The sequence below is a fragment of the Citrus clementina genome, unplaced genomic scaffold (assembly GCF_000493195.1).
Source record: "Citrus clementina cultivar Clemenules unplaced genomic scaffold, Citrus_clementina_v1.0 scaffold_7, whole genome shotgun sequence".
Lineage (NCBI taxonomy): Eukaryota > Viridiplantae > Streptophyta > Magnoliopsida > Sapindales > Rutaceae > Citrus > Citrus x clementina.
Window position 1 is genome coordinate 14,541,755 of NW_006262075.1, and position 72,089 is coordinate 14,613,843.

General features: G+C 31.9%; 6 protein-coding genes and 1 pseudogene across 10 annotated transcripts in view; 4 read left to right on the plus strand and 3 right to left on the minus strand.

The window, feature by feature from the left end:
• LOC18037809 (CBL-interacting serine/threonine-protein kinase 25) overlaps nucleotides 1-750 on the minus strand; it is a 2,116-nt gene extending 1,366 nt beyond the window's left edge. Inside the window, exon 1 of the mRNA XM_006427557.2 lies at nucleotides 1-750. This exon is cut by the window's left edge and continues 1,366 nt beyond it. Within this exon, the coding sequence (XP_006427620.1) occupies nucleotides 1-169 (169 nt within the window). The 5' untranslated portion in view covers nucleotides 170-750.
• A 17,787-nt stretch (nucleotides 751-18,537) lies between these two features.
• Nucleotides 18,538-20,623, plus strand: LOC18037266 (probable WRKY transcription factor 40). The gene is made up of 5 exons (XM_006427559.2): nucleotides 18,538-18,899; nucleotides 19,000-19,059; nucleotides 19,266-19,604; nucleotides 19,722-19,838; nucleotides 20,023-20,623. Exons 1-5 carry the CDS (start codon nucleotides 18,816-18,818, stop codon nucleotides 20,377-20,379), a joined length of 957 nt encoding a protein of 318 aa, XP_006427622.1. The 5' UTR covers nucleotides 18,538-18,815; the 3' UTR covers nucleotides 20,380-20,623.
• A 7,025-nt stretch (nucleotides 20,624-27,648) lies between these two features.
• On the plus strand, nucleotides 27,649-28,506 carry LOC18036325 (annotated as a pseudogene).
• A 10,801-nt stretch (nucleotides 28,507-39,307) lies between these two features.
• LOC18036749 (photosynthetic NDH subunit of subcomplex B 1, chloroplastic) lies at nucleotides 39,308-42,279 on the plus strand. Its single transcript, XM_006427562.2, has 7 exons — nucleotides 39,308-39,813; nucleotides 39,902-40,052; nucleotides 40,466-40,656; nucleotides 40,735-40,992; nucleotides 41,398-41,503; nucleotides 41,833-41,918; nucleotides 42,064-42,279. Exons 1-7 carry the CDS (start codon nucleotides 39,368-39,370, stop codon nucleotides 42,227-42,229), a joined length of 1,404 nt encoding a protein of 467 aa, XP_006427625.1. The 5' UTR covers nucleotides 39,308-39,367; the 3' UTR covers nucleotides 42,230-42,279.
• A 475-nt stretch (nucleotides 42,280-42,754) lies between these two features.
• Nucleotides 42,755-44,997, minus strand: LOC18036206 (phosphatidyl-N-methylethanolamine N-methyltransferase). The gene is made up of 2 exons (XM_006427564.2): nucleotides 44,720-44,997; nucleotides 42,755-43,231 (listed from the first exon to the last, which is right to left on the minus strand). Exons 1-2 carry the CDS (start codon nucleotides 44,962-44,964, stop codon nucleotides 42,982-42,984), a joined length of 495 nt encoding a protein of 164 aa, XP_006427627.2. The 5' UTR covers nucleotides 44,965-44,997; the 3' UTR covers nucleotides 42,755-42,981.
• Nucleotides 44,998-57,092: 12,095 nt separating this feature from the next.
• On the plus strand, nucleotides 57,093-59,500 carry LOC18037159 (probable N-acetyltransferase HLS1). Its single transcript, XM_006427565.2, has 3 exons — nucleotides 57,093-57,380; nucleotides 57,536-57,666; nucleotides 58,614-59,500. Exons 1-3 carry the CDS (start codon nucleotides 57,156-57,158, stop codon nucleotides 59,479-59,481), a joined length of 1,224 nt encoding a protein of 407 aa, XP_006427628.1. The 5' UTR covers nucleotides 57,093-57,155; the 3' UTR covers nucleotides 59,482-59,500.
• A 4,346-nt stretch (nucleotides 59,501-63,846) lies between these two features.
• Nucleotides 63,847-72,089, minus strand: part of LOC18037160 (ABC transporter C family member 13) — an 18,613-nt gene continuing 10,370 nt past the window's right edge. For 2 of the 5 annotated variants that reach the window (XM_024180509.1, XM_024180508.1), the window contains exons 19-36: nucleotides 71,800-71,901; nucleotides 71,636-71,703; nucleotides 70,723-70,854; nucleotides 70,475-70,622; nucleotides 69,840-70,123; nucleotides 69,596-69,752; nucleotides 68,888-69,063; nucleotides 68,577-68,688; nucleotides 68,407-68,460; nucleotides 68,111-68,233; nucleotides 67,448-67,546; nucleotides 67,142-67,234; nucleotides 66,891-67,001; nucleotides 66,663-66,824; nucleotides 66,352-66,539; nucleotides 66,007-66,193; nucleotides 65,134-65,301; nucleotides 63,847-64,400 (exon numbers count right to left, since the gene is read on the minus strand). In XM_024180509.1, coding sequence (XP_024036277.1) covers nucleotides 64,320-64,400; nucleotides 65,134-65,301; nucleotides 66,007-66,193; nucleotides 66,352-66,539; nucleotides 66,663-66,824; nucleotides 66,891-67,001; nucleotides 67,142-67,234; nucleotides 67,448-67,546; nucleotides 68,111-68,233; nucleotides 68,407-68,460; nucleotides 68,577-68,688; nucleotides 68,888-69,063; nucleotides 69,596-69,752; nucleotides 69,840-70,123; nucleotides 70,475-70,622; nucleotides 70,723-70,854; nucleotides 71,636-71,703; nucleotides 71,800-71,901 — 2,445 coding nt within the window. In that variant the 3' untranslated portion in view covers nucleotides 63,847-64,319. Of the gene's footprint in view, nucleotides 64,401-65,133; nucleotides 65,302-66,006; nucleotides 66,194-66,351; nucleotides 66,540-66,662; nucleotides 66,825-66,890; nucleotides 67,021-67,085; nucleotides 67,235-67,447; nucleotides 67,547-68,110; nucleotides 68,234-68,406; nucleotides 68,461-68,576; nucleotides 68,689-68,887; nucleotides 69,064-69,595; nucleotides 69,753-69,839; nucleotides 70,124-70,474; nucleotides 70,623-70,722; nucleotides 70,855-71,635; nucleotides 71,704-71,799; nucleotides 71,902-72,089 lie in introns of those variants that run through there. The other 3 variants (XM_024180510.1, XM_024180511.1, XM_024180512.1) reach the window with 3 other exon arrangements.

The following is a 72,089-nucleotide window of genomic DNA, read 5'->3' on the forward strand; positions in this document are numbered from 1 at the left end:
GTTTCTTGACTTGATCTTTGTTGATGACCTTGATTGCCACACTCTCTTGAGTCACCAAATTTTTCCCATAATAAACTTTAGCAAAAGTACCTTGCCCTAACATTCTCCCCATCTCATACTTTCCAAATAGAATATTTCTTACTCGCTCATCCATAGTCTCAAATTTCATGCAGCAAACCAAAAATCGATCAATGAAAAGAAAAGGACCCAAATTCTCAATTCACATCAAGAAACACTTTCCTAATGGGGGTTGGTAGAAAAACTGAAATTTTGCTAAAAGGTTTTTGGGGCGCAAGCGTCGATGATTACAAGAATGGTACTTTTGAGTTTGGTCGAAAAGATTTCGTGTTTGGGGAGTGAGAAAATGAGGGAGTAAAGTGAGGAAGCGGACATGGGTGTGCCTTGCACTCATTGGAGGACGTGGTATTTTGGGCAATTAATTCAATGTGGCCAAGCAAATGGACGAATCCGATTGATACAATTTGGCCAATGATAGTGGGGGCACGTAGGGGAAATGTGGACCCGAGTTGTTTATGACATTTTCGTAATGGTGCAGGCGTTAAGTTTTGGAGAAGAATCTGGTCTTGTAGTGGCCCTCTGTTTTGCCAAACAGCAGTCACATTTCAATATTTTCATGTTATTAATAGCCATCAAAGTATTTATTTTGTATTTGACGACCTTAGCATGACTTGTTATTAAACTTCGTCAACACTCACTCATATGAGAGGAGTTGGAACACGTACTATTATTAGACCACTCACCACTGTATCATGTTTATCACAAACTTATCTCTTTACCGTTTCCACACACAAAATTAAGATGTCATATGATGTTTGAATTTTTCAAATTCCATCCGTATCTGACTAAAAGATTGGAAAATTTCTTCAAATTTATCCATACAATTACCCGTTTGCTTATAATTCTAAAAGTAACTATCATTATTAATTAAGAAAATAATAAAATATATAAGTGTTATTTAGCTTTATTCGTAAAATCTCTTGAGTAAAAATTAGAAATTTAAAGATGCTGCTTATATTAAAAATTATATATATAAGGGGCACATCAAATCACGAAAGCATAATTTGGTCAGATAATAAGTTTATAATAAAGGCTCAGATGATCAATGCGGGGTCAGTCTCTCTTTATGTTTGCAATCATAAGAAGGTGAAGTAAGCAAAACTCTTTTTGCAAAAACTTATCAAAATTGCAATCCAATTTAATTTGCTTAAATTGAATGCCTAATTAATTGAGCGCCACGTGTTTCTATAGTAACCGTAGTTTTCGGCAACAAGATTGTAAAAATCTCCATTTGGATGAGGAAAAATAAGATTTAATATCTAATTATGTGTCTCGTATTAAAAATAAATAAATATTCACATCACTCATATGAGATAATGATAAATCATCTACCATATCAATTTAAATAAAAAATTTATACTTGTTCAAAAAAAAAAATACAAATTTTATACTCTAATATATATATATATAGTGATGATACAACCACAAACTCTTGTACAAACTTATCTTGTACAAACTGATATGGCATTAATTCATTGGTTGAATGAAAATATAAAATAATAGAAATAAATCATGTAGACCAAGAGATATTTAATTCAACCAATGAATTAACGCCACATCAGTTTGTACAAAATAAATTTATATAAGAGTTTGTGACTATATCATTACTCATATATATATATAGCCTTCAATTTTTCTAAGTGTGAACAATCTATTAAATCATAATAATTTAATAGAGTATTTGCATAAAAAAAAAGGTCTCTGCATGTGAGAGAGAGTGTGTGTGTGTCTCTCTCTATATATAAAATTTTCAATATAGGATTTTAAGGTGTGGAAAAGTTTGGAACAACTTTAAAACCATGTGGTTTTAAAGTGTTGATTTCATAATTCTTTAAAACTGTACAGTTTTGAATTTTTTCTAGACCTTTCTGCACTTTAAAATTTCAGATCAGATTCTTCTCTAGTGCCGGTGCCCGCATTTTTTTTATGTGATACACTTTAAAACCGCACGGTTTTATAGTTCATTCAATAACTAACTTTTTTAAACTGTACGATTTAAAAGTGTGTCCGTATTAAAAAAAAATGCGAGCGTCCGCACCTGAGAATTATTATATAAAATATGCGGGCGTCCGCATATATATATTCTCTAATTTAAAACCTAGATAATATGAGACGAGGTATAATTTATTACTGTGGATAATTAGTTAATTAGAAGGCTAAGAAATTTTCCTTTCTATCCTAATCCTGTTGACAAATACAATAATCTCATGATTAACTGGTGTTCCTTAATTGTATTCATTAACCTCATGAATGACCTTATGGGTGCTTTTGGCATTTTGTATTATATTCCATTATTCTGTATTATTTTAATAGAAACATATTGTATTATGCTGCATTAAATTAGTATTGTGTTATAATAATGTTGTACAACTTTTAGACCTACATTGTACTATACTAATTTTTAATTATATTATATTTGGTGTTGATGTACATTGTATCAAATTTTTTATATTATTTTAAATGATATATTTTTAAAAAATATTTATTAATTCTTAAAAAAATATAGAAGTTTTAAATTTTAGAACTTTTACATTATGTTTTTTAGTATAAATTAAAAAAGAAGAATAATAACTCTTCATAAAACATATGTAAAATTAACAAAATCTAAATTTTTTTGCCACATATAACATTTATTTTTTTTAACATGTTTCGAGTATATAACCTATGAAATAAAGATCGAAACCGCTAATTCATTCAAATAATGATAGGGAGGATTTTTTTTAAGCAATAATGGAAAAGCTTTATTTATTCAAAAAGGTGAAAAATGTTGATACAGAGACCGCAATTTAGATTCCAAAACGGCAACACATTTATGAGGCATTGAAATCATAGCTTCAAGCTCCTACAAATTAGTCTGAATACTGATCTAGCACATAAAAATACAAAAACACCATCCAACAATCCGTCGCATTGTCGCCACATAACGCACAATGGCTCATCTTCATGACAATCCCAAAAGGCTTGAACGGTAATTTCGCAAAAACTTTCCCTTTGAGAAGTTAAACAAATAGAACGAGGGCGACAATGGCACAAGATTTGAACTTAATGAGAGCATTTGGGGTGTCGTTATTGCAAACCTGTTCAAGCCTTTCTCCCGCACATGTTTAGTTTATGCGGTCTAAACCACGTTGATGTAGAATGTTATTTTAGGATCCTAGAATTTTATTATTTTAAGTCATTTAATTTTTTTATTTTAATTAGAGTCAATTATGATATATATTTTATTTTTTTTATTATAATTGTTATTTAGTTCACTTTCTTAAGTTAACTTAAGAAAGTAAGTTATAAATAGATAAGTCTTATTATTGTTTTTATAATTTCAACTTCAATTATTCAATCAAAACCCTCTTTTGTAATTCTCTTTGGAATTATCTCTTAAAATTTCTCTTGTAGAATCATTTGAATTAGAGTATCACATAATCTCTCGCTTTACGCAATATTAAAAATCTCATTAAATTATTTGAATTATAATGAGATCTAATCATACTTCGATTGGATTATAAACTAATCGCGTTGGTTTATCCTAACACTATAACAATATCTAATGTTTTCAACCTTAATAATTCTGCTTCCGCTACCCCGCTTCGTCATGAATAAACTAAATGTCAACCACATTAAAATACTGTGCGTGGTAACTTTCAACATAATATTATAATACTTTAATACCATGAGGGCTTTTAATACCATATGTATGTATTTAGAAAACAATATAACATCAATAAGTTGTGTCTTTTAAGTTATAATATCCTCTGCTAATTCCATTCCATCATAAAGCGAACTCTATCTCAATCCAAAATCTTATTGACCCAAATTTTAATATTTCGTTTGGAAGTCCACTCCAATGACCTACAATTCTTTCAAGATTGTAAAGTCCCATTTGACAATGTTGGCCCATAATCACATCACACAATCAACCCAAAAAGAAAGGAAATTATTTCCGTGTTCTTTCCTTTAAAATTTATTTTGTGCTTTTCTTTTTTATCACCTTTTTAAAAATGAAGCTAAACTTCAAATCCTTAAGAATCTAAATGTAAAATCATATGATATAATATAATGGGTAGGGTAGGGCTGGGCAAAATGAGATTTGGATCAACCGATTGGATTTCGGATTGGTTAGTTTGGGTAAAAATTTATCCGAACTCCACCCGAATTGGATCAAATCGAGTCAAAAAATCAGGTTGAGTTCAATTCACAAACATATGTGTATTGTGAAACATTTCTAGTTTCCCATAAGATGAGCCTTTTCTTTTCAATAAAAGTGCCAGTAAACTCAAATATCCAAACACTATCACAACAAAAATGAAGAGAAGAAAAAATTTAACAATTAATTTACATTAAAATTAGTAAAATTTCAAAAAACAAAATTCGGGTTGTCGGGTTGGAGTTGAGCTTGGTGGAACTTGGTGATGGTGCGCGGAGCAACAGATCCAATAGTAGCAGATTCGGTGGCCGCGTCTACAAATGATTATTAGCAGGACGAATCGAAAATGACAATCGACGGTGGCAGTGCTATGTCCGTGCATCAGTTTGCCTTTGCGATGTGTGTGCGAGAGTCGACCTATGAGTGAAGACTGGAGATTAGAGAAGAAGAGAGTGGAAAACTGAGAGCATGATGTCGTGATGTGTTATGTGATTGTTTGTATTTGTGAGTGTGTGGAGACCATGTGGTGCGCGTATGTTTTTTAATCATTATTAGATTTATTTCATTTGTTTTTTAAACCAAATCCAATCGGATTTTCAGATCGGATCTAGTGAAACCTGATCCAATCATAATCTGATTGTGTTGGCTAAAATGAAACCAATTGGGGTTGGTCAATAATCCGATCCGATCTAAACCTAACATTTTTCAAGTCGGATCGAATCAATCAGATTATTTGCTTAGTCCTAATAATGGACATAGCTTTCATATTTTTAAATTTGCTATTCTTTCTAAAGAGTACTTTATCTTTTATTTTTAACTTGAAAATGATACATAACTATCCATTAGCTTTAAATATATGTGAATTAGACAGTCGTCTAAACTCTAAAGCCTCACATATTAGGAAGGTCCCATTTTAGTTGCCTAGGCTCCATATATTACAAAACTCTATTTTTTTTGTATTTCCTTGATATAATCAAATCAATAAATTTTTTTTAAGTTACTTATGATAGAAAACCCTATTTTTTAGGCCTTTCTTTAATTAATAATTATTCTACAATTAAGAATTTTTATACAAATTCTATATTTGATAACCTTAATGTTAAAAGTTATACTTAATAGTATTGACTAACAATTAATTTTTTATTAGTTTTTCCAGTAAAAAATTAAAATTCTTTATCTATTAACAAAAAAAAAGAAGCTTAATTAGTTAACATAATAAATTCTCTCTCTTCTCTATAAAGAAAATTATTACATTTGTTGGCTCACTTTTGAAGTTAAAAAAAAATATTTCTTAAAATAATAGTTCTAAAAGAAGTAAATAAGATATTTTATTGACTACTTTTCTTTTTTGAAATTTCTTACTATTTTGTTCATTGTTGATAATCAACGTATAGTTAAAAATTAATAAAATTTTGAGATCTTTTATGTTATTTTAGAGTGATGAAGCTGTTTAATATAAAGAGATCTCATAAAAAAAATTCACCTAAGAACTGTAGTACTCTAGATGCAGCCTTGCTCAATATTAATTGTTGCTTCTTGATCCTCAATTATATATACATGAATAAAGTTCAAATTTAGAACCTGGATGATACGAGAGGAGATATAATTTATTGCTGTAGATAATTAGTTAATTAGAAAGCCACAAAATCTTCCTTTCTGTCCTAATCATGTATGTAGATACGTTACTCTTATGATTAATTAATTTTCCTAAATTGCTTTCATTGAGCCCGTGAATGAAAAGCCAGCTCTATCCCAACCCACAATCCTATTGACCCAAAATTTAATATTTCTGTTTGTTAGCCCAATCCAAGGACCTACAATTCTATGCAAGATAGTCAATTCCCATTTAATAAAATTGGCCCATAATCACCTCACACAATCAACCCAAAACGGAAGGAAACCTTTTCCTTTTTTTTTTTTTTTTTTTTTTCCTTTTCCTTAGTCTTTCCTTTAAATTTTATTTTTCATCACGTCTTTAGAAACGAAGCTAAACTTCAAAGCCTAAAGAATCTAGATGTAAAATCATATGATATAATATAATGGGCATAGCTTTCATATTTTTTAATTTGATATTCTTAGGGTTCGTTTGAGATTGTTTTTAGGTGGTTTAAAAATAATTTTAAAAACTTAAAATTAAATTTTAGTGTTTAGTAATATTTTTTTCCAATAATTGCTTTTGTCAAAATTACCTTATCTTACAGTATATTTTGAAAAAGTAAGGGATGGATAGCTTTTCAAAATTTAATTTTGAGAATTAATTTTATACTTAATATAATTTTATATATCCTCATATATATTATAAAAATTTAAAATTATTCTTAATAATTAGGAAGTAAAATCATTAACTTTAGAGAGATTATCTTTATTACTAATTATATGGAGATTAGCAAAATAAAAATATATATTAATAATATAAAATATTTCTATTAGTTATTATATATAAATAATAAATAAATTATTTATATATATGTAAATAAAATTTATTATTAAATAAAATTTATCAAACACAAGTGACTGTTTTTAAAATTCATAGCCTTTTTAAAATAAAGTTTACTTAACGTTTAACTGATTATTTTTATAACTATTATTTGTTCAACTCAACTAATAACAACTATTTAAACACTATAATATTACCAAAACGATCCTTACCAAAGAGTACTTTACTTTTTCAATTGTAACTTGAAAATGATACAGAACCAACCTCATTATTAATGTTGTTGCTTGGTGAATCCTCAATTATATATGCAAGAATAAAGTTTGAATTTCGTTAACCGTGCTCTGCAGAGTTTATTCTGCACGTGTAAAACAACATATTATTTATTAGATCTCCAACTACTAAACACTGTTCCTATTTCGGCTTCTATAGCAAATTTTTTTATTCATATTAAAAATGCGAGGCTTTAGACACATTTAAAATGCTATTGAATTTGATTTCTTTAAAAAACTTTTGACCCCACACTCACTATTTTCGATGTAATTTATCTATTTAAAAAACAATTCAAGAAGACAGAACAACACACAAACAATTATAAATTACACGTAAGTATAGGGGTGGTCAAATTATCCGACCCAACCCAACTCAAAAAATTTTGGTTTGGATCGGATCGGGTTGTACCTGATCCGATCCAAAAACCCAATCGAGTTTCTTGAAAAAAAAAAAAACCTAAACACACACACACACACACACAGCACAAATCACAGATTCATTCACAACACACACACAAACACAAGGCTGTTGTTGCGCACAAAACACATCCACGAACCACGATCAATCACACCCAATGGCCAATAGCAAGTCGCCAACGGAGTCCACACCTCAAGAAGCGTCCAATCTGTTGCGAATCCGCCTGTGTGCTCACTGCTGCTCAGTGTTGTTGCGAGTTCGCTGGTCCGCGATTACTGCTGCCTGCTGTGCACCTGATCGATTCTCAATCTGCTGCTGCGCAAGTGTCTGTAATCCCATCTGCTGCTCCAAGACTTGATCTACATTTTGCTTCTCCAAGACCCGATCTGCATTTTGCTCCTCCAAGACCTGACCCGATCTACATTTTGCTGCTCCAAGATCCGAACATTCTACTGCTCCAAGACTCGAACTCAACCCGATTTTTTGACCCGATCCAAACCGATCTGAACATATATCGGATCGGGTCGGGTCGGGTTGGGTTGTAAGTTAGAGTTGTATTCGGATCAATGTTTGCCCAACCCGAACAACCCGAAATCCGATCGTGTTGACTCGAAATCGACCCAAACCCGATTTTGCCCACCCCTACGTAAGTATATATAATGTTTAGTAAACAATTGAATTAAGAGAATTGAAACGACAAACAAACTAGGTTCCTCGTTCAATTCAAGGAAGTTGACAAAGGTGATGAATAATTGACAATATAAATATTCTTAATAGCAAATTATGAATTGCAAAACAAGAGAAATAATATAATTGAATCAATAATTGCTTATTTTGTTATAAATTATGCTACCCAATGATGTTGTATTACAAAGCATTATATTATTGTAACACACATGTATTGGAATTATCTGTTGTCCAAAGCATATTGATTCATTTATAATATATTTTCTTATTAACAAAATATTTGAGATATTTTTTTAAATATATTAACTGCATAAATATTTTGAATGAGATCCGTTTAATTTTATTATATGTATTTATGTGATCATCGTATGGATTTACAGAAAACATAAAATAAAAATAATGTTATGATCAAACAAATTAAGTTCGCAGTTAATAAATAGAGTTGGACACATTATTTGTGTTTAGTTTGTTATGAATTCATTGAATGATTTGTCTTAATCAAATATGAACTTATTTTTATAGTTTGATTCTATTTAATTGGATCACATATAAGATTTAATTGACCTTAAAATGACTATCAAGCTTATTAAATCTTTTAGGCATTGATTTTATTCTAATCTCAATCTTGACTTAATTGTAATTTCATAATTATGTTTGTTATTTTATTTGAGTTACAAATAGATGCAACATATATTTGTAATCAAGATTATTCAGTATCTTGATAGGAGCAATTATCAGCAATGAAATTATAAATTTACAATACAGAATTGTACAACATATCTCTTGATGAATTTTGGTCCTTGATCATAGAATCATCTGGATAGAGTGTGTTAACATAACTAGTATGTTGAAAACAATGATTAAAAAAAAACTAGTAAGTAACTATCATTAAAAAAACTAGTAAATAAATGATCAATAAAAAAAAAGTAAGTGTCAAAGAACAAGACACAATTAAATTGATTGGACAGTTGATATATCAATTTAATTAACGATATGATATAAATGATTGTTCAATAAAAAGAAAATCAATAAGTGATTATTCAGTAAAAAGAAAATCGATAAGTCACGGGTTAAATTATTATTTGACAATATATCTTATATAACATATAATTATAGAGGTCAGTTTTAATTTTTTAGTGGAGTAAATTTGGAATTAAGTAATTAGGCTAGTTTGATTACAGACATAGTTATTATATTCACTATTGTATGTACTCAAACAATCACCTGTTAGCTCACTTAATTGACTGCACAATTGCTAAACTGATAAATAAGATAACTAATTATTTAAGTTAAAAGTCTAAATATATTATTTGGTGGGAGGTCTGCATTTAATATACTTTTGTATAAGAGACCTTATATTATTGTATAAGGTAGCCCCTATAACAAGCAAAAGTGAAACGTCACATTTGGCTTTATCTTATCTTTTAATTTAAATTAAATATTTTTTATTCAATAAAATTAAAAAAGAGATAAAGAAAGAGTCTAGGGTTTCCACCAAAAGATATGAAAATGCAAGAAAAAAGATGGAATAATATTCAGAACAAAGAAAAATTTTTTTTCTCTCTAAGTTTGAGAGATTTTTTTTTAATTACTAATTGTTTTTAGTAGTGATAAAAGCTCCTACACACTAAGTGCAGATCAAACTTAAGGTGTAACCTAGAAGATCGCTGGTGACAAATTATAACTTGGGAGCCCAAATTAAGAGTACAAAAAAGTAAAGATACAACTTCTAGATTATGATAATTTTATATATTGCATGAGAATCCCAATCCAATAATTTCCATTGCAAAACAAATTTTAACTAACAATATATTGTTATACATATAGTTTACAGGATAAGTTAAACAATTTTTAACTAACAATATACTGGTATATATATAGTTTACAGGATAAGTTATGTCGTAGATATTTATTAATATAAAATAGTTACGTTCTCATTTGGCACAGACTTTCAAATTATACTAAAGTAAACTTCAGAATTAAGTTCTATGTAATGACTTTATATGTATACCTTGACTGTAATGTCAATATATTCCATTAACACCAAAAAAAAAAAAAAAAAAAAAATTCTTTGTAAGAAAAGTCTATTTCATGTATTCGTATGATTTCATGCATGACATCAATTTCAACACTACTCGCCTAATTGGGCAACTTGGCGAATGAAACTTGACTTTAAAATTCCATGGCTTGGGTAAATGCAGAATGATCGTGTACAAAGTTTTAACTCACTAAAACCATGAGAATATATAAATCATAGTATTGCAATTGATCTAAAGCAGGATTTTCAAATTCGTTATGTGTCAAGGATTTATAATCAGGTAACAGATGTTTCAGTTAATTTTATTTTGAGTTGTTCTGATACTTTTGCATGGATAGAAGATCTTCTATCATATTTTGTTATTTTTGAGGTTTTTGATAATAAGATTTATAATAGTTTACATTCCAAAAAGAAAAATTAAAGGATAGATAAAATTTTAACTTTTATTTTCTAATTTACATTTGCAAAACCAGAAAAAAATAAAAAAATAAATAATATTTTGCCAGTCTTGTGAATCCAAAATTACGGTTGATGTTTTCAAAGATATTGAATATTAGGACAAAAATATGGTTATTGCAAATTTATTCTATTATCTATATAATATTTATAATACTTATTATAGCATACATGACTAAGGTATTAAAAGTTGCTTTGATTGTTTTCAAGCCCATTTGACCCCGTGATAACTATTTGTTCCTTTTTTTTCCTCTAGAAATTTAATGCCGCGTTTGAAATTTCATTTGCCCTTTATTATTACCTTCAAAATATGGATCAATTTATTTGGATACACACACACACACATTGCATGTAATTTTTCAATTGATTATAATTAAAAAATTATAATTAATTAAATAATTAAAAATATTCATATTTTTAACCTCAAATAATTATAAAAAATAAAATAAGAATTTGAATATGTTTTAAAATATTATGAAAATTTCAATTAATTTTATCATATGAAGGTGCTTCACTCTTCTCCCATCTATTTACCCATCTCCCACTGTTGAAATGATGATGAAAATGACATCAATTGGTCATGAGTCAATTATCGGTAGGTGAAGTAAACCAATACGTGAGGCAATTATTTTGAGTACGTTAGGTTCCAATCACGTCATTGTAATTTGTAATGCTGTTCAATACGACCAATATATGAGAATTGTTGGTTTAATATTTTTGGAACATTATTTTCTTTTCAAAAGAAGATAAATGTTTTTGTGGAAGTTGGATATAATTAGTTTAGTTTCACTATTCATATGTAGCCAATTACTAATGAAAATTTTCTCCCATGAAATATTTAAATGATTAAAAAAGATTTCTAGATGATTATGCCAAGTTCAAAAATGGTATTATGTACTCCAGTTGAAGCTTAAATAAACGGGTGAACTTCCCTATTCTTTGGCAAATTTAAGTATTTCTCTCTCGTGTTTTATACCCTACAAGAACTTCTCAGTTGATACAAAAATAAATGAAGGAAATTGATCCTTTTTAATTGACAAGCAGATGTAAAAGGTCAACAAAATTCACAAATAAAGCTTAATATAAAAGTTCACAAAACCCAACATAGAGAATCACATTTAAAAAAAAAAAATTTCGATCCATCTGCCTTAATATAAAGATAATATGATCAACTCAATTAAAGAGTTGTTGGCAAAAATTTTTTAGCCTTTGAAATTATGTTAACATGTTTTATTAATAACATGTGAGAAATTAAAAAAAAAAACTGAGATGCAATCTTGAAAATCTAATTTTTATATTTTGATAAAAAATTGTAATTTTTTAGCATGAATAGGTGATGGACAAGCATGAGTGGGAGAAGATGAGGGAGGAGAAAAAGATTGAAAAAAAAAGAAGAAAAAAAGATAAAAATCAATTTCATCCTTTTTTAATATTTTAACTATTATTTATTGCCAAGGTTGAAACTTTAGTTTCCTGACTCACAAGTGAGATTGATTTATCTTTGTTGATTGTAAAGTAGGATTCGTTGTACCTGGTTGTTTAATTATTGACAACGCACGATGCTCATACTAAATTGTTTTAGATTATTACTGAGGTACAATGTCTACTTTTATGAATGCATAATATCAGGATTAGCCATGTAAATAGATATTGTAATCAACCAATAGATGCTATGGCTAAGTTTGCTCTTAGCTGCTTTGATTGTTTTATACAGCTTATCTTGATATAATGAATTTTTTTTTTTAAAAAAGGGTTTAATAATATGCTTAGAAAGTTGAGAAATAAAATTTGTATTTTTTAAATGATGTATCACAAGCCTATCACTGTCTTGCGTTAGTTAATAATTGATTTTTTTTATTAATTATGTAATTTCGCGACACTAATAAATGAACACACCAAATGTCATAACATTTGAGATACAAGCTTTGTATCTCAACTTTGTTAAAATATTATTACTCTTTACTAATATAAATTTTTGTTACTGTCAAGGGTATTTTAATGCTTTTAATGGTTAACGGTAGTCATTAGTTAATTCTAATGAGATTTAATTAGCTCTTTGAAATTTTCAATAGTTTGAATTTTGAAATTTTCAATAGTTTGAATTTTGAAGGTCAATAAATAAAATTAAGAGTGATGCTATGTTTAAATGATAGGTGACACGTCAGTAAATATTTTAATTAAATATTTAAACTAAGTATATATACTATTATAAATAAACTCTAATATAAATAAACACAAATATTTAGATCAAATTATTGACCATCAATTAGAGTTACAACAGGACAAGGGCTTATTAACATAAATGAGACCCACAAACGATGACAACAAAAATCTCTGTAGTTTTCGTGAAGTCGTATTCAAAATTTCCATGCACGTGAATTTTGTTTGCATTCATTTTTTTTCCCCTCAAAAAAGTCTAATACGTTTTTACTGGGGTTGATTCTGTTTACGACTTGAATAAATTGACTCGACAATTTATTTCATAAATTATTTAAAACGTTAACCCATCCTATTTACCACTAAGACGATAAATAATTTGATAAGAAATTTGACAAAACCCGTTTACTATTATTTTTTGAACAATAAATGAGGCCCGTTGATTTTTTCTAATTTGAAAATAAATTAAAATAGGCTCGTGCGTTGCTGTAATTTACAGTCTAATTAAATTAAGAGATGTCCCATCCTGTTACTTATATTTGATTGTATTGAAAGTTACATTGATGGTAACATAGCTAAAGCCATTAAGATATATCAATTTCTGAAAGGATAAACTGAACTTTACCTATAGTTATCTTTTTAATTTTTATAAAGAAACATGATCCGTACAGTGTTTTATTTGTTCTTTACTCATTTTTGGCAGGTGTGGAAAAACAATAAAAGAAATATGAAGCCTGCAAAACCCATCATTCAATATCAAGTAAAAATAATATTATATATGTAATATCAATAAAAAAAAAAAATAGAAACGTGTCAAACTTTTGCACGGTGGCATTCATTTCATGTGTTCTTTTTCTTTGGTGTTCCAAGTTGTTAAGACCTTTGGGACCTGGGATGGGGAAGTTAATTAAACAATGAAGAAAATTATTCTTTTGAAAAAAAATTCCTTATACGACAGCACATAGCCTCCCTTAATTTATTTTGCCCAACAAAGAAAGTCAAGAAAAGGATATCCAAAGTTCTATGGTCTACCAGAAGTCAAAACTCGTGGGGTATTTTTCTTTAGTCTTTCTTAACTTCAAAAATCTTGGTCTAATCTTGTCTCTTGCTAGCTTAATCAAAGGCTAAATGTTAGTAAGCCACTATGCTTTAGCGTAGTGGTTAAAACCTATATCTCATAATTATAAGGTCATGGATTCGATCCTTACAACGAATTGTGAGGATTTAATTTCATTTCTCAATTTAAGTGAATGTATTTTTATTCTTTTTAAAATGTGAGTGGACGTCTCTCGAATATTAGAGAGGGTGTAAAAATTTAGGTTGTGCTATATTTTAATAATTGTCTGATTGTAAATATCAGTGTATTAATTTCATAAAATATGAGTTGTAATCTGAGCAATAATTTCATGTAATTTAAAAAAAGGGTAAATGTTAGTATGTTACTTGAGTTTTTATGGTTTGAGTTAATTATTTAATTACTTTTTATATTTTGAAGAGTAACTTGAAACACTGATGTGTTCTTTTTTTTTAGACGTTAAATCTAATCTTTTTAGGATAAAACAATTTTTTTATGGGAAAAAGACAAACATACCCCCAACGTTTAGGTAAAGGGACAAAAATCCCCCTAACGTTTTAAAAAAAATATTTACATCCCAATTTATTATAATTTTACCATTATACCCTTCTAGCATATAAAAAAATTATTAGATTATCCAATTTGTCTATATATTGTTAATAAAATTATAAATAGACAAGTTGGATATTATAAAAAAAATTATAAATATACCCTCATTGCCCAATTCCTCTATTTAAATTTTTATCAATAACCAATTGTCAAAAAAAAAATCTATACACCTAAAAATATTGTAAATAAATTATAATTTTAAAAATAAAATTAGTTATTAATAACCAATTTTATTTAAAATTTAAACTTGTATATTTAACAATTCTCCACATGTCAATCATTTAAACTTATATATTTATAACTAATTTTCTATGTTATTTATTATGGTATTAATAACCAATTTTATTTTTAAAATTATAATTTATTTACAATTTTTTTAAGTGTGTAGATGTCTTTTTTGAAAATTGGTTATAGATAAAAATTTAAATAGAAGAATGAGGCAATGAGTGTATATTTATAATTTTATTGACAATATATAGACAAATTGGATAATTTAATATTTTTTTTATATGCTAGAAGGGTATAATGATAAAATTATAATAAATTGGGGTGTAAATATCTTTTTTAAAACGTTAAGTGATTTTTTGTCCATTTACCTAAACATTGGAGGTGTGTTTGTCCTTTTCCTCTTATTTATTAATAAATATGATATACAAAAAGTAAAAGACCATGATAAATAGATATGATTCAGCAGAATTTATCTAAAAAAAAAAATACAACATTGATTATTTGGATAATATTTAAAAATATAAGAACTAATAGAATAATTAGTTCAAACTATAGAGGATAGACGGACACTTACCCTTTACGCAAACAAATACACATGCATGAGCTTATTTTTTAATACATTTTTCGTTTTAATTAGATAAAATTTGTTCTAACCATTGAAATTCTACATATAAAAAATTAGTTCATCCTACCTCATCAAACTTAATATTGTATTAAAATTAAGACAAATAAATTCAGTGCAAAATTTAATGGACTTACGATTTTTTACCTTCAACTTGAGGAAGGGAAGCCAGTGTAAGTCCTTATCTTTAAGTTAGGACTCTTATTCCTTTCTCAAATAAGATAAAAGTAGATGCATGTCTAAATATTAATAGAGATAAATAAATCATAGTACAAAAAAAAAATCTGTAATACTGTAATAGAATCAATCTAAGTTAGTGATAACGTATTCCATAATATAATTTTGTAATTATCTATAAATTCTAAGTAAAAATACCTAAAAAAAAAAAAAAGTGCAAACCAGTTTTAATATTTCCATTTGACTTAATATCGTGCAAGTACAAAGCACCAAACACATTTTGTACAGGCCAAAATTATCTGTAAAATCCCAAGTGGCCACGACCAACACCAAACAACTCACTACTCTGCTGGTTAAAGCTATTCATGCACGTAAGCCCACAAATATTGTTGAGCTTCCAAAAAACAACCTCGATTGTTGTTTTTTTTTTCCCACATTGAATTTTTTCTTGGTCATTATTAGAATCATCTTAATTGAACTAAGTCATGCAACTGGGTTGAAATTAGTTAAGACTGGTCGAAATGGAAAAGTACTCCATCTAATACATATATTTTGGTCATTGGTTTTCATATTCGGTCGTGCAATTAATTGGACATGGACATGGAAATGGACTTGATAATGAAAATACAAATCAGTTCATGAACCAGAACGTTGTTGCCATAGTTTTGATTTTTGTTCAATGGATAGACTCACCAACTTTCATATATTCTTCCAATTCAATATTGACTTTTGTTTTTTTGGGCATTGGGATCAATTTGTGATGAACGCAATGACCTCATTTTCAGTGACCTCATCAGCCCCACCCACCGCCCATTTTTAGGACCTTTGACTTGAGATTTTTTTTTCTTCAAAAAAGGGAATTAAGTTAATCTTTTTTCATGATTTGAACATGCAATTATTTATTTGAGTATCTTAGCACAGCGATTCTTCAATTAATCTTGACTAATTTTTTAACCCCCTCAATGGATGAGATTTTATCCAATTTGTAAGATTTGCTTTTAATTATAACGTCGGCTGTCTTTTGAAGACTGGAAGCCAGGCCACCTTGATTAAACACTTCTTCTTGGGACCACCTGCTTTTGCTTCTCAAAGTTTAAGGAGGTAGACAGATACTTTTTTAAAGAATCACAAATTATTTAGTTTAATTAAGATTAACTGACTATTCTCTAACACGTGTTTATGAAATATCCACACGAAATAGAAATCCATATAAAGTAGTGTTTATTTATTTATTTTTTTTCCTCCCACTCAGAGCGTAATTTTGTGCTAAAATATTGTGCTACTTTAGAATGCGTGTGGCTAAAATTTTTTGTTGCTGTATTTAATTTTGTTGTCACAAGGACAGTGTGAATAAACAATTATACATTGATTTGGACGATGCGATAAATAAAAGCATGATGGGTTTATTTTATTGGAATAACATAATAGTTTTTGTGATCTCAAGTTGAAAATAAGAAATTTAAAATTTGAATTCCATTCATATATGGGTGGAGAGGAGAATAGATTTTCTTTTAAAAAAAAATTTAAAAAAATGTATAAAGTAAAATTTTATTTATATTTATGATATGTTTGAGGGAAACAAATGCTTTATTCATTTTTCTTTCACTTACTTTTTAAAAATCTTGTGACATATGAATAATAATGTATCGTTTAGATATATTATTTTTTATTTATTTTTTAATGAACCATTAATTATTAAATCTCAAAAAAGTAAATCAAAGACAAGATGAGTAGAAAATGTGAATTCATGTTTTAGTTATAAATATAATACACACATTGATCGTACCATTTTTGCACTAAAATTGTCAACAATTAATTGGTAATTTTGACATTGTTCTACAAAGGGAATACGGCTGCGGACTAAACAAGATTTGTTTCACACCTGACAATTTTGTTTATGCAACCACTTTTTTTAAAATTCAATATTAAAGTCAGCCCATAATTCAAGTTGACTGGTTTTTCTGAATTGATGAGCAGAAGTTCAAATGGATTCAGTATTATGCCAAACTTGGAATTAAAAAATGATTTAAAGAAGTATAACTACGTGTGGTCGATACATCAACTAGATAAAGTAGTCTCATAATTACATTTAAGAAACTTATGTAATAACTTAAATTTTAAAATCGATTCTGACTGCTCTTTAATTATTGTGAAAGAACATAAGATAATTTTTATTAGATTATGTCGCATGATTTTATTTTTTTTCAATCATCTCATTAGAGGAAACTAAATTCTGCCCTTCTTCTCCCAACCCATGTGAGTCGCTTCGAGTCCCACTGCCAACCAAAAAATGCTATCGACTACCTGTCTTGCGGTTGTAATTTAATTATATTATATTAAATAGCATCATGATATAAACAAAAAAAAATAATAATAATAAAATAATCTAATCTCCAAGAGTAAAGTTGATCGATTTTCACCATTTCGGATAATTTTATTTTTTAACATTTATTATATATTTTACTATTGCAGTTTTTTTTTTTTTTACAAAATAACGTGACATTACACACTTAATTAAATGAATATAAGAAATAAATAAAAATAAATTATGAGCCAAGTAATATTTTCAATTAACTACTCTACGATGCGATATCAATTTTATTTTTTAAAAAAATTATAGCCTAAGTAATACTCATTTCTTAGTCACAAACTTAATTTACAATTTAGATTGTTGATCTTGATCCATTAATATCCATTAATTATTACGAGAATAATTATGACTTACATAACAAGAGAAACAAGTGGGAATCTAGAAGACATGAATTTCTAGACTTTCTCAATAATATAATGAAACATAAAATATTCCATTTTCGTGTGTAGAAACAAAAGTATTCCGTTCAGAAAAATAAAATAATAGTACTTTAACGTGGAAAATACTTCAAAACTCGAAAATAAAGCAAAGCCAATTGGTAGACAGAGATAGCAATCGGGTCAATTTAAAACTTCTAACGCCTTCCAAAAAATTAATTGTGCATGCACTTTTCTATTTCTGCTTGTTGACCTTTGACAAAAGAAAATGAAAAAAATAAGAAGTTCAAAAACAAGTAACCGACAGCTTCCTTAACTCACCCACTTTCATTCTTCGTTCTTGTACGGTATTGGCTTATATAATAATAGCACATGCCAGCTCTTGTGACAAATATTATCTATATTTTGTATCTTATCTTTTCTCTCACTCTTTTTCCACCAAGTTTCCAACAAGTTGAGCTTTCTCTAATGCATGGTTTGAATTTGAGAAAACTTTGGATTTTAGTCTTGAGTTTTGTTTTGGTCAATTTGAGGCCACTTTTGGTGGGTATATATTTACTTGGCTTTGTGGGTTTGCTAGAAGTTTGAGAAAATTTAAGTAATACAAGTCTTTTGAGAAAATTTAAGTAATACAAGTCTTTTGAGTAAATTTGTTCTTCTTGTTGGTCGTTAGCTATGGATTCTTTTTCATGGGTTGATACTTCATTGGATCTCAACTCCAACCCTCTCCGATTGAATGATGAAGTTCTGGCGCCGGCGGTACGTCGAACTTACCATACTCTTGGTTAATTTCCACTTGTTTTGAGATATATTATATCATTCAGAAGCTTAAAAATTCTTTGTTGTTATTGGGTTTCAGAAGAAAGAATTGCAAGGCGATTTTTCTGGTTTTGGGAACAAGGATTCTGTGAAACAAGAGGTGATTACATGTACAAGATTCCGTTAGTTAGCATTACTCTATTATTTTTATTATTATTTGTAGATTAATGTATTGGGAACTGCATAAGTTGTACTAAAAAGAAATTTGATTTACTTAATTTGCTCTTCCAGGAAACATTTTTTGATGAGTAACATTAATTAAAATGTTGTTAAAATGTTGATCTTTTTGTTTTTTATAATTTTTAGACCGGAGCTTTAGTGGCGGAATTGAACCGCGTGAGTGCAGAAAATAAGAAGCTAACAGAAACGTTAACAGCGTTGTGTGAGAGTTACAATGCTTTGAGAAACCAATTGATGGATTATATGAGCAAGAATCCTGAGATTAGTAAGGAGGTTTTTATTAGTTCATCGAAGAAACGAAAATCCGAAAGCAGCAACAACGACAACAATGTTGCGCTAACAATGGGAAATTCTGAAAGCAGTTCTACTGATGAAGAATCTTGCAAGAAACCAAGGGAAGAACACATCAAGGCAAAGATTTCGAGAGTTCATTATAGGACCGAGCCATCTGATACCACCAGCCTTGTAAGTCCAAAAAACAAAAGCACCCACTATGTTGCATAAAATATTGATGGGATTTTTGCTATGCAATTTGTTATGTTATGTGGTTGAATAATCTAATTTTGAACGTGTTTTATATAGGTTGTGAAAGATGGATATCAATGGAGGAAATACGGACAAAAGGTCACTAGAGATAATCCTTCTCCTAGAGCTTACTTCAAATGCTCTTTCGCTCCAAGCTGCCCAGTTAAAAAGAAGGTAAGCCCGAATGGAATTTCTTTACACAATCAATGCACAACTTATTACATGAATCCTTTTGAAAAGAATCACATATGATATGCATCATATGCAATCAGATTCATATCTTTTTTAAAACTTTCTTGGAAAAATATTTTTCTTTAAGGGAAAAAAAAATAAGTTTTGCAATTTAATTATGTTTCAGGTACAAAGAAGTGTTGAGGACCAATCTGTATTGGTAGCGACTTACGAGGGGGAGCACAACCATCCACTTCCGTGTCAAATGGACGCAGCATCCGGTTCAACAAGCCGTTGTGTGACGGCCGGTTCGGTCCCCTGCTCGACCGGACAAACCATCACTCTTGATCTCACAAGGTCTAATAATAAGTCCAGCAACGAAGATAAGGCTTTGAAACCAAGAATTGACACCAGTCCAGAAGTGAGAAATTTTTTGGTGGAACAGATGGCTTCTTCATTGACAAAAGATCCTAATTTTACGACGGCGCTGGCTGCGGCAATTTCTGGGAAAATATTTCAACATAATCCGAGAGAGAAATGGTGAACTTCATTAGAAGATTGCATGAGTGTTCTGCTGTTTCTTTCTTTTTTCTTTTTTTCAAATTAGGAATTTAGGCTGCTGTGAGATTTAGGATGTCTTTGTAAATACAGCATTGTAAAGGGAAAAAGAAAAAGGAAAATTCCCAAGATTAATTTTTGAGTCTTATGTAAAGTCAGAGGGAAACAGAAAATTTTCCTCTGCTTCAATATCAAAAATTGGAGCTCCACGGCCCCCAAAAAAAAAAAAATGGCAGAACAAAGTTATTTACCTAAGAGTTTTGGAGTCCTTTTCTTTTCTTAAATTTAATACTTTAAAACTGAAATAATTTTTATTTTTCTTTAGAGTTAGGAAAGAAATCAAAAGACGACTTCTTTTCGTTTTTTCTTTGATAAATTTTTACTTTTAGCAGCATGCGTGATTGGGATGAGCTCAATCATTACATTAATATTTTCCGGTTCACATGAAAAAGTGACAACTGAAAATTTGAGGGACCACATAGTGTTTTTTTTTTTTTAAAGAAGAAAATAGACTTTCCATTAAGCAAAATTTTTAAAAATACAAACAATATCATCCAGGTAAGAGTCCATCCAAACATTAGACGTTTCACTCTTAAGGGCATACTTAGCTAATCTATGAGCTAGTTCATTAGTGAATCTAGGGATGTGTTGAAAGGTAACCTTGTGAAAGTCACCTCTCATATCTTGAATTGCTGATATCACTTAGCAAATTTCTGTTTTGCTCCCTTTCTTATGGTTGACCAAATCAGCAATCTCCTGGCAGTTTGTCTCAATGATAATTGATGTCAATTGAGCTTCTTTGGCCACTTGAAGTCCCAGTTCTACAGCCTCTGCTTCTGCAAACTGCACATCCCAGCTTAGTCGTGATGGTTTAATTGCAGCTGCCACCACTCTTCCTTTATCATCCCCAATAACAGCCCCCAAGCCTACTGTTTTAGCGTCAACATTGGTAGCAGCATCCACGTTAATTTTGAAGCTTCCAGCAGGAGGTGGAGTCACTGATGATGCTTTTTGTCTTCTTGGTTTGCAGCTTGAGAACTTCCAACATGCTTCACTCTTCGATAGGCTTCGACTATAGCTTGGGCCTTTGCAGCTGAGACATTTGAGTTGATTTTCTCCCCTTTGAAAAGTAATTGATTTCTAGTATTCCAAGTAATCCACCAAGTAGCACCCAATAATTCCAAGTCTGCTTTGCACAGCCTCTTAGACATCTGAAACCACACTTCCAGCATATCCTGCCCTTTATAAACTTCAATGCCTTTATCAGCTAAGATTGTCTGTTTCCAAATCTTACCCGCTGCTTTGCACTCGATCAGGGCATGAGAAACAGTTTCCACACTTCTTCTGCAAATTTGGCATAAAGGAGATGCAGTCACTTTCTTCTTCCATAAATTCTCCATGGTTGGTAGCATGTTTTGAGCAGATCACCATAAAAAGATTTTTGTTTTTTCAGACAGCTCCAATCTCCATATGGCCTTCCAGTAACAAGAGCAATCCTCCGAGGTGCTAGGGATATCATGATATTTCAGTCTTAGATCAATTTGATAGCCGCTCTTAACTGTGTACATGCCTTTCTTGTCAAAATACCAGCAAACTTCATCCATTTTTAGGCTTCTAGGGAGAGGGATCCTTATTATGTAGGCTTGGCAAAATCCGGGTCCGGTCCGGGTTTTGGTGTTGCCCGGGACTGGACTGGATGAGTGAAATATAAGATCGGACCCGGGTTAAAACCTGATTTTTCCGGGTTCGGTCCGGGCTCGAGCCCGACACCTTCTGGGTCCGGGTTTTGATCCGGGCTTCTAAACCCGCATTGATAACTTCAATTTTTTTTCTTCAACTTTTTTTTCATTTCTCTAACAATGCAAATTTTTAAAAAGAAAATAATCAAATAAACACATTCAATCTCAAGTTTTAAAAAAGTATAATAGTCAAATACAAATATATAACATACTAATAATGCAAATTTTGCACAAATAATAAATAAAAATTATTTCAATCTACTTTCTAATACCTAAATTCATCCAATTTCAAACTTAAACTCATTCAATCTATATATAAAAAAATAAATAAATTAAATTCAACAACACAATAATCACACAATAAATTTAAATAACATCCAACATATCATAAATTCATAATTATATATATATATATATATATATATATATATATATATATTAATTTATTAAAAAACCGGGTTCGGTCCGGGTTTTGGGTTTTTGGTGTTGAACCCGGACCCGAGCCCGGAAATGTTCGGGTTTGAGAATTTCAAACCCGAGTCCGGTTTTTATATGAAAACCTGGACCGGATTGGCCGGGTCCGGGCCAAGTCCGGTCCGGGCGGGCTTTTTTGACACCTCTATCATTATGGCTGCTGCATCTTCCTTGTTAAAGTGCTCCAAAATTAAATCTGCTTTCCACTGGTTCCTTGCATCAATTAGCTCTGCAACTTTAGCATCCTCCGACAAAGATGGTATTGAGAAGGGTTTAAAGGTATTTGGCCTTGGGATCCAATTACTCTTATAAACTTGCACCATATCGCCTCTACCGATTCTCCATCTAGCCCCATTTTTTAAAACCTGTCTACCCCACAACAAGCTCCTCCAGAGGAAAGATGGATTTGATCCCAAGTTAGCATTCCAGAAATCTGAGCATTTAAAGTATTTGGCTTTTAGAACTTGGCCAGTCAAAGAATTTGGATCCTGAAGTATTCTCCATCCTTGTTTTGCCACCATCGCTTGGTTGCAACTACAAAAATCTCTAGAGCCCATACCACCTCTACACTTTGCGTGGCTTAATCTCTCCCATCTTGCCCAGTGAATTTTGTGTTTGTCTTCCTTCGAGCCCCACTAAAATTTTGCTACCGCTCTTTGAATATCTTCGCACAGCCCGATAGGGAGCTTAAAAACACTCATGGCGTAGGCTGGAATTGCTTGAGCTACTTCCTTGATTAACACCTCTTTCCCTCCAGTTGAAAAAATTTGTGCTGCCAATTAGATATCTTACTCAGTACCCTGAGCTTTACATCATTAAAAAAACTCATCTTTTTCAGACCAATCATCGAAGGCAGCCCCAAATACCTCTCGTGTCTCGATACTACATTCAGCTGGAAGATGTTTTTAATGGTTTCAGCTTGTTGCTCACTCACCTTGCCGCCAAAGAACATCGATGACTTCTCATAGTTGAAGATTTTCCATGAGGCTGATGCATAAGAGTCAAACAAAGCTTTCAACTGATTACACTCATTTGTTGAGGCTCTTGCAAAAATTAAACTGTCATCAGTAAATAATAAGTGAGTGATGGAGATCTCCTGCCCAAACCGCAGCCCATGGATCAAGTTTTGTCTTTTTGCCTGCATCAACAGATTTGAAAAAGCTTCCGCACATATGAGGAATAGATATGGAGATAGAGGGCACCCTTGCCTAAGACCTCTTTGAGCACGGAACAACCCTTTGAGTTTGCCATGTATGATTACAGAAAAATTTGCTGTTGTAATACAATTCAAGACTAGCTTTATCCATTTATGTGAAAAGCCTAGCCACCCCATAGTTTGTTCAAGGAACCTCTATTCCACTCTATCATAGGCCTTGCTAATATCTAGTTTTACAGCTACTAACCCATTTTTTGCACTTTTATTATGCCTAATTTTGTGAAGACATTCATACCCAATAATAGTATTATTTGTGATAAGTCTATTAGGTATAAAGACACTTTGTGTAGGCGAGATAACTTGATGAAAGATCTGTTTTAGTCTATTAGCCATAGTATTCGCCACTATTCTGTAAATCACATTACACAGATTTATAGGCCTAAATTCGGTCACCTTTTTGGGCTTGGCAACCTTTGAGATAAAAGCAATATAAGGGTGAAGGGACCACATAGTTCATGCCATATAAGTGGGGAATTTTTTTTTTTTGGATGTAAAAATCAAATCACACTTTATGAACTGTGTATCTTTAATAAAAGTTAATGTGATCTTGTAGTTTAATAGAGGCACCCAACTATAGCAGTCTGACATATTTCAAATAAATTCTAGATATTATTTTAAGATATTGGCGTGAATTAAATAAAAATAATACCGCTCATTATTCTAAATAGCAATGTCATAAGCAATTAACGCTCCTTATTCTAAATAGCAATGTCATAAGCAATTCAAATTTCGACAGATTTGGGTACCGAAATTATATTTTCCAATAGGGCTTGAACCCCCATTGACCATGAGATTTATATAGTTAAATTGCTTATAGCTTTCAAAATTCCTCTTTTTTCGACTCAGTTCTTCTATTACCACGAACTACTTTGATAAGAATTTATATGAATTTTATAAGGATAAAGTCTATATGAAGTTTTACCATTGGGCAAATATCGGTTCAATCAGGGCTGATGCCTGCCTAGTGGTAGACGATCATGGAAGTTGGTGACATGATGACAGGGGAGCCGACAATCAAAGGCCACAATCAAATTACCTTTAGGAGGTCCAATTAGGACATCCAAAAACTGCACAGCAATAATGGAGTCAATCAATGACATGTTTCGATCCTCTAGACACTTATCCATACTTTGTATTTGGTCGCTTAATTTTCTGGACTTTTGACAGTATTTATCATGCATGCACTTCGGGCCTGAGACATTGCAATCCTATGAATCACGTGAGAGTATGATCCTATTTAGGAATCATTTCAAAATTATATGGCCGGTCTGTTGGGAAAATATGCTCTCTAAAAGCATATGTGTTTATTTAATTGTAATAAATATTTTTTCTGATTAATAAAATTAATGAGGTATTTTATTCAAATATCTTAATTGCATTAATATTTTTATTAAAGTTCATTTAATCATATTATATGTATTTATGTGATCACCATGTGAATTCACAGAAGACATAAATACAAGTTATCTTATGATTAGATAAATTTAGTTCGCAGTTGATAAATAAAGTTGGACATTTTATTTAGGTATAGACTGTAATAAATTCATTGAATGATTTGTCTTAATCATGTATGAATTTATTGATGTAGTACGACTATATTGAACAGGATCACATATGAGATTTAATTAACTTTGTAATAACTGTCAGACTTATTAAATCTCATAGGCATTGATTTTACTATAATCTTAATCTTGAGTTAATTATAATTTCATGATTATAATTGTTATTCCATTTGAGTTACCAATAGACATGACACATACTTGTAGTCTAGATTACCCGGTATCTTAGTGGGAGCATTTATGAGTATTGGAGTTATAAATTAATAATATAGAATTTGTTCAACACATCTTTTGCTGGGTTTTCGGCATTTGATCATAGAATTCTCTAGTCAGAGTGTGTCAATATATTTAGTATGTTGAAAATGATCATTAGAGAAAACCAGTAAGTATCAAGGAATAAGATGTAATTAAATCGATTGGACAGTTAAGATATCGATTTAATTAATGATGTGGTACAAATGATTGTGCAGTAAAGAAATCAATGTGGCTTAGGACGTATTATTATTCGAGCATACAATTATGGAGGTCAATTCCAATCTTTTAGTGGAGTAGATTTAGAATTAAATAATTAGGTTAGTTTAATTACAGACCTAATTGTTATAGCCACTATTGTATGTTCCCAAATGATCCTCGAGTTAGCTTATTTAATTGACTGCACCACTACTGGATTAATAAGCAAGATAACTAGCTATTTGGGTCAAAAGCCTAAATATATCATTTAGTGGGAGGCTCCATTTAATTAGCTTGTGTGTAAGGGGCCTCATGTTATTTTATAAGGTGGGTCCCCTATAGAAAAAGCAAGTAACGCGAGTTTTGATTTTCATTATTTGGAGCCTAGGGTTTTCACTAAAGGGAGATATAAAAAGACTTATTTTCTCTAAAGAAAGAGAGAGCAGCCACTTTATACACATCAGAGAAAAAGTTTTTTCTCTCTACTGTTGAGAGAAAAATTTTCTCGTGCTAGTTGCTTTAGTAGTGATAAAGGCGCCCACACGTCAAGTGCAAATCAAACATGAGTCATAACCTGGAAGATCATTGGTGATAGTTCGTGATCTAACAAGCGTGGTGGTGACAGATCGTGATCTAACAGGCATAGTTGTGACGGAACGTGATCTGGGAGCCTAAATCACTTCAGCATAAAAAGTTAAATCAGATTTTCAAGGTACGATTTCTAGATTACAAATTCTTATATATTGTATGAGAGCAATCTTAAAAAGTTTTATAAAAAAAATTTTAAAAAATGTATTTTTCTCCAACACGGTCATCATCACCAACTTGGTTTTTGGCAATTCGTTGTGGTGGGATGAATCAAGATAATTTTTAATTTGATCTAGGATGTGATATGGTTCCAAAGAATGAATTTTTGATATGAACAATTCTAATAAGATTTCTTTCTTCTACGAGAATAAAGCTACGTGAAAATGATTCGTTATAAACTAAAAGAACAAAAGAAAAAACCAACGAGGTGTTGGTTCAGCTGGCACGGTTGAACCCCTTAAGTGGCTCGACTGGGTTTGCTCCCCAGTTCGAGTCCCCTGGGAGTCACCCTCGTTGGGAGGACTTTCTTGGCACCCGGCCCGAATCCGGAATAGTCAGGGCCTAATGTGGTCGCCGGATACCAGATGGTTCAAACAAAAAAAAAAAAAAAGAACAAAAGAAAAACAGGGATTCTCATCACTTCCAGTTACATGCTTTGTGACTCTTTTTGTGCTGAGGAAACCTCTCTTCATGTTTTTGCTCAATGGCCGTTTGCAATCAAATTAGCAAACTGAAATATGACTTGTTAAGAGTATCATTGATATGTACAAGTGATCACATCACAACTCACAACAAGAAGAAATACAAAACCCCATCTTGTAGGTATGCATTGTTACAACATCAAAAGCATACCTTCAGATCAAAGCCAGCTTCAACAAAAATACTTCCACCAGCATCATTTTAATTAATCACTTGTCTTATAAAAGAGGCTCCTTCAGTTAGAAGAACTTTGATAGGCTCAATCCCCACTAATTCCGGGCCCCAAAATCCCAAAAAACAGGGAGCGGCTCGGGTTAGTAAGTTGACATATTTGAAACAGAATTCAAGTTGTATGAGGAAAAAGAATTATTTTAGTTCAAAATAGATTCACTCTCTCTGACCCTTATGGAACGAGTGTATAGGAACTAGGACTGGTCTTTTGTAAATATAATATAATCAGTGCGTGCGATTTGCACCCAAAGTATTTGTTCTTCGTTTTCTTGCTCTTTTTTGTCGTTACTTTTCTTCTAATGGGTGAAAGAAAAGTGTTGAATAAGTATTACCCACGGATTTTGATCCATCAAAAATTCCAAGGATTCGATGAAAACGAAACCAACAAATGAGTGTTTGTTCCATGATATCCATGAGCATCTGGTGCAGCACTTGTGGCAGTTTCATCTATAAATGGACCAAATTTAATTTTCGCCAAGAAGACGTAATCGGCGAGAAGTATCTAGGAATTCAAATATTTAGGTTTTATTTTAAGTGCACACGTTGCTCAGCCGAGCTGACAATAAAAACGGATCCTCAAAATTCAGATTATGTAGTGGAGTCTGGTGCAACTGTAGTTTTGAACCTTGGCGTGCAGAGGAGGCTGAGGAAGAGAGAGATGGGGACGACGCTATGAAAGCCTTGGAGAAAAGAACCTTGGATTCCAAGAGGGAGATGGATACCCTTGGAGCACTTGATGACATTATGTCAGCAAGTCTGGATATGTAACTGTTTGTGTAGATGATATGCTTGGGGCCTTGCAGAGACAGAGCACAAGCACGGCTCCTGCTGCAGAAGAAGAAAAGGAAGAGAGCTCGGAAGATGAAGCACTTGTTAGATCAATTTTCAAGAAATCAGTTATGCGGAGGATTTCTGATGAAGTTGTTGATAATGACGATAGAGAATTTCAGTTTACGAGCAGTGAAAGTAGTTTGAAGAAGAGCAAGCTTTCTGAACAAGTTCCAAGGAAACCAAAATTGCCTCCAAAGTCTTCATCAATTCAGATTGAAGTTCTGCGGAAGTCGGTTGAAAAAATCTCTGGATTGAAGTCACTCTGCCAAAACAACTACAGTGATGATGATGAGCAGTCATCTTTTTTTCCTTTTCTTGATTCCTGAAATGTAACATCTTCCAAGAATTATCACATATTCCGGAATATAATTTCAGTCGTTGACAAAATGTAAATAGCTGTCAAATACTTAGAAGCAAACTCTGCAAGTTCTGGTTACAGATTATCAACAACTGCAATAATAGTGCTATTTCTGAACATAATAAGAGCTAGAGAGGCATTTCAAGAAACATATACAAAATGTACAATATAGTACCCAAGTTGACCGATTGTAAAACGAATATGATTTTAAACATTTTAGCATTTCTGTAAAATATTTTCGAACAATTAGAAGAAATTATTTAGAAAAAAAACCCAAAAGGGCGTACTTTCTTTTTTGTTTCTGCTCTCGGATGTAAAAGAAACCAGTTCATTGTACGGCTGACATGGCAGGTCAATTTGTCAAAGTCAAGGGGATCAAGTTAGTTGATTTTGTTTGTATCGTCAATTACTGTTAAGTAATAGATTTCTATAAAAATAATGTTATAATTGACTAATATTCACCATAGAATTTTTTTTCACTTCCTCTGTTGCCAAACACTAAATTGATTGACAAAAACAAAAGTATTTGATGAACTCAATATATATCTACATTAAAAAGCAACAGTTCACAATGAATTCATATGTGATTTAATGAGTAGATTAAAACTAAAAACAGAGAGTTTTGGCCACCAAAAGTTTTGTTGCAGAATGTATTGAGTAATTTAAATTCGCAGATAAAAATTATGAATAAAAAGCTCTCATTTCTGTTTCTTAATAACACAATTTTCTCTTATTTTCCTTTCCTTTTTTTTCTTTTGTCAATAAAAGCACCAAACAAGATCATTGCACTTTTAAATTCTAAATCACTTTTGATAATTTTATTTTCCATATTCCATTTTCATAATTGAATTTGAAAAAAAAAATTCTGTGGGATAAACATTTTCAAACTTAAATTGATTTTTGTTTTTAAATTTTAGAAGTAGAAAATTAAAAGACAACTTATTGCTGTTATTTTAAATAGTTGTTATAGCATGCACGTTTTGTAAATATCATATAGCATTCATGATGTATATTAACAATGAAAAAAAATGATTACAGTCTTCTCCCAGTTAGATTCGTTTTAATCATAAATTAAAAGGGCATGTTTAAATTGATGCTTCATAAATGACTGTTTTGTATTCTAATAGATAGACATTCCAACCATAATTTGTTGAAGTGTTATATATTCTTAAAAATATTTAGGCTACTAAATTTAAATCCAATGATTCCAAAATTGGATGCCGTACTTCAATTTAAATGCTTATATATCACTAATAAATAGTACTGTTACAATTTGGGTGATGACAAGTACTTGTTACTGTTTATACTGAATAATTATTAATTGTTACTAGTCCCGAGTGATTATTTATTTAAGGGAAATTATCACCGGTATACTCTTAAATGTCACCAGTATCAAACGTACTACAACACTTTTCGCTTATATCACTCTTATACCTTAAGTTGACAAAAGAGTTCCGGCGTCCACCTTTCCGTTTACTACCGTTAAGAACTTAACATAATTTGAGCAAAATGACTATTTTACCCTTTAAACTCAAAATGAGGTAAAAAAAATAAATTTGCCTTGAAAATTAATGTAATTTTCAATACACAATTTTTTTTATTTTGTTATTAACAATACATTTTTTTATTAGAAAAAGAATTATTAATGGTACATATTATTAACAATTATTCATAAAAAATATCCATCTTATACCGTAAAAAATTATTAACAACATATTATTTATAATTATACATATTATACCATAAAAAAATAATGATGCTTGGAGGAGTAAATCTTCAATAATTTAGGTTAAATTTGGAGGAGTAGATTCGGTTGTAAAGTAGCTTTTTTTCTAGCAATTATTAACAATTATCCGATAAATGGGATGACATGTCATTTTTATCAAAATATATCATATGACATGTCGTTTTTTACTAGGTAAATGGGATGACATGTCGTTTTAAAAAAAAAGACTAAATTACCCTTATGATGTCAGCGCTCGCAAACGACAGTTAACGGATCGGTAGACGACAGAAGTGTTTTGTCAACTTAGGGTATACGAGTGATACACTTGAAAAATATTGTAGCACGTTTGATACTGGTGTCATTTAAGGGTATATAGCTGATAATTTCCCTTTATTTAATAAACGAGTCCGACTACTTTGTAAAGGCTTCATTAACACTTCACGTATAAGATATGCAAATTAAGAGTTTGTGCTAGGTTTTTTTAAGTTCAGGCCCAATCTTAATAAATAAGAAGTGTAAGGCTTAGGCTTGGGTCGGGCTCATGTGGGCTTAGATTAGGCTTGGGCCGGACTTAAACTTTTACTTATTTTTTAAAATTTTATTAAAATTATTATAAACTTGAAAGTTGTTATAGTCAATAACGAATTAAAAAATAATTATTTGAAAATAAAATAATAAATAAAGTAATTAAAAGTTTAGATATTTAATTTTTTAGTATTGGATTCTCTAATTTAAGCATTTTATTAACTAATTAGCACTTAAGTTTAATATTATAATTTTAAATTTTTTTATTCATTATTGATATATAAATTAGGAATTTAAACTTACATTTTTTATTTTTCCATTATTATTCAAATTTAAATTTATAATTTTTTTTTTTAAAAAAAGAGGGCTTACGCCTGGTCCGAATTTCTTTTTCTAAACTCTTGTCTAGGCCCTCATATGCGAAGGGTGGGCCAAATCCCGTGTGAATGGGCATGACCAACCCAACCTTGGGTTAGCCCGTACTTTTTTGCCATCCATATTCATGTTGATGTGAAAATGTTTAATATTTTTAATTAAACATTTCTGTCTGAGATTGCTAACAAATTTTACAGATTATTGTATTAATTGCTATAAACATCATTGAGAAACAAAAACTAACATTTTGAATGATTTTTCTCCTTTTAAAAAATTAATTAGACTTCAACTTGTGTTGGGGAATAAAAAAGAGAGAGAGAGGGGCACATGGGTTCTGATTTTCTTTAAAAGACAGAAGAAATATAACTTCTTTCATTTAGGTTTTTATTTTCCTCCTTACCAAGCAGCGTGTAGAGTTGAAATAACTTCTTCAGAGATGTAAATCATAGAAAATATAGGGAATTTTCTCCATTTTAAGGTTTTTAAGCAAACTGAAAATATCAATAAGCATGGCAAAATTCGGATCCAAGTTTAGGTTCAACCTTTTCGAATTCAGACAGGGATGTAAATTTGTTGTACTGGACTTAGATATGAACTCGGTTTCTTTACTTAGTGTTTGGGCCGAGTTTAACTCGGAAAAATTTAGGTTTCCAAATTGCTAGTTTTAAACCCGGATTGATGAATCCAACTAAAAAAAAAAATCTGCATTCAACTGAAAAAAATCAAATACAAAAAAAAAAATTCTATTTATATTATAAACAATTTAAAAAACTAATATTAACATTAACAAAATCCAGATTTAGGTTCTGGACATGCAGGTTCACTCGGCCCGGGACATATCCACGTTTATAAAATGGCATCTAGATATCGAATTTAAATTAATCTGGTATGGTTGGACCTAGCCCAAACAATCCGGATTCTTCTGGGCCATGATTAAATTGTCATCCTATACATCACGCTATTCAAAGTGGAAGAGATTTGTGAGTTTTATCTCATGAAGAAAATAAATGATAACATTTTCATGATACATCATGAACAATGCTGGTAAGAAAACAAGAAATCATAATTTATTAATGATTTATTTAATAAAAGTATGCTTTTAGATCAACACTTTGTTTTCTATATAATAATAATAGAACTACGTAACTATATATATATTTTTTCAAAAATGATAGACCTATCTAATTATATTTTTTAAAACTATTTCAATTTAAATGAATTTTTAAATAATATTCTGAGATATTGGCGTGAGCCAAATTATAAAAATATCAGATGTTTATCCTTATGGTGCCTCAAGACTTCATCCACCTTAAATAAATACTGTAACCAGTATTTCCAAATCAATAGAATCAATTTATTGTTCTCAACCCTTAATTGTTTGAAGAGGAATATAAAAAATTGTGTTTGTAATTATACAATGCCTATAATATTTTATCGATTAATCAGTTTTGAATTTTAAAATGACTGTAATGTTGTGTAGCAATGGATTTACTACCACTTTAATGTAGTTCATTTATGGCTTAAATTTAATAAGCCTATGGTTCATTCATTTTACAAATTAAAGGTGATGGAAATTTTCACTATAAATAGCAATGAGTTGTAATTATCTCTTTATTCTAATACACAATAGAGAATTAAGACACATTATGTTTCTCTCTTAAATTTACTTTCTCATTAATTATTATTGCTTTATTTATTACGTGCTATCAGCACGGATAGCTAATCTAAGATATACTAATTGGTAAGTGTAGAATTTTATTTTACTTTTATTATAGTAGTCCTTATATGCTCTATGATTGCCACTAAGTTGGATCCTTCACATCAGAAAATAAGGATTATGATATGATATTGTTTATTATGATTCTTTTAAGTTATATTATCGTATAAACATTAATTATTAATGCAACTTGAAGTTTGCAAAAAGAAAGAAGAACTCGAAGTTCTGAATTTTAAAATGCAATTCTTAGAACCGAAAGTTCTAAAATCCATGACATCTATATATGAACTTGAAGTTCTAAATTGATAAATGAAATTCTACATCATTATTTCTTTATATCTAACATGCTTTGAGTTTGGTATTTATTTTTCTTTATTAGTAAGATATTCTTCAAAAGATGTCAAACCTCACAGATCTACAAATTCCCGCTCTCGATGTCTTTAGAAGTAATTATTTTTCTGGGCTTTTAGATGCAAAGATGCACCTCCAAGCTATGGGTCTAGAAGATGCCATAAGTTAAGGAAATCATGCATTCCAACAAGACAAGGCAAAAGCCATGATTTTTCTCTATCATCATTTACATGGAAGCTTAAAGCTCAATATTTGACTATAGAAGACCCACTGATTTTCTGGGATAATGTAAAGGAAAATTATGATCACCAGAGAGACATATTCCTTCCTAAGGCACAATATAAATAGATGAACTTAAGATTGCAAGACTACTCGAGAGTATCTGATTATAACTTTGAGTTATTTCGCATCACCTCACAATTGAAATTGTGTGGAGAATAAGTTAGCGAAAATACAATGCTTGAAATGACATTTTTCACTTTTCATGCATTAAATACAATCCTACAACAAAAAGTACCTAGAGTGCTGATTCAACAATTATTTAGATTTGATATCATGTCTTCTAATAGCTGAACAAAACAACGAGCTCTTGATGAAGAATCATCAATCACATTTATCTGGTTCTGGATCATTTCAAAAAACGAATGGAAATGAATAAAGAAATAAGGGATGTAATCAAGGAGGCGGAAAAAAATATGGTGATTACTCCCGTCATGATCATTAAAACTTAGAAAATTAAAATAATAAATATGGACACCACCGAAAGTGGAATGTCGATAAAAAAGAGAGTAAAGACAAGGGTTCAGAAAAAGAAACTTTATAAAAACAATAATTATGATATTTGTTATCAGTATAGAAAAAAGGGCTTTTAGTCACGTTTCTGCTGTGCAAATAAGCAAGCGATAAACCTTTATTAGGCATCCAAAATAGGCTAAGGAAAAAATATTGAGGCTAATTTTATCGATGAGTGAGATCCTGCAGATGGAGAACTGATCATTTAATTAGTGATGGAAATATCGATACTAACTAAACTTTATTTATTACTCTACTTATATTTTATTCATATACTTTTGTTATATTAAACTTTAGTTATTACTCTACTTATATTTTATTTATATACTTTTGTTATCACATCAAACTTACCTTATGTTTTATGTTTTAATAATTTTGATGTCCAACATGAACTTTTCTAGAATAAAAGGATATGAAGAAATGAATTACCTACCATGGAAAAGAAAATTGGCGATGTATGCTTCGTTGATACTGCAACTACACATACTATTCTTCAAGATAAAAATATTTCTTGAAAGAAATGTAAGCATTATTTCAGGTTCTGCAGACTTAATTGACGGCTTTAGAAGAGCCATTATGTTATTAGTAAATGGAACAATATTATTTATTCCAAATGCCTTACATTCAGCAAGATCTAAAAGAAATCTGTTAAGTTTTAAATATATTAGTATAAATGAGTATCATATTGAATTTTTAAATAAAAATAATATAAAATACCCCCACATCACTAAAAATGCCACGGAGAGGGAATACACATTGGAAAAACATCCAAGTTTCTCATTTGGGTTGTATTATACAATTATAAATTGAATTGAAAGCTATGTACTAATGAACCAAAAGTTCATTGATCTAAAAATATTTATTTTATGGCGTAAACACCTTGGTCGAGAATTCTCATGGCACCTATTAAAGAACTAGAAGATTCCATTGTCCAATAAAATTAGTTATACCACTTGCTCATAAGGTAAATTTGTAGTTAGGTCATCCCCTTCTAAGATTGGTTTTGAATCTTCAACTTTTCTCCAAAAAATTCAAAAAAATATATGTGGGCAAATCCATCCATCAAGTGAACCATTTTGTTGCTTTATAATTTTAATTGAAGCATCTGCATAATGGTCACATGTTTGTTTGTTGTCCATTTATGATGTTGCATTAGCCAGACTACTTGTCTAAATTATAAGATTAAAGTCACAGTTTTCAAATAGTTCTATAAAAAACAAAATGTCTTGATAACGTTTGTGAATTTACTTTTAAGACATTTGATGACTATTGTATATATATTTGCTCGAATCAATGTAGAACATTCAATTCTACATGTTCAAACACAAAATAGAATGGCAGAATCATTGATTAAATCACTTTAGGTGATTGCACGAAGATTGTTGTTTAATACACAATTACCAATATCTATACGGAATCATGCCATTTTACATTATGCAACATTAATTCGTCTTAGACCTTCTTATTATCAATATTTTCTATTATAACTTGTGCTTGGTTATCAACCTAATCTTTTCTATCTATACAATTTTGGTTGTGCTATGTATGTTCCATATCACCTACACAGCGCACAAAGATAGGACTTCAACATCATTTGAGGATTGAATGCACAATAACAAGCTCAATAATAATTGTAGAATATGTTATGATTTGAATTTGATTGAGCATTTTTATAGTTGGAGAAGAAAACTAACCATTGTTGACTTTCTGGGCATATTTGGATCGCTGTTAACTTCTGTCGCATTACTGTTTTGACTTTGTCCAAGATACTGTTATGCATATTTTAAATAGTCAGCTTACCGTTTTCTAGTATTCGGTTTGGCAATTGATTCTAGTGACTAATATACTCAAAGTCGACTTATCGTTTGGAGTTGTCAGTTTGCCGTTTAATTTCAAAAACATGCAAGAAATTATTGGCTACCCATTTATGCTAAATGGTTCATCGTTTTCAGTTAAATTGCTCTTTGGAATTTTTTGGTTAACAATTTTTCAATAAACGACTCATCATTATCTTCTAAAATCAAAATTTTATGTCGTCTTTATAAAATCGATTTGCCATTTCAAGATTAACGGTTACCCATTTTTGTCCAAATTCTTAAATTTGTCCAAAAACTTTATATGACCTTAAAGAATTAACCAATTTTAAAGACTCCAACATTCTTAATCTTGCTTGTTATCATCAAAATCAATATTATGGAAATATTTATGTTATCACAGTCAAGTGTAAAGGTAACTAATAAGTTCTACGTTGCATGCCAGAAGCGTGCATACCACTTGGTCCTATAAATACTATTTCTCAAAATAGAAGAATGAAAAATCAAGATCCAAATGAAAATAATGCTCAAAAAATGAATATTCCCACATTACTTGAATCACAAGTTCTAGATGAACTGATAGTCCCAGCATGTCCTGACAGAGACACAAGTCCTAGGAGTGATGGAAGTCCTTGAAGAGGCATTAGGTCCCAACAAAGCACAAAAATTCAAAAATGAAGAAAAATCTAGAAATAATACTTACACTAAGAAAATATGTGATTGTAATAAAATTGTCGTCAACATTGTCTTCTCATTCAAACTGAAATTACAAATGATTTTGACCTAAAACTATCGATGAATGTAGACAAATGCATGATTAGCCTCAATGAAAATAAGCAATTCAAGCATAATTGACTTATGAAGTATTTGGATCTTTAGTCCAGACATCTAAAAATGTCAAACATGTTTGATACAAATAAGTGTTTATAAGGAAATGTAATGAATATAACAAAATCATAAGATATAAAGCGCGAATGGTTGCACAAAATTTCTCGTAGAGATTTGGTATTGATTATGAGTATAACATATACTCCAGTAGGACACCATTACGTTTCGATTTTTAATCAGTTTGACAGTCTCAGAAAAACTTGATATGTGTCTCATGGATATAGTGACAATATATTTATTTAAATGGGTCACTTGATTTTAAAATGTCTGAAGCATATATAGATCAAATGATCATATTTTGTATTCAATAAAGCTACAACAATCCTTTTATAGATTAAAACAATATAGGCACAGGTAGTATAATTGTTTAAGTGAATATTTAATAAAAGAAGAATGTATAAATGATCCTATTTACCCATATATATTTATTAGAAAATCTAAATATGGATTCACTATTGCAGCAGTATATGTAGATGACATGAATTTAATTGGAACTCCTAAAGAGCTCTTAAAAGTTGTTCAATATTTAAAAAGAAAATCTGAAATGAAACATTTAACGAAATAATATTGTCTGCTGATTGAGCATAACACTGATGCAATACTTGTCCATCAGTCTGCCTATGTTGAGAAAATCTTAAAGCGCTTCAACACAAATAATGCCTATTCATTAAGTACTCTTATGCTTGATCTAAAAATGATCCATTCCACCCTAAAGAAGATAATGAAAAGACACTTGGGCTATACGTGTTCTTATGGATGATATTGGCGCATTATTATACTTAGCTTAGGGCACTAAGCCACACATTGCATTCTTAGGGAACTTATTGGCAAGATTTAGATCTGCACTAATTCGAAGACAATGGAAGGGCATTTAACATGTATTTCGCTATCTCCATGGAATGATGGATTGAGGTTTATTTTATTCAAACAGAGCAAACAAAACAAATCAAGCTTGTTGGTTATGCAAAATGCAAGTTATCTTTATAATCCTCATAAAACTCGTTCATAGACAAGATTTATTTTTACATGTAATAATACAACAATTTTATGGCGATCTATGAAGCAAAATTTTGTTGCCACTTCTCTGATCATTCAGAGATTCTTACTCTACATGAAGCAAGTAAGGAATGTATATGGCTACAATCTCTTATCTATCATATTTAAGACACATGTAATCTAACTTCTGTTATAGACATGCCAATAGTAACATTTGAAGACAATACAGCTTGTACTACACAAGTTAGAGGAGGATATATCAAGGGAGATAAAACCAAACACATGTCACCAAAGTTCTTTTACACTCATGAGCTCCAGCAGAGCTAGAAAATTGATGTCAAATAGATACACTACATTGATAATTTTGCAACTTATTTTACTAAAAGCTTTGCCCACTTTAACATTTGAGAAGTTATACTATAGCATTGGCATGTGTTGACTCAATAGATTATTAAATTGATATTTATCTCTTTGAGGGGGATCATTTTATCAGGGGGAGTATAAATATTTAAGGGAAGAACTACTACAAAAATTATACCTATGTGTATTGTACTCTTTTTTTTTCTTATGGCCAGTTTTTCCTACTGGGTTTTTACCAATTAAGGTTTTTAATGAGACAATTATTATAGCACATCTAGTGGCATTATGATCCTCTTAGAGTGGTAAATATTCGAGGGGAAGTGTTTTATAATAGTGGATTTACTATCAATTTAATGTAGTTCATTTATGGCTTAAATTTAATAGGCCTACTGTTCATTCATTTTTACACATTAAAGCTAATGGAAATTTTCACTATAAATAACATGACATTGCAAGTGAAAGATTATCCAATTCTTATTATCTCTTTTTATTCTAACACACAATAAAGAATTACGAGTCATTATTTTTCTCTTAAATTTACTTTCTCATTAATTATTATTGCCTTATTTATTATATATAATTAATTATTTTTATTAAGAACCTATTTTGATAAGCATACAAAATTTGTTGCTTCAATTTGAGGAAACAAACTTAAAGGCTTTATCAAATTCAAAGGTGCCAATCCAATTATGAGAGGATCATTACTAAGATTGCTCAATCTGTTATCAATTGTATACAATGAACTATGACGATAAATGAATTATACTCTTTAATTAAACAATTCAATTAATATACAAGATTTAAAATTCAAAATTTTGATCACATCAAAGTGAATTAATGTTTTATTTTTATTTACAAATTCAAAATTTCACCCCAATCAAATTTAAGAGTAGTTCCGTTTTATGTATATATTATTTTTATTTTTTCAAATGTGTTTTATGCAATATTTAAAGCAAAAATGAAAGAAAAGAAAGGTGATTCATTGATTATAGTAACCGATTTGCTTATGTTGTTGTACTGGAGTGAAATCTCAAAATAAGTTTACTAGTAAACCTTGCCAACGGTCTCGGAATCTCGTTTATGGTTTTGGTTGTTTTTCAATTAATTTTGCCGAATAAATTACCAAAAGTACTGTTAAGGGACCCACCTATCCAACTTCCTGCCACACATTGAGATCCCAAACATCTACCAAGTACCAACGACCCGAAAGCACATAACCAACTAAACTAACACAAAAGCTTGAATAAGGAAAAAGGCTAGCCAATCCCAACTCAAGAAAACCCAAATGGCAACGACTTCTCTGCTTCCCAAAAGCACTTCCCCATTTCTCTCAAACCCACTTTCTTCACTTCCCTCAACCCACTTCATCAAACCATCACCACTCTTCAACCCACCAGACAACCACTCTCTGTTGATCACCACCAAAAGACTGTCTTTTCAGACTCATGCAAAGAAAAAGAACCCATGGCTTGACCCTTTTGATGATGGAGAAGATCCTGATATGCAGTATGGCTCATTGTTTGCTGATGGCAAGCAAGATGAAGATCCCAGGCCACCTGATGATCCCAATAACCCTTATGGGTTCCTGAAGTTCCCAATGGGATTTAACCCTGAGATTGCCTCATTGCCATTGAAAATTAGAGGTGATGTTAGAAGATGTTGTTGTATCATCTCTGGTGGTGTCTACGAAAACCTCCTGTTTTTCCCTGCTATTCAGTTGTTAAAGGACAGGTTAAATGTTTAATCTTGAATATATAAAAAGATTGGATTTCATTTGCTTATAATGATGGTGTTTTGTTATGTATTTACATGTAATTAGGTACCCTGGTGTTCTTATTGATGTGATTGCATCAGCAAGAGGGAAGCAGACTTTTGAACTGAACAAGAATGTGAGATGGGCTAATGTTTATGATCCTGATGATGATTGGCCTGAACCTGCCGAATACACTGACATTCTTGGTGTAATGAAGGTGTTTTTACATATTATCTTATTGTATTATGGGGATTGTTAACTTTGTGCCTTCTGGTATTTGAAGAGGTAAAAATTCGACTAAAATTCTCTTGGGGTGTACAAGAGGTTTGACGTTGAATCCTGCTCACACTACATTTCTGGAGGGATTTGGTTTGTTTAATTTCTAGTGGAATGAGTTCCTTTTTATTTGGATCTTCTAAAGCTGTTTGTTTTTCAAAACTGAAAGTTAGGATGCATTTAATCATTATACGGTAAATATAATCAAGGAAATTTAGATGACACCATCATGTAACAGATCCAAAATGCACTTTGTTTATATCCATATTTGATCAGTTCACTTTGTGCATATCTACAACTTACTGGGCAATCAATTTGGGTTAGATTGTTAAGCATATTGCACTATGCTCGCAGAATAGATACTATGACATGGTGTTATCAACCAAATTGGCGGGACTTGGTCATGCAGCATTCCTGTTTATGACAACAGCTCGAGACAGAGTTAGTTATATTTACCCAAATGTGAATGCAGCAGGAGCAGGATTACTTCTATCTGAAACTTTCACCGCAGAGAGTATGAATCTTTCAGAAAGAGGGTACAATATGTAAGTTATTCAAAAGTACTTGTATGATTTTTTCAATGTAAAAAGCTTTTAGTTTCAGTATAAGCTTGTTTGGTTTAGGTATGAGCAGATGGTAGATTGGCTAGGGAGACCATTTCGCAGTGTGCCAAGGCATCTGGTGCCCCCACTGAGAGTTTCGATCTCAAGGAGACTGAAGGAGGTGGTAGCAGAGAAGTATAAGAATGCAGGTGCGGAGCAAGGGAAATATATTGTGATTCATGGGATAGAGTCAACTTCAAAGGCCTCGATGCAGTCGAGGGGTGATACTGATAGCTTGCTTCCAATTCAAGTGTGGGCTGAAATTGCCAATGGTTTAAGGTACAAAACTTTTCAATTCATATGATTGAAATAATGAATCATCAAAGATCAATTATTCATATAAGATGCACAGCTTTCTTCAATCATGTCAAATCTCTTCTTTCCTGCAATACCTCTGCATAAACAACACTCATAGAGTGAAAAGCTGCATAAGCTTGAATTCAGAAAACTTTTAAATTGGAAATAGAAAAAAATGAAGTGAAACATAACTTGAGTAATGTTAAATCAGGCAATCCAATGCTGGTGAACCGGCATAAATACTTGTGTGTCTCAATTGTTAAGTTCTTTACCATACAGTTTTAAGTGTTGACCCTTCTTTTCTACCTCCTGTGAAAGGCTCCTGTAGTGTTGATGAACATTTGTTATGCTATATTCAACTTAAATTAGTGATACATCATGAAACAGGGAATTTAGGCCAGTTTTTGTTATTCCACATGAGAAAGAAAGGGAAGGTGTGGAGGATGTAGTAGGTGATGATGCCAGTATTGTGTTTATTACCACACCTGGACAGGTACGTATGTCTTCTTATACTATTTTCAATATTGCTGAAGGAAAATAATGAAAGAAATGAGGAGAAAAACTGTGATTTTGACTCATGAATTAGGTTCTAAATTGAAATGAAACCGTATCATAATTTATTTTTATGAGGCCTACCATAATATTTGTTAAGTTTTAATTAGCGGCCTTCTTGTTGTTTTTATTACATTTTTTTCAGTCTCAACTAGGACAACAGCATGAAAATTTAAACAAGTTAACAAAATGGTAATAATAAAATAAAGACATGAAATATTTTCTAATTTTAAATTTATACGGTTCGGTCAACGATTCCATCTTATTTAGCTTGCTGCACTCATCAATGACTCGGCTGGGGTGATAGCTACAAATACAGCAGCCATACAACTTGCAAACGCGCGTGAAAAGCCCAGGTAATTTATATTTTCGAGTAAATTAGCTCACGAACCTGAAGACTATCTGCTGCAATTTTCTGTTACCATGAACATGACCACAAACTCTAACGATGTCGAAAAGTGTTATAAATCATATTTGTCTCTCTGTTGCCAATTTTTGCAGCATTGCATTGTTCAGCTCTGAGCTGAAGGGGAGACTATTTGTTCCAAATGCAGAAGAGAAGAAATGCACTGTCATTTCATCTAGGACAGGAAAATTAATTGATACTCCAGTTGAGGCTGTGCTAAATGCAATGCAGATTTTTAATGAATCACTAGCACTAGCGTAAAGCAAGAGGGTTATTGTTTTTCTCATATTTCTATTTTGCTTCTGTTTATTTCCAAATGTATATTTAAATTAATAAAATGATAGTTGTGGCCGGCACACAGGCTTCGGTGTACAGCAATTATGTTACTTCTCTTTGCCATGATCTCTGTATGAATGATTGAGACCGAAGAAAGTTTTAAGGGAAAGAAAATTGGTATATAAACAGATAGGATAAGTTTAATTAATGCATGATCTTGGATAATTGAAAAATCGTTGCAAGTTCTGAAGTTCGATTTATTTCAATGAAATAAAATTATAAATCAAGTCATTTTGATCATAAGACCTGTTTCATTTTTTTCCATCGTTTCAGACTTTCAGTATCCAATTATTCATTACAGGCTGCACTATTCATAGCAGCATGCCTTAACATGATTTACAGCAAACAGCAGAAGAAAAAGCATAGTTCAGTGCTCAAGGCCTGAACAGTTCTTAATGGAGAAACATCCATGAATGATGTTCATTCATTGCATTTCCTCAGTCTTTCAAATTTCAAATTTCAAAGTCATTGTAAACTGATTGTTATGCAGAAAGAATTACATATAAAGCAACGATGATTAAAAATCTCAAATGGGAAACAATCTGGAAACAGGGTAAATAATCAAAGATTCAAGCGTACTCCTACTAGAAGCAAAAATCCCAAGAAAGCATTCTTGGCCAACTTTAGCCCTTTAATGCTCTTCCTAGATAATTCATCAGTTTACTGCAACTTCCTGATCAAGAGAGTGGCTTTGCACGAGTAGCTGGGTCTTCCTTCGACTCCAAACGTATCATGAACAAATAGCCAAGAATCCACAAGAGAATGTACCGAAAAGGGACCCAGGATAGACAAGCAAGAAGACTCAGAATACTCCCAACATATTGAGGATCTTTTATGTACCCAAATGGAAACTCTGTTACCCACGGAATGTTCGTCCCAAAACGTACGCCATAATAAGTGCCTGATTCACCAAGTAGCTGATATACCCTGTCATGTAATTGTTTTAGTACGATGATAAGCAAATAGAGAATTACAGACTGATGCACATAGACTCAAAATCAGGAGTTTTATAAACAGAAAGCAGCATCAAGACAGAAGCGATATATAATCTGCTCATAATTGTCGCAGTTGCAAGATGAGAAAATATGATTTTCAGTGAAAGATTATCACTTAAAACATAAGACATTTCCATCCAAAGCACTATATCAACAATACAGTACCAATAAACAATGCATCAGTGGAGAAAAAGCTTTTGAACTAACTTCAGTTCTAGAAATAGCAATTATGGCAAGAACACAAATAAGCTTCTCATGCTTGTCAGAGTTGATCCTAACTGCTTCTCAAGTATGTCGATTCCTATGCTAAAGGAAATACAAGGGGTTTGGACATGCATATATAAAGTGGATTCTTACTCAGCAAAACCGAACTCTCAACCCCCCAGCAAAGTGGATTCTTACTCTCAAATTCATAAAAAGATAGTACATTAATCCTGTTCATCCTTGGGAAACTTTTTTGTAATTCTGAAGAGAGCAAATCATCAGCCGTCTTAGTTGCATAACTGCCAACTGCCAAAGTTGACCAGCAGGTTCTTTTCACTAATGCACTCCTTTTCTCCTTCTTTCATTTTCAGTCTCGTTTTTTCCTGTATGAAATTCTCTCTCACGCACAGTTTCTACCTTATGATCCAGCTTCTACTAAAGAACAGGATATAGTATGTTGACCCAAGAGCCAACCTATAAGGTACTTTAAGACTGTTTACTACAAGTTCTTCCTTAAATGCTCCCCCTTTTTCCTGCCCCTCAACTTACAAACACAATATCCTATATGATTTATATAGCTTTTTACCTCATTACCTGCCACTAAAAACAAATAGAGACTAAACAAGACAGGGACATAAGCATTGGTGATTGAGATATGTATATACATTATTGAGACATCAAAACAACATAGCATTCTTCTCACTAGCATTTTCAATCGTAGAAACATCTTGGCCAAAAACAGAAGTTACTTCTTTTCAAGTAGGCCTGTAAAGCTCCAATAATTGTGCTCCTATTGCATAGCTTCTATTTTCCAACAGAAGTCCCCTTATTCCAAAGTTTTTGCTTCTTTGCTCAACTGCAACAAACAATTTTGTTGAGCAAGATACATCACTTTCCCGAAGAACACATGAATCTATTTCAATTTTTATTTAAAAAAAATCCTATTGAAAAGTGCATTCAGCAATGCTAAAAGCACTCCCAAATGCACTCGTTTTTATTATTATTTTTTTAATTCTCATACACATTGTACTATTGTAGTAACCTTCAAGCTGCAAACTTAGACAATATCTGCTTCTTTTAACATAACTACATAAAATACAAGTAAAGCAAAGCAATGATTTCACATAAGTTCAAAGATCCCATTTTTCATAAAAGCAGAATACACACACACACACACACACACACACACACACACACACACACACACAGTATTGACCTGAAGTTGAGAAACTGGCCAAAGGCAAAAAGAGGGTAGAAGTAGAACGGAGGAGGCCAAGAAAGAGAGGAGACTGAGTAAAGATAAATGAACTGCAAAAGCTTCAAGAAATGAGAGACATATGCCATTATCTTTGATGGGTCTTTCCCTTTTCCGCATAAGTTTACCCATGTCTGTGGCTGAGTCCATAGCCAATAGTAGAATGGGAAGGGAAGTAGGATTCCTATTGCTGCCACTAGCCCCATATTTTTCGCTGATTTTTTCTTGCTGATTTTCTCGGAAAAGGTCCAGCTTCCAGGCATTCGCTGGTTTTTGAGGAGTGCGAAAGATATGGGCCGGGCTAGGCCCGATATGCTTAATGCTTCTTCGATGGGCGTAAAGAGATTATGCATTTTAACTTTTTAAATATTACATTACACTCTATTAATATTCGGATTAAAAAGACCAAAACTTTTAATATTATTAGGGTTGGCAAAAGTCCAGGTCTGGTCCGAATTTGGGACTGCCCGATACTAGCCCACATGAATAACATAGCTGCCTAGTCCCGGACCACTGCTTGGATTTTTCACATGCGTGCCGAGTTATGACCGACACCTCCCGGGTATGGGCTTTTTATCCAAGCTTTCTCTGCCCACATCTGAATTGAATTAAAAGCGGAAAAAAGTCATGTAACAATTTGTTACAACATCTCCACTAAATTATTTCAATCTACTTTGTCAATTTTACGTAAATAACAAATAAATTGTTTTAATCTACCATCTATTACGTAAATTCATTCAATTTCTAAACTAAATTCATTTAATTCCTATCAAAAATTTAAATTCAACATGACAATAATCACCAAATAAATCTAAATAAATGTAGCATACTAACATCTACCTTATTACATAATATATATCTTAACTACAATACCAATGAGGCAATAACAACAGAACATATGAAATTCCCAAAATATCTAACAAAAATAATTCATAAAAGAGTCTAAAATACTCTAATGTAAAACATGTAAACAATAACTTCATGTCAAGCACCTTGACGATTGTGCCCCATCATCATCATTTGAAATTACCTCCTCCCCAACAAAAATCTCATCTTCCGGAACTCCACCTAATAACAAAAATAACACAATAAGATTTAAAAGCATTTTAATCAAATAACTATATACCTCGAGAAGTAGAAGCCCAAATCCAATTTCGAGCACTTATTAAGGATTCTAAAGTGTCAGGATAAAGTTTACTACGATGCGAACTCAAAAATCTATCCCTTATATTGAAAACTGACTTAGAGGCAACAATGGATACATGAATGGCCAAGATATCCTAGGCCAACTCACCCAAAATAGGATATTGGCCTGTGTGCATCTTTCAAAAAGCTAAAATATCAAAGTTCAAAGTAATATCCAACAATTCCTCATCTAAATACTTATCCAACTTTGACTTAGTCACCTTAACATGCTTATTTCGACTTTAAAATGTTTCAAACTCATCTACATCTCAATACTTATTTGAATTCAAAGAAGATTTCAAATGAATATTTTCTGATCCAACATCCTGCCCACCACTCAAAACCATAGCCTTCAATTCGTATTCTTTCACTAAATCATGACAAAGCTTACGTGCATGCTCAATATGCTCATCTGTTATATCACCATAGATCTTTGGGAAATAAAAATCAATTAACAACATCTTAGATCTCCGGGTCAAGTACTATAGCCACAACTAACATCGGATGAATTTCATTCCAATATTTTTCAAATTTATCAGTCATAATTATAATAGTAGGGTTATTGAAGGTGTGCCACCTATTAATTAACATTTTCATTTTGTACCTGAAAACATCTCCGTTAACATATAAAATGATCTCAAATGCTCCACCATTGTGGCTATCAAATCCCATTCACTATCACTAGGCAAACTCTTATATTGAGGCTCACACTATTGCAACCGAGAAAAAAAAAATTTATACATCAATGCTACATCAAGTATGTCATAAGTAGAGTTTCAACGAGTTGGACAGTCTAATTTCAAAATTTTTTTTTTACAATTAATTTGCAATTGCCTAGCAGCTAGCTCAAAAATTTCAAATCTTTTTGGTGTTTGTGTCCAGTAACTCACACTCTCCCTAATCTTTCCAACCCCATTTTCTATAACTTTCAACCCATCTCGCACAATCAAGTTCAATATATGAGCAGTATATCTCACATGAAAAATTTTACCATTAGAAATTAAGGTACCAATATGAAAGCTTAACAACAATTTCTCCATCATCACATCATTAGTGGTACAATTATCCAATATCACTGAAGATAGCTTTTTATCCACATTCCAATTCAGCAGACATTGAACTAACTCATTAGAAAGGGTGTCAGGAGTATGGGGGCTCAGAACATAAATAAACCTATCAAGTATTCAAGTGTTAGTATTAAATGCATAAACTTAAAATATTATAACAATTTAAAATTGAAAAGAAATCAAATATAAGTAATTAAAAAAACTAAAAGAGAAATTAGGCAGATAAAAAATTATAGAAAAATTACCTTAAGATTCGACTATGTAATTTTCAGGAGTTGTCAATGAAATGTGTTGTGATAACTATGTATCCCTTTTTCTAATTACTAGTTATCCATAAATCCGCAGTAACAACCACTCTACCATGATTTTTCTCCAACAAATGCAAAGTCTTAACCTTCTCAATATGACACAGCTTCAAAATCTCATTCTTCAAAGTATTTCTGCTCATTGGCTTAACCACAGGGTTGGCATGTGTTATCATTTCTCTAAAGCCTTTATATTCAACAAATCTAAGTGGAAGCTCATGTATTATTACCATTCTTGCAATCAAACTCTACAAACCATTTTGATCGAAATTTCCATAGCCAATGTCACAAGTTCCATCCTCTCTTTTGAGCACTTTGAGACTTCCCTAAAGTGCTTTCTCTATTGTTGGTTGATTTTTTGAAAAATAAGATTCCACGTGTTTGTTCAAGCTCATAATCCCTTATATGTATTTGGCTTCTAAAATTGCACTACAGTGCAAGTACTTTGCCTTTTGTTCTCCATTAACAATTATTTTTGTAAAACGATCCCAAGCCTTAGAGACTTTCTTCTTATTTCAAGTGTTTTTCACCACTTTCTTTCCCTTCTTATCATTCACGGTTGACAACGAAATTTCCTCAACCTCGTTATCAATGCTATCTTCAACATTATAGGATAAATTTAGAGCATTTGATGAATTCATTTCTACATTGTTTGACATCGCACTGCTGTTTATTACAGAAAAAATTATAAATAATCATACAAATTACATAGTTATAATATAATGTAACAAAATTAACTTAAAAGCAACCTAAATGCTAAATTCAGCTCCTATTAATAAAAAATTATCATACAAATTATATAATTATAAATATTATGTAAGAAATTAACTTAAAGCAACCTAAATCTAAATTTAGCTCCTTTAATAAAAAATAATCATATAAATTACCTAATTATAAATATTATGTAACAAATTAACATAAAAGCAGCCTAAATGCTAAATTCAGCTCCTATTAATAAAAAAATTACCATGCAAATTACATAATTATAAATATTATGTGACAAATTAACTTAAACCAACCTAAATCTAAATTCAACTCCCATTAATTAAAAATAATAATATAAGCATAGCATCCAAGAAAAACATTAAGCATATATATAACACCTAATAATAATAATAATGTTAATTTCATCATTTTTTTTCAAAAAAAACCTAGAAAAAGACAATACTTCGTGGCTATGATTAGGGCTGGGTACTATTTGGTTCGGTTCGGTTCAAGTTAAGCACCGAACCAAATTGAACCCAATCGGTTTTCTAAAACTAAAACCGAATACGAACCGAATTTTGAAACCGAACCAATCAGTTCGGTTCGGTTTCAAAATTTGGTTCGAATTTAAAATTCGGTTCGGTTTCAACCTTGATGAAAAGGCCATTTTACTGGTGAATGCTGCTCTTTCTTAATTCATTTAAGAATTTACTTATACATCATCAACAACTTAAATCCCAAATTAAGAATCCTAACTCAAAAATTTAAGGAAAAATTTTGAAGGAACAATCAATGAATAACTAAAAAAAAGTCAACACAAATTACAAAACCCTACTAGCTCGATAACCACGGTGGACAGCTAGCACTAGTAAAATCGCGAAAAACCATAGGAGAGGCTGACATGAATGGGATGAATTGGAGGCAAGGCTGATAGCGCGATGTGATGAATAGTGACAAACGAGCTGCAACGACGATGACAACAACGTTATAGTAAGAAAAACGACAAAGGGGTGACTAATAAGTGATGGCGGTGGATTGGGTGTGTGTGTGTTGCCGAGAGTGAGAGAAATGGTGAGGGGGTGTGTGCATTGGTGTGAGATGAGGTAAAAGAGATGGACATGTGTGTCGGTGTGAGATGGAGAGTGAAGCTGTGATGAAGGGGTATGTGTGTGTTGGTGTGAGATGGAGAGTGAAGTTGTGATGGGGGGTATGTGTGTGTTGGTGTGTGAGAGATGGAGTGAGAGATGGTGAGGCCATGAGGGTGTGTGTGTGCTGGTGTGAGATGGAGAGTGAGGCCGTGAGGGTGGGTGTGCTGGTGTGAGAGAGTTAGTGAGTGTGGGTGTCGGCTGCTGTGACTTGTGAGGGAGAGATAGGGAGGATGGGGTGTGTGTGTGTGTGACATCTTAGGGTTTAGAAATATTTTACTTATTTATATTTTTTATTTTAAATATTTTTTTAGTTTTAAAGAGAAGAAACGATCGGTTTCTCGGTTCGGTTCGGTTTTGAACCGAATCAAACACAAACCGATCGGTTTGCTTATTTTTGACCCTTTTGGTTTTTGTTCTTCGAACCGAACCGAATTGAATTCAAAAAATTCAGTTCGGTTCGGCAAAAACCGAACCGTTTGCCCACCCCTAGCTGTGATGGCAGAGTTGCTGCTGAGAAGGTGACGAAACAATGGAGTGAGACTGGTTATGATGGTTGACGTCATCACACGGTGGCTACCGTTGAGAAGATGACGAAACGGTGGAGACAATGGCTATGATGGCTGTGCTCTGTGAGAAGTGAGAAAACTAACCGAAGGAGGTTCGTGGAGGCGCGCAGCAGCACTGCAGCGGCGGGTGGTGGTTGCTGCCTACTAGCTTTGAATATTGGAGAGACGGAGGGAGGTACTGAGGTTGGCAGCTAATTGTTTCAGTGTGTAAGTGTGTTTAGTTATGATTTAGGGTTGATTCCATTGGGTTTGATTATTTCTTATGGAATTGACTTTTCTTTTTTGTTTTTACTAGATTTTTAGAAGTAAATTTTGATCTAGATATTCAATTTGTACATTTTTCTTTTTCTTTTTCCTTAGTTTTGTTGTTGATTATGCTGTTGTTGATTATGCATAATTGAGATTTCAAAGTTAAATACTTTACATCTACTAGAACAAACTCAAAATTTAAATTTTTGGAAGTGTCAAAACTTAGATATATGAGCTAAAAAACCAAAACTTTTATGTTATTAATATAACTCAAGAGTCATTTAATAAACATACAATATATTATCCATTGGATTCAAGCATTTCTTGTGGTTGTAATTTTGTTTTTAGATATTTAGAAGTAGATTTGTTTTATTCGAGGTCTAAATAATTGAAGCATGTCTTAACTCTTTTTTGCATTTCTTGTGGTTGTAAATTTTTTTTAGATATTTATATGTATTTTCGTTTTATTCTAGGTCTAAATAGTTGAAGCATGTCTTAACTTTTTTTTTTTTTTGTTTTTTGGTTGTAACGTGAGTAGAATAGAGATTGTGGGTCTGAACATGCTATTTTGCATCTATTAGAATAAACTCAAATTTTAGAATATTGGACATAGTGTAGAGGTTGTAGTGTATCTATCGATAATTAAATTATCTAAATTAGATCTTTAATCCAACATTGGACTTGTATATGAATAATTATGTATTGCGATTTTTCTTATAAGGCTAAACCTAATTAAAAGTGATCTATTAAGGATTTTCAGTAATTCGGGCTTTAAAGTATATGATAGAGTATAAGCCTTTAATGTGTAGAGTCTTAAAGGTAATTTCCATTTCTATGATGTGTTGAAATATGAATACCTAATAATAATAGGAAAAATTATTTAAGTAATTATGATTCTCAGGACACACGTATCATTCTATTTTCTTCTGACATCCCATCATCAGATAAATAGAGTGCCAAGATAAAGTTAAAAAATTCTTTAGGATAACATGCTAATCTAGAAAACTAACCACATGACTTTAGAGAGTAATTATACATTATGAATTTAAGCACACTTTCATATATTTAATTATTGATTCTTAGTGATACAACATGAATATTTTTGGAATTTACGTGATGATTTTCAATAAAGGATTTATTGTTCTAACAATCTAGAATATCTTTATTTAATTTTATAACCTCATTTCATTTCTTTCGTAATATACTTATTAAAAAATTATATTTATTTATTTTTATCTTAACTACGAGGTATCCTGGGGAGGGTCCCAATTGTGGGAGGCACCTTTAAGCTCGTACCATAACTCAAACTAGAAGTCCCCGCTCGAACCGGGAGGCACGTGTTCTCCTAACAAAGTGTTGTTAATAATAAATATACTTAAAAAGAATGGATATTTAAAAAACTGTAACAAATGTATCATAATTGATTTAGGAGGTTCCGAACTTCTGGTAATAAATATTAATAAATTTGTAATCTAATATTAAGAAATAAACAATAAAAGATTTCTCTTCAATTGATATGATAATGACTTTGTTTTTAGTGTTATCAATGCTTTATTGTTTATGAAAACACTAGGGGTGTGTGCTGTGTGTGATGAGGAATAAGATAGGTGGTTTTACGGTAAATCTATAATGGGCTTGATCTTGAGGCCCATAGGATCCGGGAGGTTCAGTTAGTTAGGGTCGGGCTCAAGGATGGGCTAACTTAAGATTTATTTTTAATTTTTTGATGCAAACTTAACATTTAGTTGAGTGCCTTATGTCACATGCTATTTAGGGCATCCATCCATCCAGAGGATGCCAATTCAATGTAGAATGGTGAACATGATATATTATTAACAAGGATAGAAACAAAAATTTAGAGGTCAATTACAAAGATAACGGTTTCTTTGTTTTTTTTTTAAATTTTATTTTTATAATTATCATGCATCCATCCCATCTCACCTTAAATTAAACCTTTCCCATTAAAAATTAAACTAAATCCTTTTACTTCTATGGCAAATGGACTAGAGTAGTCTCCGAGGACAACCTCCTCTAACAATAATTAAGCTTATAAAGAGCATAATCTTAGCATAGCATAGCTTCAAGCTTGTAACTTAAGCAATTCTGTTGACAAAGCTGCACAAGGCCTTATAACTTATAAGACGTCACCATAGCACTAGTTTTCTTTTCTTTTAATCGATCACTGTAGTTGGTCTGGATTCAGATAACATCAAGAAAATTAAATAATTATTCAGCTACATGATCATGCGGCTATATATACTACTAGCGATTATTAAATGTTCTATTTGCTTATATAATTCCTTCAAGATAACATAACATCTAGCAACGGACACCAAACTACATCAATCAACTAATGTTCCAAAAGATACAGGACTATTAATTTTCTCCGAACATTGTGGTTCACAGCGTGGCAGTGTTATAAAACTCAGTTCTTTAAGTAAATAAAGCAACTTTCATTTATGTTTTTTACTACCGAATCCAAGATATTCTATGGAGGAAAGCAAACATAATTTGAACAGGATTTGGTTTGGAGCCTATGATTTGTTATCATGATTTACATTCTTTCAACAAGATTCTTGATGTGCATGTTGTCGTTTCTATCCAACACTAAAACTTAACCTATTATTATTGTTTTGTTTCGTTGAGAGATAATTTACTCGTAAATTTGATTTTTACTTTAGTGTATCTTTTACCAATAGTGTGTGCGTATATATAAGGGATAGGTAATTGAATTTTAGGTCCTTACCTCCCTCAATACTCCAGCATGAGTTATCAACTAAAAAAAGCTACTTAAAAGCTATTCGATCGATGCTGTTTGAAAACCAATCAATTGGTTAAATTCCTAAGGAAAAAATATAATGCTAAGCAACAATCAAAAAAGTCTATTCAATATGACATAAGGCAAAATGTTAATTCTCTTATATGGGCAAGACTGCATGTGGTAGATTTCTCTCAATATAAAGGGTAGGCATATGTACATGTCGAAGATTTCTCTCAATATAAATGCTAGGCATAGCACACCTTAATTTAGAAATAATGGCTTCATAGTAGTTGTACTGCACCTATAGATTTCTCTCAATTAGATTTCTCTTAATTACGTTTATTGGTTAGATCTTTACCCATTAATCTAAACATAATGAGATTGATGCCAACGAATCACCTCCAAAAACATTGCTTTTCATATAGTGGAAAATAGTGGTGTATTTTTTTTTTTTTTTCTTTTCATTTCTCAGCTTCTTTTTTTAACTTCTCTCTTTCTTGATTAGTTCTCAATGCACTAAAGATTATAAATGTTTTGTATATTTATTTTTATTTATCCTGTAAAGAGAGAGTACTTTGAGCTCTAGAATAAGATTAGTTGTTAAAGAGGCTTTTAACTTCTTAACCAATAATGATGATGTCAATATAGATTAAGCAAGTTCATGCATTATCACCAATTATACCTACTCTAAATTACACTTTAGGAATCTTATAAATTAGTAATTACGCAATAGTACAAATTGTAAGGGACCACATGTTCTTAAGGTTATCGACCACCAAACCCATGTGATGCCAAGTGCCAATTAGAAAAGCTAATTGTTACTTTTTCCACTAATTCTAAAGCTAATTACTTTTCCACTAGCTATAATTTAATTTATACGTCTTACATATGTTCCAGTGCATCAAATTAAAAATCCCATTCAAAATTCCTTTCATATTTTAGGAAAAAAAAATATTTAAGCTATTAATTGTTCTGTGTGAAATTATATCTAATTAACAAAATAAAATTATCTAAAACCCATTCTGCCATACCACGAGTTCAATCAACTAAAGGTCCTTAATTATTTGCGCAACATATATGTACGTAATTGCTCTTCTAGAGAGATGAGTGGTGTCATTCAATTTATTATTAAAGCTTCAGCCGTTGAAGTACAAAAGGAATGCCAAATGTCTGGGCATAGAAACATAAGATGAATGAACGGTAAATGCTCTTCTTAATTTCTTTATTAAAATATGTCATAATGCCTTGAGAATGTTTCACTATCATTCCTTTAGAAAGTGAGTGCACGAGCCATTAACTTGTATAATCTAAAGTAGCTTTACAAACGAATTTGCAAAAGTTCCAAACATCAATTTTTTTTTTTAGATTAAGATAATATCTACTCATATGATCTAAATCTTGATATTCAAAGGAGTAAGTTTGGAACTTTTGTAAATTCGGTAAGATCAAGAATAGCTAGCTCTATCAAATTGAATAGACCAAATTTATTTTAAGATATTTAGAAGAAAATCAATCCGCATGCTTCGAATTAAAGCCTTGCATCCAATTAGAAAGAAAAGAAAATTGAAAAAGAGAGAGAGATTGAAGAAATCTCAAAAGGCACTAAAAGAAAAAAAAAGTATGATCGAATCATATAATTCCCCTGGATATATAGTATGATTTTTACCAGAACAATGGTTGTTTAAGAATATTCTTAATTTTCTTACCACATATCTGACTCACATAAAAAATTATGTTAGATTCTGGAAGCATCGTTTGACCAGTCAATGCACCTTTATTAGGAAAAAAACGTCAGGAGGATTGGCCTATTAACATTATTGTGATCTTGTGTGATTACCCAGGCTATGTGAGCTTGAAGCCGTCGTAGACACTAGAATCTCCAAGGTATATTTAGATTCATTTCGTCGATTTTATTTAGGTTATTTTAAATCATTTTTTAATTAAACGTAGTAAAAGTTGCTCAAAGTGCGGGCTATAGGAAAAGCTCTCTGAGACAATAAATCTTTGTTATATATGTTGTCAATACCTCAATAAATTTATACAAAATCTTTCAAAGTAACAATATCTTTGTTATATGTGTTGTCAATATCTCAATAAATTTATACAAATCTTTCGAAGTTTTAGTGACAAAAAGGACCCAGCCTACAGCGTTATAGGCATAAAACCATACATGATCTCTAGCTAGGAACAAGACATAAGACATATTATCCAAGGTGATCGCTAGCTGGATAAAGATCCTAATGAAGGGGACATTTGTCGCCAACTTACCATCATTTCTCACACTATAAAGATTTGTCAACATTCAGATTTATGAATGTATCAATTCTCCCTCGAGGCCTTTGAACATTATTGTTGCAACATTTACAGTATAGATCTCTTCAAAGAATCCAAATCACCAAAGTTAGATAAACTTTTCCCAATTCAGGAGTGTGTCCAAGCAATTTTGGCTTGGTTCATGATGCATCATTTTTGCTTCAAAATAATGGGCAAAGTTTTGTCACCTACAAAATTGGGATAGGACACATCAGCTAGCCTAGTGAGAATAATGATAGCAAGCAACTTCAATGAAGGGAGCTGGGGGGAGGCAGAATCCAGACTCTTCGCCACATGTGCAATTTTCGAACACTAAAGAACAAAGAGCTAAAATGCAATTTAATTTCTTTCTCTTTTTTTTTTTAAATGAATTAATCTTCTTTTGGCTAAGAGGAAGATGTTCATATAAATTCTATGCTTATGCTGATGATGTTGATCATCAGAGTCATATATGATCATTCACTTGCTCAGCAGAAACTTTGTATCCGGCCTGGTTGCTCTCCCCACTCACCAATAATTGGTGAACTCAAAAAAAGTAATATTATATGGAAACAGCTACCTTCAAAATTCTTGGATTTTCATGCTATTCAATTATTATTTTCCCATTTAAAAACTTTGAGCTATTGGTGAGAGTTCAAACGTAGAGATATATAGGCAGAGTGGTGATTTTGGCTCACTTTCTTAATGGGACGAATTAATAATCTTGTGAATATATTTTTATAACATTGTAAAAATATATTTCCATCGTTTTCAACTCGTCTTGAATTTTAATCTCTGCAAGTCCAAATTACATACACATATATATCTTTACAATCAGAAGTTCACCTAAATTAATTTATACAACTAAATTTTATTATAGCACAACTTAAATTTTACCCATCAATATTCAAAGAACATATTCACCCTCCATATATTTGTGAGAGAAGGAAATAGGGATCCTTGTGACTGCAGGAACTTGTACTCTCTCTTTCAACTTTTACCGTGAGAGTGGGCTGCGCATAACTATTAAACTATTCTATAATTGTCAATTACTTAACTTAAAAGTTCAATTGTTAATGATCACATAAAACTCAACACTAATTAAGATCTTATCACTTTTATTCTTCACTTCCAACTATTTAAACACTTTTTTTAATACGTTGCAAATTTATTAATTATATAGAAACCCCTCTAAATCAACTCTATAATAGCACCAAATTATTCGTAATTACTTCCACATAAATCCAAAAATACACTTCGTCTCAAACCCCTTCCCACAGAATAGTGGTTTATCATCTAACTATTGGATGATTCTCAATGATCCAAATACATACATACATACATACATATTAAAGTCTAATATAATTGAAGTTTATTGAAGTCTAGTATAACAATAAATTCTCATAACTATTGAGAAGAATCAAACAGTCCACTTTAAATTTAAGGGAGAAGGTATCGACCACTCCACCAAGAGGCTATTGGTAATGACCCAAGTAGTTAAATACTTGTAAGTTTCCATTTTCCCTAGTTTTATACTTGATTTTTAGGAATGATTAAAGTTTATGGGTAATGAAGAATATCTAGGGATAAGTCATGAAAAGAAAGACAATGAGAAATATCCAAATTAGATAATGGAAAAATTAGGCGGACAATAAAGTGATATTACTTATGAGATAATCAAGCCAAAAGCCACTACATAAATGCATATTATTATTCAATGCCTCGATCATATACTCATCATCAACAGATGGAATGGCACATATATGATGATGAAGATTATGCACCTTATGAAGCAATAATTGTAACCCCATTATCTTATGATTCTTATCCATTTTAATAAATCACATCCAAAGTTTAGTATACACATTTTGCGGCTATATGCACAATAATGTGATAAAACTATAATGCCACTGTGACATTATGAGTGGAAAAAGCAGTCCACTAAAACTTGGTGAGTTTTAAAAAGCTGCCCCAGAAGCACTTCCTACTACCTATAAATAGGAGCTCAAGCAGCACAACCCCAAAATCACATCAAATTCCAACTCCTCAGAAAAAAAATAAAATCGCATATCAGCAACTCTACACAATAGTACCAATTCTACCACTTAACTTTCATATCATGTCAATGAAGATAGCTGCTGAAAATTCTCCTGAATTTCCAATGAAAACAAAGGTGAATTCAGTAGTTATTGTGAGAGAATATAATGAAGAGCGTGACAAGTTGGGAGTTGAGGAGATTGAGAGACGATGTGAGACTGGGCAAAGAGGGAAGCCCACTCTTGTCACTGACCTTATGGGTGATCCTGTTTGTCGCGTTCGCCATTTCCCATCTCACATCGCACTGGTAATTAATTAAATTAATTCTATTGAGTAATTCTACCATTAATACTACTGGTTCTTCACTGAACTTTCACATTGTGATTATATGAATTACACACCACCTCGTTTGCATTATGAACAAATTATGCTGACAAATTTTATGATGTGATGAACATATAGGTCGCTGAGTATGGAGAGGAGAAAGAAATTGTTGGGGTGATAAGAGGATGTGTAAAGACTGTAACAACAGGAGGCTCAAATTTTGTTAAGCTTGCTTATCTTTTGGGACTTAGAGTTTCTCCAACTCACAGGTTATTTTTTATTTTTCGCAGAATTTTGCATATAGTTTGGCTCTTCATTTTCAACAATTATTTGTTTCGTACAGTTACTGCATGCATTGATTCAAGAGATAAACGTGGCAATAACTGAAGTTAATTATTCTATTTATAATTAGATCATAATGTGCATGATATTTTCACCTTGCATGGCAATAAATGATAATATGAGAGAGAACAAAAGAGCTTGAGAGAAATGAATAGTTCCTGTTTTTTTCAAAGCTTTAAATTTTGTACTTCCTTTTTTTCTCTATTCAAAGTCATGCATTTACAATTTCAAGTAAATGTTTGGCATTTTTTCTTTTGGAATTCTAATCGTAAATTGCCACCACTTAAATAAAAAGAATGATTAGATTCCACACAAAAGAGAACAAATTGTTCCTCGTATCATGGAAAGAAATTAAGCACCAGCCAGCCTAGCCACCAGCCACCCTAGCCACCAGCCACTAGCCTCTAGCCTCTCCCTTGACACTTGTTTGTTTCCACTAATTCTTAATTCCCAAAAACAAAAGGAAAAAAAAAAGATATAGTCTCATTCTTACATCAAGATTTTTTTCTTAATTTAATCATATACTGAGTAAATAATTTAATTATTAATTAATAGTTAATAAATTAAAAAAATTATACTCTACCTATACATTGTCACGAAAAAAAATATAACAATTTTTTTTAAAAAATTCAGTAAAATTAAAATTAAAAAAGAATCTCATTCTCTTATTCTCATCTTATGTTAAGATTTACTTTATAATCTTCTAAAATGTTCCATACTTTTTTGTAACTGTTAGATCACTATTAAAAGTGATCCACAATAATTATTATGTCACTATCCACAACTGATGGATATTTTCCTTGTGCCACTCATTAGATTCCCTAGACCAAAAAAACCACTTGTACTAAATTTTTATCGTTTGCAAATTATACAGGAGGCTAGGTATTGGCACAAAACTTGTGCAAAAATTAGAAGAATGGTGCAAGCAACAAGGAGCTGAGTACTCATACATGGCCACCGACTGTGGCAATGAGGCTTCAATCAATTTGTTCACCAGAAAATGCTCATACACCAAATTTCGTACCCCGACCATGCTGGTGCAACCGGTTCATGCTCACTATAAGCCGGTAGGTGCCGGCATCTCGATTGTCCGCCTCCCGAGAAAATCCGCGGAAACAATCTATCGCCGAGTTTTCGCTAATTCGGAGTTTTTCCCTAAAGATATTGACCTGATTTTGTCTAGTAATCTCAATTTGGGCACATTCATGGCCGTGCCCAAAAAATTTGTACCTAGATGGGATCCCAAAACCGGTATTCTTCCCCCGAGTTTTGCAATTTTAAGTGTTTGGAACACAAAGGAAGTGTTCAAATTGCAATTGAAAGGTGTTAGTGCCTTAAAATATGCATTTTGTGTTGGTTCAAGGTTGCTTGATGCATGGATGCCATGGCTCAGGCTGCCTTCATTTCCTGATGTGTTTAGACAATTTGGGGTTTATTTTTTGTATGGTTTGCATATGGAAGGTAAGCATGCTTCGCTGCTCATGAAGTCTCTATGTGCCTTCGCTCATAACATGGCTAGAGATGATGGGGAATGTGGGGCCCTAGTGGCTGAAGTGGGTGCGAAGGACCCTGTAAGAGAGACCATCCCCCATTGGAGGAAGTTTTCTTGGGCTGAAGATTTGTGGTGCATCAAGAAGATTGGTGCTGTAGATGAGGATAGGAATGAAAGATGTCCACCGTCTGACTGGATGAAATCACGATCATCTACATCGGTTATTTTTGTGGACCCACGTGACATTTGAATTCCACGAAAAAGAAAAAAGAGAGTTAATAATCTTGCACTTGTAGACTCTTGAACCAATTGTAAGTTCTAACAATACTATAGAATTTTTTTTTTTCATACATGAAGTGTATATTTGCATCATTAATTAACTACTTTTTAAATGAAGACTTATTTTTAATACTACTATTACATTTTTATATATCAATTTGAATGTTTGTTTTAAATTTTAAACAGCTTCTAACATGATATCAAAATTAAAATGTCGTATCTGATTTCTCTCCCATGTTCTCTCTTGTAAATACATTAATTTAAATCAGGCACGAAAGTTGAAAACTTTGGTCACACGAGCTGGAGTGAATAATATATATATATATATAGTTTAGAAATATTTTTTAATTTCTATTATAATTTAGGAGATATTATGTATATTTAAAAAAAATTAAAATTTTTACGAGGGCCATGGCCCACTCTAGTCTTCAAAGATTCGTCCCTGACTTAAATGATTTTCTAGCTAATTTTTGAGCACGTAAGATCTCAATCTATATATTCAAAAACTAAACTGTCGTCTGATATACTTTTTATTTGGTAAGATTTCTTAATAGTCATCAATTTATCAACTAAACTTTTAATTATCTGTGTCTATATTACCAAAAATGGCCTATGAAAGATTATTTTTTTGGGTCAAATAATTTCTCTAACATTAAAATGAAGGATCGGAGTTCTCTTATAATTTAATCATGTATTGAACAAATAACTCGTGCGGATTGATAATTAATAAATAAAAAAATAAAAAAGTTAAATGCTAGGAAACTTTCGCTCTGTCTCTTCGCACGTGAATCTTGATATTCCTTTTGCCGGGCTAGAGAGCATTTCTTCTCAACTGTGTCGAGCCTTCACTGGTTGAATCCTCGCTGATCAAACTCTTCAAGGAGACAAGTAAAGCACTTATTCTATTTTTGGCCCCTACTAGGTAGTACTGTAGTAGGTTTTTTAAGATGTTTTCTCGGAGATCATAAGGAATTTCTTATACTGGCACTCCCTTTATCCAGTAGATTCTGTAGGCAAACCTACTTCAAAATGAGTTTGTTGTGGCACTAGTTCTTCATCCCTTCTGGCAATAGATCTGAATCTATAGAGTGGTGGCCTAGGGAAAGAGCTTCAACTCCAAGGACTCCCGTGCTACTTTGACCTTGCTTTACCCATCCACTATCACTGAAAAACGCACGTCAGAAGATTTTTAAAAGTTTAGTAGAATTCAGTTTAGGAGATGATTCAATTTCTAGGATGAATAGTTTGGCGTTTGTTCTAAAATTAAGAAGAGATCAATCATATTGTGACGATGCAACGTCTGTATGGTAACAAAACCACAAAATTATTCAATGATTGATTCTTCAAGAAGCAATACACATGTATTGAATCAGAGCTTCTTGCAACTTGGTGAATTATTGTCCGTATTGACAAAAATTGCTTACATGATACACAAGATTCCTCAGAGATGTGAAAATTCAAAATCAAAATGATAGCAAGGGATTATGTGGCTAGGCTTTTTCCATTGATTGCAGCCTTTTGAATTGGCAAGTGTCGAAGAATACCTTCATTCAGAAAATAAAAAATGTAAAAGATGTTGGGGTTTGTTGGGTTATTTGGGTACAAAACTGAACCTTTCGAATCCTTTGAGCTATTTGCAGAATTACAGACTGTGGGGAACTGGCAATCTAACAAGATAATGGACGTACTGAATCGATATCGATCTACACTGTCCCAATTTGGCTACCCGGGCTTTGTCTGGCCGTTGCTTTTTTTTATCGATACTGAAACGTGTTAAAGCTTTCAACTTCTGGCCTTTTCTTTTGATAATTTTTGATGTTGCATTTTGTGGTTCACATCGTGGTACGACTGCAGCATCATTGCCGCATATGACCCATTTTCAGGTGATGTGAAATGTTATACTTCTTAAAAATATTTTAAAGGTGTAGCAATTAGAAAAATATCTTACACTATCGTGTAATTTGATTAAGACCCATATATTTTATTTGTTTTATATATATATACACACACACATATATAAATAAGGAAAACTCATTAAAACTTAAACTAAATCACTCCTTATCATCAAAGGTAGACTCTGGCTCGAATCCATTGGAGATCGATATTACGTGGATCACAAGCACTATTGCATGTCTCTTTCCCGTTGCTTTTGAACTTTTAACATAAAAGCACAATAAAACATGTGTTGCCATAAAAGAGAAGCACGTGTATGCAACTACTCAAATAAAGTGAAAAAAAAATTAGTATGTAATTATAAATTATGATTTGTAATTAGCATGTTGTCTTATAAAATTAACCTGATCGTTGGTCCCCACCTTCGCACCCCCACGTCGCTAGCAAGTGAGTACCAAACCCTTTCGGCTTGTGAAACAATTGATCCGACTACTATGATGAGATTAAATCTTAAAAGGTTAAATTAAAATGGAATTTGTAAAATTTAATCACTTTTTCAAATAAATAAAAACAGAACATCCAGAATCTATTTTAGCTTCATACCAATGCCCATCCGTGCAAGTGTCAGCGCTCCCAGCTGAGATCGTTGGACCACAATTGCAATAACTTAAAAAGTTTGTCCCCCCCCCCCCCCCCCCATTTATTTTTCTGGGGTTAGCTCAAGAATGTGAAACAGATTAAAATATTTTTATTGAAAAAAGGATAATGATATTTTCATCTCATAACTTTTATAAATTTATTCTAATTTTTAAAAAAAATTATTACAACGAGTTAGCATTATCTTTAAAAAAATTTAAATAACAAAAAGAATTGGAGAACTAATGAATTAAACCCATCTTAGTTTTTTTATGACTTATTTTTTTATATTTTATTCGACCATTAAAGTTACTTTAACATAATTTGGTATGACTATTTTACCCTCATAAGGGAAAAAAACTAAAATTCTCAAAAATTTATTTTATCTTCAATAAATAAAAAACTTATTGTTCCTAAATGATGTATGATTATTAATATTCACATAAACTAGGAAAGTATATTTATGATATGTGGGTTATTGAAAATTATTGAATTTAATTTAAAACATATTAGATTGTAAAACATGAAACTAAATGCTTGGACTGTTAGATACAAGTGCATGTTAGTTTTGGCAATTTGATCATTTCATATTACAAGAATAAAATAGTTAAAATGAAATTATCTTAAAGTAACTTAAATGTGTCAAAGATTGTTAAAAAACTTGAGTCAGAATAAAAAATAAATTATTTTATAAGAATGCATTAATTAATAATTTGTTCAAATTTATTGTCAATTTGTAAAATTTTTAAACTGATATGAACTTATTTTAATTATCTTATGGAGGGGGAATGGGTTTACAATAATAATGGGATAGGAATATTCTCAACCTAGAAAAAAAAAAGAAAATCACCTTAATTTGAGAAAATCTCCTTATTTTTAAAAATGATCATACAAACTCTTTTTTTTCAAAAAAAAATATACAAACTCCTTTTTATGTTTAGGAATAACCATGCAAATCCTTTTTGGGACACTAAAAACATATTTTATGCTCAGAATTGATCACAGATTCATGACTCCTGAGGATTGTCCAAAAGGAAGTATGTGTCCTCCCAAAAGGAATATATTTGACATTTATGAAAATATAGGATTCTTTATAACCATTTCACCAAACTATGGAAGTGTTGGTTTTCTTTTCCTTTTTTTTTTTTATTGTATTCTCAAGTTATTTAGTGATAGTATTTTCAAAAATCACATCAGCACATAAAACGTATTAAAGTACAAACATTTATCGAACTTTTTATCATAAAGAATTACATTATCATTCGCATATTTGAGTTTGTGTTTAGAATTATAAGTATGATGCCACATATTACAGATTTTAAGTACAACATTGCATATTACAAATTTTACGTTTAAGATACACTAAATTCTCGACGCTACTCATATCCAGGTCAATCTCATGAATCTAATGTCTCTTAATGCAAGTAGCTCCGTGAATGCAAATCTCTTAAGCGTTGTTTGGTATTGAGATGATGTAACGTTTAACCTATAATTATTGTTAAAAAAAAGTAAAATTATAAAATAAAAATCAATAATATGTAACAAATATAATTTTTTTAAATAATAATTTTGACAAAAATAGTAAAAATAATATAAATTTTTTATCATACAAATAATGAATCATCAAATCAACTTAACTTTTAAGTCACAAAATTAATATTTACTAAATATTTTCATACTATAATTTAATCTCAATATTAAGTGGGGCTTTAGTACTGCTTGGTACTATTTTCACAGAAGCTTTCTCCTTTGTGTGTGAATGAACTAATAAAAGTGCAGTTGTTGTGCCTGGAAACTTGAGGGCAAATTCTAAAAAAGTGGTGCCATAAAATCCATGGTCACAGCAATTATGCTTGAACAAACGTCAGAAAATATCCACCTGTTATCAAAACAATATACACCATCAATTAAAAGAACATCTTATTCCTAGTGAATATAAGGCTTTGACTTCCATCTTTCAGTCGCCATGTGTTCCTGAAGTAGATTTTTCTCGATTTCTTTTGTTCAAGCATTTCATGATTATCTTTCAGCACTAATCTCAATAGTTCATAATATAAAATAGTCAAATTACCAAAGAGGGAAAAAAAAGAAAAAAGAAAAAAATTAATTTCAAGTTTACATGTCCTGTCCTAAACATTTAGATACCGCTCAGATTCATAACTAATGGCTTTAGCTAGTATTTTATGGTTGGTGTGCATGGATATTAGAATCCCTGGTAAACAGGATGAGATACAAATGAAGAACACCGCAAACCCGACATGTGATGATAGCTTTTCAGCGTTACATCGTGGAAGCCCTCACAAAACTCGAAAATACGGAGCACTCATCTTGCAGAAGAGTTTGTGGGTTTCCTTGTTCAACCTGCACAGCCAGAATTTTATTTTTTCAACTCTTAGATAGAAAACATGAGGTCACTAGGGGCCGCTTGGGGCAGCTGCGCAGCCACAGTGCGGCTGCTCCACCCCCTTTATTTTAAGAGAATCCTCCTAAAGTAAAAGGCATGGAGCAGCTGCCCCGAACGAATCCTAGAACTCTTAGACCAACACTTGCACCAAGATATTTTATGCCATACAATTAATGGAACCAAGATCAGCATGCAAGAAAACTGCATAACAAATTTAAGTAAAGATGGCAAATAAATTCCTTCTAGAGTTACACTGCCTTCAGTTAAAAGACTGAAAAAATTCTACAGTATTATGCATTAATTGTTGAAATTGTCAAGTGAGAAACCAAAGATATGGAATTTCCTACAAAATCAAGCAATAACATTTTCTACATAAATGTGTTATTATCATTATATTTTAACTGTGCAGCAAACAAAATGATTATTGGATTTGGTCCAGAACTTAACTGAAGAAACTACAGAAGGGATCATGAAGAGCTCTTTGAGACATTGCCATTTAAAGGTGATCCATATAAAGTACCTTAGATGTGACCACACAAGAATCTAGAGAACAGTAGTCACTACAAATTTAAATGAAATTATAAACCGCGCATTGATAATGTTTTTTTAAAACAAATAAGAACTGCAGGGTGAAATTTAAACGAATCCAAGAAGGAAAATAAAATATCTACATATGAAAGATATGCATACCAGGTGACCATGATCAAGAATGAGTATCTCATCCATATTCAAAACTGTGGAAATGCGGTGAGCAATTGTGATAACAGTCATGCCTTTACATTCACTAGATATTGCATTCTGTAATATTGAAGCTGTTTGAGCATCAACATTAGCCGTGCATTCATCCAAACAGAGTACCTGAAATTTTTAATATGGTAAGTACTCAGTCTCTCACAGACATACACAGTGTAAATAATACATTTCACCGTCATCTAAGCAAAAATTGAGTGAAGTTCAGTCAAATCATCCCCAAATGTCCCTAAAACTAGAGGAGATGAAAGCCTTAAATAAACTATGCAGAAGGTTTGCATACAGCAGAAAAGCCTCCCCCTATTCCATTCGGCTTCACTTTCTACCCAATTAATATCTCCTAGTTTTTTATTTTTCGATGAATAAGGATCAGATAATTTACTTTCTAGTTGAGATGGAAATAAAATTTATAGGAATAACTGTAATTGAGGAGATGAAATGTATCAGAAATAGTCAAGTGACTCAACTTTTGTGGGATAGGCTAATCACGAACTGAATGAGCAATAAGCGCTATTTGAAAGGTTCTAGAAAATTCAATAAAGATCAACAACTTTGATTCAAGAAAAGATAACTTGGTGCAAGTAAAAGGTCCTGGAATGGGGAAGTAGAGAAAGAAACAGAAGTATAATAGTTCGATTGAAGTCATTAATGTCAAACAGGCACTCATATGTCAATTATCAATCTAGTAGCAACCTGTATAAAAATATACAGTCTTTTATTCAAGAACCAAGCAAGCATTTAAAAAACTTGATTAAAGTTTAAAATAGTATTGAGTCATCTCACATCAATATTATAAAAATATTTCTCTTTCACCTTAGAAGACTTGAGAAGAGCACGTGCAAGACATATAAGCTGCCTTTGCCCAACAGAAAATGAAATCCCAGATTCCTTCACAAACGTCTCCAGTCCTACTGCTTCTACTTCCTCTTTGACATGGCATTTCTCCAAAACACTCCAGATTTTTAAGTCATCATTCATGTGAAATGGGTCTAAATTATCCCTAGAAAATTGAAAAAGGAATAAATATGCATGTAAATGAGCGCTGGGGTTGTCAAATGAGCTTAAGTACTGCATAAATGTTAAATTATTAGCAAAAGATATACCCACAGTATAATTATTACGTCAAGCAGAAACAGCAAAGGATGTACTAAAATGTACCTTAAAGACCCCTCAAACAAGAAGGGGCTCTGTGGAACAACAGCAAACCGTCCCCGGAGATCTCTCACAGGAGTATTGATTATGTTGAGTCCATCCACCAAAATTTGTCCACCACAAATTGGGGTAAGGCGAAAAAGGGCATTCAATATGCTAGATTTTCCGGCACCTGTTCTTCCAACAATTCCAACCTGAAAGCATATGAATTTACAGTGACAGTATGCTAACTGAAGGGAACATAACTTTCAAACCCATTATTGTTATAAAATGCAAATTTTGAGACAGTCAATATCAGGCATCATTTGTACCCTGACCTGTGTTCCTCCCTCTATTGTAAAGTTAATGTCGTGCAAAGCAGCTGGCAAAGAAGGCTTATATCTCATAGTAACATTCTGAAACTCAATCAATCCTTGAAATGGCCAATCTGGACTTAAGGACTGGTATCCGCAGAGTTCTTCTTGAGGCACATCCATATACTAGTAGAATCAACAATGAGTAATCAGATGGAAAGAATGTATTAAAACTAGAGGCTATCCTCATACCTCAAGAACTCTCTCAAGTGAAACCATTTCTTTCTCTGTTTCTGTAAAACTTGACAAGAAATTCCCCAACAAAGAAACAATGGGTGCTGCATAGGATAGAGCCAATCCTACCTGTGGAAGAATAAACCTTCTAAAACTGTTTAATTGCTTGAATGACATTATCTTGAGGGAAATAATTGACAGAATGTGGCTCACAACTCAGAATAAGGACTGCAACACTTTAAAGGTTAAAGGGGGATCGAAGAAGATACCAGCCCTGGGGTACTGAAAGTAGCTGGTAAATTGCCACGAGATCCAATGACAGCCATTGTCGCAATGAATGAGATGATAAATGCTGCTAATAGCTGAATGACAGCCAGTTACGATAATTTTACTCTAACAAGTAGATAATATAAATGAAAACAAAAACATCAAAGAGGCCGAGTCACATGATTAATGATACCTTCAGAATATGATGATAACTTTAGCATATCAACATCAAATGTTACTATTAGAATCTTGTATAGTTTTTGTAAGCATTTTATTGAAACGGCATACATTTGAAATCTGAGATATACCTGAAGACGCAAGGAAAGCCACAAACTTGCCGTCAACTCTGAATAAGAAGTTCGCTGATACAAAACCACATGCTCCTTGAATTTTGCCATGAAATAGTCCTGTCACCAGCTTATATATTAGTGCAAATCCCCTTTTCTTTTAATTAGATTCTGTCACCTCTATTCATTTCATTATTGAGTAGTACAACAGTATCTCCCAAAAACAAAAGGTGCTATACCAAAATGAGTTGTCAGAGCTTTATAAGAAACAGATTAAGATATTGTCAATGACAAGAAGTTGGTAGTAAGGCCTGAATAAAGTTACAATATGTGAGGTTTTAAACCCTAGCCATTCCTTTACAGCAAAGCCTTGGAATATCTCTTGAAGTGTTTCCAAGTCTACTTCCAATGGCAACTGAAAAAAAGTCTACTTTCCCCGGTAAAGATTCTTTACTTGTTATTGGAGGCAATACGTCACAGCTTTAATGTAATTTTACTATAAAATTCTGATGTTTTCAGCACATTTGTCTTAGAAATCGAATGGAACTTCTAAAGGAATGACGCAAATAAAATGTACAGAACTTTCGCAGATCTGGTACTTTTGTGAAGTCTGCAGAAAAAAGATAAGCTACCAGGTGCCAATAAGAAAGATCCATGAAAAAAAGCAGTAATTAAAAAATCAACCTCAGACTTGAAAGCCCTTATAGTTGACGATCCATTGAGTGTCTCTGTAAATGATGCGTATATTGGAGAACGAGAAACACTGTCCAGCCTTCGCAATTCCCTTGATGTTGACCTGTAGAAGAACTGCAGAAGTTCTGACTTAGTAGATGGATTTAAATTGAGTATGATTTTCCTTTATCAGAACTAATTTAAAATGACATGCACAAATGCACATGGACACACATAGACACTGACACGTGACCTTAGTGATGAAGTTTAAATTTAAAAGCCTGGCCATGACCAAGTAAAAACATTACCTGTAGCTTGCTATAGATGAACCAAAACGGCACTAGTAGAAGCAAGAAGAAGACCTACACATGCACAAACACACACCTCTTGTAAAACAACAGCTTGTTTCTCAGATGGTTAAAGATTACACTTCTAGAAAAGCATAACATCATAGTGAACTTTTATTTTTCTCCAGCACCTGCACACATGACAAAACCACTGCAATACCCAATAAGCCAACAAAATTGGCTAGGAGAATGTTGAGGATGAATGGAAGAGAATCATCAATCATATACAGATCTGAAGAGAACCTACAATATAACAGATATGTGGAATTAAATTGTAAATTTCTTGTAACAGAATGATAATGAGGAACAGAAAAAGAGGATCAGATACCAACGGAGAATACATTGCTTTCTATTTGAAGTGGATCACTAAATTGCAGTGTAAACAAAGAGTGAGATGGATATAAAACAATTGGTATACCCTGAAAAAAAATCCAGATCTTACCTGTTAAGTATTCTTCCACCTGGTGTCTGATCAAAGAACAGAACAGGTGCATTTATGATCTTAGTAAGCAGCGTATTGTGCACCTTAACTGCAGCCCGTAAGCTACCGAATGCAAATGAGAAAGCCCTCACCAATGTTAGGAAGGAATTGAAGATGCAAAAGATGCAAAGTACGACCTACATCATGAATTAGTAAGTCCACCAAAACAGAACAAATCTTTCAATTAAAGCAAGTTCATTGCCCCTTCTGTTAGATGCTATTGGAAAGCAACAAATACGATATACATATCATATAAATAATATTGCAACCCCAAACAACTCTTTCCATGTGCTAAATGGCAAACTGTGCAGGGCTAAGACTTTGTCGAGTCAAGTTGAGTTGAATATCTTCTAGATGCCAGACGATTGAACATCAAAGAGAATTTTGCAGGAACAGCTTATTCAACCATATAATAAAAATATAAGTTGGAACAACTTACAGTTCAACAAGATATGTCAACCAAAATTTTATTCCTTGGGGTAACACTGTAATTTTAATAATAACTAGAAGTAGAGACCCACCAACAATGCTAGTCCTAGATAATTATTTCATAGATCTAAAATTTACTCAAAGACAACCCAAATAAATATCATCTGTCTGTACATTTAGAAAGGGTATAAATACAAGCATACAAATTCTATCATGTAGAAAATGAGAGAAACAAATTACCAAATAAAAGGATGTAGAGTATTTGGTTTGACTGCTTCCTGTTGTATCAACCCAATATGACAGCCACAGATCATTTCCATTACGAGAAGCTTGCATTAATATTGCTGAGAGGCATATAACAAGTGTGATGAACCAACCAGAAAATCTGGCATAATTTCTGCAAAGATAACATTTGTAAAACTATAAATGTTAACAACAAAAATTACGTCTTTTACTCTGAAAAATTTCTGTAATTGTGTCTTACTTGTATACAGTAAGCTCTACTCTGCCCTCTTTCCTCTGCTCAACCTCAATGATCTCTTGAGCATCATCTGACACAGACACAACATCTTTCTCCTGGAGGAGAATTTGTTTGTTTGCACTGGAAGCGTTTGTCCTGATTTCTTGTTTCTGCATGTGTAAGGACGTATCAAACTCGTTCGTTGACCAGAACCCCGAATACAAGGAAACTGCCAGGTCAGCTGAACTTCCTATCCACTTCACTTGTCCTTTGTCCATTACTACAACCATATCCGCAGCAGATATTGCCTGAGATTTGAAAGGAAGATTAAACCTCATTTCAGAAACTACTTCAGTAATTTAAATGTAAATTAAACCTTCCTGGATCATAATATATTTTGCATGAGTATATAATACAATATCATAAAAAGAAGATAATACAATACCATAAAAAGAAGTACATTCAACAACTTCTTTCTGAACTTGTTGGTTGGGAACAGAAGTTAATGGGTATTGAATGGTATCGTTGAAGCTAAAACAAGTTTCTCATAAGTGTTTGTGGGAAAAATGTCTATTGCTGAAATTAGTATAGATATCATAAAAATACCTGAGCAAACAGTGCAAATATACAAGAAAGAGCAAATAATTCAAGGGGACAACCTGAACATTATGGGTACAAAGAATGCGAGTCTTCTGAAGCATATGAGGACCCATAATAGCATTTGATAAAATCCACCTAGCAACTTGTGCATCTACTGCACTGAGGACATCATCAAGCATATATATGTCGGAGCCATGATAGACAGCCCTGGTGGTAATAGTCCCATAAACCCAGCATTAAATATTAGAAAAATCAGGCTAATTAATACACCAAGTTAAATATGAGTAACACATAGTGATGACAAAACCTTGCTAAAGCAAGACGAGCTCGCTGTCCACCAGATAAGTTGACTCCCTTCTCTCCAATATAAGCCATGTCACCTCCAACCATTAACGATATATCAACATCAAGTGTGCATGCCTTTAAGGTTTCTGAATAGCTGCTCCGGAAACAGAACTTGTCCACAATTAAGAGAAGTATGAAAAAAATACTTTCAAGATATGTGCTATATAAATATACGGCGAAATATTTGATCAGACACTTAATTTCCACATCTTTTAACTATGCACTGACAGCTTATCTTCACTTGGGGAGGGCATGATACAAGCTGGAACTCGTAATTTTTTTCGTTTGTCCTTTAAATTCAGATTTCTTTTCCTCCCCTGGTTCTTTTAAGCTTCTCCTTGTGGACACCTGATCCACAATAGTACCTTTATTTTCATATACAATCTGCACGTACATCCGTGGTTTACATATTGTGTGGACTTCAGACCACTGCATTTTACATCCGTAGTTTGTATATTGTTTCTTGTATATAAAGTGATTTTTTTCATTGCATACAGTGGCCAAAAATATTTAGTTTCATATACAGATCCAACTAAATCCCAATTATTAATAATGAGGGTGAGGATGGTAGAAAATAATTGTAAATGGGAAGTGGAATTATTTTTGATTTATTACGTTAAAAGGAAAAGCTTTTCAACGAACAATCAGCCATTGGGCAATTGCTAGAAGTTTGTTCAGCATATTTGTTTTACTCTGTCATTTAGCCTTTATGAAATTTATGGCAGCAAATTCAAATCCGGGTGATTTATATATATATATATATATATATATATATATATATACACATGGAAGAAATGGAACAAAGAAGCAATGGAATAAAATCAGGAAATACATAAGGTCATTTCTTTGTTATTTTTATGTCAATAGATTTTCACCTTTGCGGATCGTAGTTCTTCCCAAACAATATATTATCACGTATTGTTCCTGATAAAATCCAGGGGACCTACAGTTTAAAAAAAAAAAAAGTCCTATGAGTGAATATATTGTATCCAACATGCTTCATAATTACAAGATTGATAACAGAACAAGTTTTGAAAACCTGTGGTACATAAGCTATAGATCCACTGGCATGTATTGATCCATGAGTGAGCATCATTTCTCCCAATATAGAATTTAAGAGAGATGATTTTCCTGAACCAACCTGAATACATGCACACCTCCGTAAAAAGCCAATCATCAATAGATTCATTCCTTACCATGTTAGCGCACTTAAATCAATTTAATCTGAGGTTCAAGGCAAATAGAGACTTCCTTGAATTTATTATGATTAAATAGTCACATCAAAAGAGATTCCAACCAACAACCCAAAAAAAAAAAAAATTCCTCACC

Coding starts and splice junctions, on each gene's coding strand:
- LOC18037159 (XM_006427565.2), top strand. CDS start 57,156: ATGTCAATGAAGATAGCTGCTGAAAATTCTCCTGAATTTCCAATGAAA. Junction 57,381..57,535: donor TCCCATCTCACATCGCACTG/GTAATTAATTAA, acceptor ATGAACATATAG/GTCGCTGAGTATGGAGAGGA. Junction 57,667..58,613: donor AGAGTTTCTCCAACTCACAG/GTTATTTTTTAT, acceptor CAAATTATACAG/GAGGCTAGGTATTGGCACAA.
- LOC18036206 (XM_006427564.2), bottom strand. CDS start 44,964: ATGGGGCTAGTGGCAGCAATAGGAATCCTACTTCCCTTCCCATTCTAC. Junction 43,232..44,719: donor GGCCAGTTTCTCAACTTCAG/GTCAATACTGTG, acceptor ATTACATGACAG/GGTATATCAGCTACTTGGTG.
- LOC18036749 (XM_006427562.2), top strand. CDS start 39,368: ATGGCAACGACTTCTCTGCTTCCCAAAAGCACTTCCCCATTTCTCTCA. Junction 39,814..39,901: donor ATTCAGTTGTTAAAGGACAG/GTTAAATGTTTA, acceptor ACATGTAATTAG/GTACCCTGGTGTTCTTATTG. Junction 40,993..41,397: donor GAAATTGCCAATGGTTTAAG/GTACAAAACTTT, acceptor ATCATGAAACAG/GGAATTTAGGCCAGTTTTTG.
- LOC18037266 (XM_006427559.2), top strand. CDS start 18,816: ATGGATTCTTTTTCATGGGTTGATACTTCATTGGATCTCAACTCCAAC. Junction 18,900..18,999: donor ATGAAGTTCTGGCGCCGGCG/GTACGTCGAACT, acceptor ATTGGGTTTCAG/AAGAAAGAATTGCAAGGCGA. Junction 19,839..20,022: donor GCTGCCCAGTTAAAAAGAAG/GTAAGCCCGAAT, acceptor ATTATGTTTCAG/GTACAAAGAAGTGTTGAGGA.